The 70,318-nt window shown below is 42.8% G+C and overlaps 1 protein-coding gene and 1 long non-coding RNA gene across 3 annotated transcripts; one reads left to right on the top strand and one right to left on the bottom strand.

Annotated features, from left to right (window-relative positions):
- Positions 1-10,110: 10,110 nt before the first annotated feature.
- Positions 10,111-53,560, bottom strand: LOC144307824 (uncharacterized). Its single transcript, XR_013374524.1, has 5 exons — positions 52,967-53,560; positions 18,603-18,825; positions 18,292-18,392; positions 16,233-16,340; positions 10,111-12,078 (listed from the first exon to the last, which is right to left on the bottom strand). It is a non-coding gene; the product is annotated as an uncharacterized LOC144307824 (long non-coding RNA).
- A 2,282-nt stretch (positions 53,561-55,842) lies between these two features.
- Positions 55,843-58,170, top strand: MID1IP1 (MID1 interacting protein 1). Of its 2 annotated transcripts, none has more exons than XM_077889565.1 (2): positions 55,843-56,108; positions 56,371-58,170. In XM_077889565.1, exon 2 carries the CDS (start codon positions 56,645-56,647, stop codon positions 57,194-57,196), a length of 552 nt encoding a protein of 183 aa, XP_077745691.1. In that variant the 5' UTR covers positions 55,843-56,108; positions 56,371-56,644; the 3' UTR covers positions 57,197-58,170. The 2 variants fall into 2 exon arrangements, with proteins under 2 accessions (XP_077745691.1, XP_077745692.1); XM_077889566.1 differs by having other exon boundaries at positions 55,843-56,229.
- The last annotated feature ends 12,148 nt before the right edge of the window (positions 58,171-70,318 follow it).

The raw sequence follows: 70,318 nt of genomic DNA, 5'->3' as shown, positions 1-70,318 counted from the left end.
TGTGATGGTTTAAAAAATATCCTTGATATTGCACTGAAGGGTGGGGTCTATGCTTCTTCACTTAATCCAGGAAGGCTTCTGATTACTTCGATCAACAGAATATAGCTGAAGAGATGCTACATGATTTCTGAGGCTAGGCTTTAAGAGGCCTTGAAGTTACCACCTTGTCTGTTGAAACATTCTGAAGCCCAAAACCTCCACATAAAGAGGTGTCACCATGCTGAGGTTGCCATGCTGGAGAGTTCACATGTAGGTGTTGCCACCTACACATCAGCTGAGCTCTTAGGCTGACAGCCAGAACCATCTCGGATGCCTAGCCCAGTTGAGCCTTCAGATGACTCTAGGCCCAGGTGGCATCTGATTGCAACAACATGAAAGAAATCAAGCAAGAACTTGCCCAGTCAAGCCCTTCCAGAATTTCTGACCTGCAGAATTGTGAGCGACATAAAATAGTCATTTTAAGCCACTGGGCTTTGGAGTCATCTGTTGGTAGCAATAGCTAATCAGAAGAAGGGGGAGGTAAATCTCTGGTGAAGAAATGCTCACTAAGGCAAATTCTAAACGTGAGAAGAAATGATCCTCCATGAGGGAAAAGGCCACAGACAACATGGAGGGGGATACTGAGAACTGGAAAGAATGAAATACCCTGAAAGAGACTATGTCAGTTGTGTTAACAATATTAAAGAAGTTTGACATACACTTTGTTAATGAGACTGTAGATAATCAGGTGGTTTCATACATTGTTGCTGGGGCACAAAATGTTCTAACCTCTATGCAGAACAATTGGGTTACATCTACCTAGATTACAAATGTAGTTACCCTTTGACCCAGCGATCCTATTCTGTGACTCAGTCCCATATATATGCCTGAGTGCATGCAAAATGACAAGGTATCCACTCCAGTGTTATGTATAAGAGTAAAAGGCTAGACAACCCAAGTGCAGGGTACTAGTTAAATTTACCATGGTACTCACACAATGGAATGCTATGCCATCACAAAAAAAGAATAAGGTTACATTTTTTCACTGCACTATATAGTATAGTATAGGATGCTATTTTATGGTAAGAAAGGGATAAAATCAGAATATATATTCAAAAATCCTTATTTCATATGAAGAAACATGGTGTGGATATACAGGAAACTAATAAATGAAGTTACTTGGTGAAGGAGGAATACGTTATTTTGATTTGTAAGCTTTATGAATACAATGAGTCTTCAAATGAGACACTTTAAAATGATAAAAGGAGGAGTCAAAGCCATAATGAAAGAAAAAGACACTCCAAAAAGGGAAGAGTATTTTAAAAGAGAAAATGAAAAACAGAATCATTAAAACTAAAAACTCAGTGGCTATGTTATTTCCAGCTGGAAACAAAACTGTGCAAATGATTCATAATTCAGCAGAGAGATGGAGAGGTGGAAAACAGGACAGAGAGTTTAAGAAATGTGGAAGCAAGAATGAGAAGATCCAGTGTATATCTAACAAGAGTTCCAGGGGTGCCTGGGTGGCTCAGTCAGTTGAGTGTCCGACTTTTGGCTTCAGTTCAGGTCATGATCTCAGGATGATGGGACTGGGCCCTGCACTGGGCTCTGTGCTCAGGACAGGAGGGAGGAGTAGTTTGCTTGAGATTCTCTCCCTCTCAGCCTCCCTCCTCTCTCTCTCTCTCTCTCTCTCTGTAAAATAGGTAAATAGGGCACTTGGGTGGCTCAGTGGTTGAGCATCAGCCTTTGGCTTATGTCATGATCCCAGGGTCCTGAGATCGAGTCCCACATCAGGTTCCTGGTAGGGAGCCTGGTTCTCCCTCTGCCTATGTCTCTGACTCTCTATGTGTCTCTCATGAATAAGTAAATAAATAAAAATAATAAAAAATAAAATAAGTAAATAAATCTTTAAAAACAAAGAAATTTAGAGTTCCAGAAGGTGATATTAGAGAGAATGAGGTGAAGATCATCACAGTGAAATTGCAAAATACAGAAAACAAGGAGGAAGTTATAATCAGAGGGGAAAAGACCAAGGAACAAAAATTAGACTGAAAACAGACCATTCATCAATAACAATAATGTCAGAAGACAATTGAACACTATTTTCAATCATGAACCTCAATTCTATTCTCAGCTAGATTTGTATTCCAGATCTAGTCAAAACAAAGACATTTTTAGAAGAACAAGCAGGAGAAATTTGACCACTTATGGACTCTTGTTGAAAAAGCTCTGGAGAATATACTTTAATAAGGAGAAAACCCAGAAGGAGGAAACAGGATGCAAGAGGCAAGGTGAGTGGTGATTGCTCCACATGGCAGTCAAATCTAAATAAATGTTAGCTATGAGACCGATAACAATGATGGTAAGTGATAGAAAGTTTAAAACAAAGGGCCACTAAATACCAGACAACAAAAACATGGAAGATGGAAGGGTTATGCTTGGAGTTTGTGTTCAGAGGTCTTATCTTGTTCAGGAAGAGGGTGGTGATACCAACTTTTTAGGTCAAATGTGGATATTAAGTGTTTAAGGGTGCCCAATGAAAGAACAGAAATGGAATAATAACTTCCAAACCAGAAAATGAAAACAGAGAAAGCAATTTTTATTTATTTATTTTGAGAAAGCAATTTTTAAAAGATCAATTCAAAAACAAAAACAAAAAACCCCAGGAAACGAAGAGAAGGCATGGTGCAAGGGAAATGCAAAATCGGCTGTTGGAAATAAATAAAAATACATTAGTAACTACAAGAATATGTATGAATTCAACTCAAAAGTTCTAAAATAGTTTCTTGCCATGGATTCTTTTTAACCCAGAAAAACTCCTTAAACATGAAGACAGAAAGGGGCTAAAAATAGAGGGATGAAGAAGAAAGACATGCTAACCAAAGAATAACAAAAAGAAGCCAGACATAGCAATATCTATGTAAATGAAATAATCTTCAAGGCAAAAAAGCATTATTTGAGATTAAATAGGTTATAACATAGTAAAATAATAGAACTGGAATATATAATAGTCATAAACTACTATGCATCCAAAAATACATCTTTAAAATATATAAGGCAAAAAGTCAATAATACTGCATAGACCAATTTAAAAGTCCATAATTAGTGGGAATTCTTACACAACTCTTTCAGAAAGGCATAGATCAAGAAGAGGAAAAGTTAGTACGTGTGTAGAGGAATCGAACAACACGACTCACAAGCTGGACTTAATGGAATGTATAGAACTGAGTCCAACAACCTGTATATAGATATTTTTCTCAACAACACCTAAGAACACATACAAAAATTGACTCCATACATAATTATAAAAATGCCTTAACAATTTCAAATAATACCTCACTACCAGGCAAAAATGACAATCTAGAAATCATTTCGCTGCCTGACATCATCTATCATTTGACTTAGTGTTTACTCACATGTGTGTGTGAACTTACCAAATGCACACATCTTTGGAGAACAAATGAAGAGTGAAAGCTTCCTAAAAAGAAATAAAGGTCATTTTTCCTGTTTGCTGGAGATTCTGTCTCCTATGATTTCATCATCCACGTGTGCTATTTTTCATTGTGTTATTGAGCTGTCCATCAGAAGGGCAATGTTTAATTGGCGATGTTTGTTCTCCACATCTATGAATGGAATTTGTGAGCTCCACTTGAGGTTTTGGTGGAAAGGATGAAATCTAGGGCAGTAGACAGAATAAGAGTTCTTAGAAAGATTTTTTTCCCTTTCTGGCGAACATATTTAAACATTCTCATGAGTTTTGCAGACTTACAAGAAAATAGCTGAAATATAGAGCCTCACTGCTTTATTAAACATTCCCGTGACCTTAGTCCTGTGAACCTGACAGCAGAAGAGAACTTGTATTGGCAGAATGGTGGCAAACAAATAATGAATGGAGTCTGACCTCTTTCTCTAATCATAGTCTGAGATGCTCCACTGGCATGGTAGAAAGATGTCTTTGTTTTTCTTCCTTTTTTCATCAAGCTCAGTACAAAAATCTGTAGTTCCCAAGCCTATTATTACTGCCTTGCATGTATGACAAGTGGAAGAATTGGGTCTGTTTTTTTCTTAAGTTTCAGATGTTATAATTTCCAAACAATATCCTAATTGTACATGACGAGGGCTTGGGATGAAAAAGATCTTGCCCATGCGACAGGAAGCTAAAGACTTAGTCTCTAAATCTGTCCTATAACTATAGAAGCTTTGGGAACACTGACGGAATTTTAGAACACCAGTGCAAAGCTTATTGTATCAGTTGATAACACGATGTTGAGACTCGTGACCGTATACTATTGGGCCAAGTTGAGCATATATCAAGAAGAATGTAGACCTGTAATTCTACGCACAATGCATGTGGAGACATGCAGATTGGGCGATGCTTGTTCATCTCTTCAGGGCCACTCAGCTGGTGAATGATAGCTCAGCATTTGACTCTAGCTGTCGCTTATCCCAAAGCTTGTGTCCTTCCCACCACAATTCCACTCCATGTTCTGCAAACTGTGTACTTTGAACTAAGAGCTTAAGTCACTTAAAGTTACCATGTGCATTAACAACAGAATCCTTATCTACCTTGCAAAAGATAGCCAATATAGTTGTATCATTGGAGTCTCCAAAGCAGCTCCATCAACTATGGGCGGATATACCAGTTTTATCGAATTTCGCATAGCAAATTGAGCATAAACATGTCTTATGTTTTCGTTGGCAGCAAGTGGGATCTAAAACTTTTTTAACTTTGTTCCCTTCTGTAGCAAACATTTGTGATCCACTGTGTGCCCAGTATCACATAAGATCTTAAAGAAGAGGGGCACCTGGTTGGCTCGGTGGTTGAGTGTCTGCCTTTGGCTCAGGTCATGATCCCGGGGACCTGGGATGGAATCCCGCATTGGGATCTCCACAGGGAGCCTGCGTCTCCCTCTATGTCTCTGCCTCTCTGTGTGTGTGTCTCTCATGAATAAATATATATAATATTTTTTTAAAAAAAAGATCTTTCAGAAGATAAAAGGCAATCGAAGATATGGCTGCTATCATGAAAAGCTTAAAATTCAGCAAGAGAAAAGCAGTAAAGAAATAGGTCCTTAAAGACAAAACAATGTAAAATGACCCTACAATAATATAGAGACAAATATGAGACCATGTGGGATGGACTTCAGAATTAGAAAAAAAAAATGTCAGTATAAAATGGTATTCAGGAGGCAAGGCTTCACTGATATGTAGAATCATAATGACTTGACAAGTATGATTCAGTTCAGTTAGGAGGGCGGCCTGCCTTCGGAAAACAGCAGGAGCCAGAATCAGAGTGTGGGACCGAGCCCTCTGTGGCCTCCTAAACTGACACAGGTTTCTCTCTTCTGGTTCTTGTTTGAGCACCCATCACATTTCCTGAGACCTGATGAGGCTGCCTGCCTAGTTTCCCACAAATAGGGGCTCAGTCGTCTCATCTAGACACCTCTGGGACCTGGTAGATTTCACATATACCTGGTGAATGAACGAATGGCAGGTGCACTTGAGTTGTAGAAGGACTTTGCTGGAGCACCATGTATTATTATTCTAAACACTTTTGCTACGTGCTCTGCTACTGTGTCGTATCTGCCAAAACAATGCTGCATACACCGAGTGAACATTACTGCCTAGTTTTATTTAAAAGACTAATGATTTAAAAAAAACAATGGTGTGTCTTTTTTCCAGGTGTTGATTGGGTGGTTCTCATCTGCTCTAGTCATCACAGGGTTTTCTACCTTATGAGATTTGAAGGCTGTAATGGACATATTTGCGTTCCCAGCTAACAAGACTCAAGAGCTAACAAGAGCTTTATTCATTTTGTGAAGGTTTTCACTTTTTAAGCCAAATTTTAAAATTATTTTTTAATATTTAGTGCTTAAACGAGACTCCATGTGCCCTGCTGATGATAATGACATCAATTCTCTTCCTATTTTGTACTTCAGTCTCTGAGATAATATGTGTCTGGATAAGAACGGTTATAGAAAGTGGCCTTTGAAAATCTCATGTAGTACTTAGCTCATGGTTAATGGTCCTATAATAAGTGCATCAAATCTAAAAGTTCTTATGCAGCTTCTACTTGGGACAAGATCACGATGGCAACATACTTTTTCATCTCTCCAAATCCTCTCATAACAAGTAGGATAGCAAAAGCTACAAACCATGGACAACATCTTCAACAAAAGTGACTGACAGCATGCCCAGGAACTCCAGAATGTGGGTGCAGGGAGCCCAAATACTGACAGCAGCAGGACCCCAATGGGTTTTAGTAGCTGTGCAAGGAAATAGAGGCAGGATAAGGGGGCATTCCAATTATCCTGAGACTAAGGACACAAAAATTGCCACGAAATGCTTCCAAAAGAGGTATTCTACTTTGAGTAGAAATGTTCAGCAAGCAGATGTAAGAACACCCGAGTGATGTCTTCATTGCTTCCGGAAAGGACCACAAGTCCCCACCAGGAGGCTGCAGGAAAGTCACAGGGTACTGAGGTGACTTAAGCCTGCAGGAACCTCAGAAAGACTCAATAATAGGGGCATCTGGGTGGCTCAGTGGTTGAGCGTCTGCCTTTGGCTCAGGTCATGATCCCGGGGTCCTGGGATTGAGCCCTGCATCAGGCTCCCCACAGGGAGTCTGCTTCTCCCTCTGCCTGCGTCTCTGCCTCTCTCTGTGTCTCTCATGAATGAATAAATAAAATCTTAAAAAAAAAAGAAATACCCAATAATATTCCCCATCCTGAAGAACGGAGACCCTTTCCGAGAACAAAATCTTGTTGGCAGTGGAATCCAAACTGAGCAAGCTAGAAACTCTGGAGGGAGAGAGAAGTTTCACACAGTGGGCAGGAGAGGTCCAGAGGCTCTTCAGAACTCTGCAGGTGGCTACCCAGAGATGCCGTGTTTTTAATACTCCTCGGCACGACCAACAACATCTTGTGCACCCCACAGTACAGATTGAAAACCCAGGGCCCCTTATTCATAAACTACTAAAAACTTCAAGGTGAGAGCAGAGCGTGAAGGCCCAAGCAGGACCCCGTGTAACAAGAGGTTCACACCCATGAAGCCAGCCTTGCCTCTGAGTCAGAGCAAAGAAGGAGCCCTGGAGCAGGCAAGCAGCTCCAGTTTGCCCCCTCCCTAGGCAGGACCCTTCTCGTAAAAGCACAGGACAACCTGCCTCATTTAAACATGAGCAATAGAATCAGATTGTGAGCAAACCCTCTACAATGGGTGATCTCAGGAAAGAGTGGGATGAATCAAATAACATATCAACAGATAATGAAGGCACAGCAGAAAAACAATGAAACCAAAAAAAAAGAAAAAGAAACAACAAAAAAAATGAAACCTAGTATGTAATAATACAAAATAAGGTTAAAAGAAAATAAAAAAAACTACTAGGCTATCAAAGAACCAGCATAAATCAGAAACGGCAAAGCTCTGAAATGCTATGGCTAAGCGACAGGAGGGTGTTCAAAGAGCTTTCGGGATTTAGGGGAGAATTAGCAAATAAAGAAAATACCATGTCAGAAACAAAGACTCAAAGTAACACGAGAGCGAACACACTCCATGTGAAGTGCAGTAAGGGAAGTCGAGGATAGAAAAAGAAAACTGAACAAACAGGAATAAAATCCTTGTATGAAAAGCAAATTTCATAATCTCTAGCCACTTGAATCTTGCCCAAAAAGCACTCAAGTTTATTTTTCTACTTTATTTATTTTTCTACTTTATTTATTGAAGTTTGATTAATCTTACCCAAAGAGGTTACAGATAATTAATTTTTTAAAAATCCAGTTTCAAGTAGATATTCCTAAAACCAATTTTGCATTCATATTCTTCACAATTCATTTGATAATTCAAAAACATTAACAAAAACATTTTTAATCTGCTTTTCAAAGGGAACATCTGTGCATTATTGTTTGTGACAGGAGCTTTGTTACAGCAAGTGAAACATCTGGAGAGACTTGATTACTTGTTGACAGAAACTCCAATGCAAAACACAGGTGAATGGAGATGTATTCTCAGGGGGCTCCATTGAATAAGCTCAGCCAATGGGGTTGACCTCAGCTAATAAACTGGAACACAGCAGTATTGGGGCCCTTCTTTCTGAGCCATCTCTTATACTGAGTCTGGGTCTACGGCCAATGTTGATTCTTGCATCACTTGAAAGAACAAGGATTAAGACTTTTTAGCGTGTGGCTTTTACCCTGGATGCTCAGAGTGGTGCATTCAGTGTCCTTGTTAACTCTCCGCCAGAAACAAAGGAAATCCAAGTCTCAACAATCCAGATGGTTTGAACCCATGTTGATAGGATTTTTCAGTCCTTTTTAAAAAGATTTATTTATTTATTTATTCATGAGAGAGAGAGAGAGGCAGAGACATAGGCAGAAGGAGAAGCAGGCGCCTCACAGGAAGCCCGATGTGGGACTCGATCCTGGATCCCAGGATCACACCCTGAGCTAAAGGCAGACGCTCAACCACTGAGCCACCCCGGTGTCCCATCAGTCTTTCTTTTTAATACCAACTTCCAGTCCACGTGATTAGGAGAGTCAGTTTGGGTCAAAGTCTTCTTTGCCAATGAACAGCTCGAGGGCTGCAGAGGTGGGCAGATGAACAAGTGGCTTCTATGACCCCAGGTGATTTACTGAGAATTCTAACTTTATGACGGCTTCACTGGGTACATAATGTAATGCACATGAAGGTGCCTCACAGAGTGCTAAACTTATGCAAAGAACTCAGTAGTTCTTGAATCTAGGTGTGGAAGATACCACTGATTACAAGCAAAAAGGCCATTTCTACCTCCTTTCTTTCTTTTCTTTTTTCTTTTTCAAGATTTTAATTTATTTATTCATGAGAGGCATAGACATAGGTAGAGGGAGAAGCAGGCTCCCTGTGGGGAGCGTGATGTGGGACTCGGTCCCAGGACCCCGGGATCACAACCTGAGCTAAAGGTAGATGCTCAACCACTGAGCTACCCAGGTGCTCCTACCTCCTTTCTTGATGGCAGAGAACCTCCCGTCCCAGACACTGAAAATGGCAGCATTTCACCTCACAGCAAAGTCATGGACATGTGACCTGATTCTGGCCACTGAAAACTGAGGAAGGGGCTGCTGGGGAAACCTTCCTCCCTTACAAGACATCCCTCATGGGTAGAAACAGCTTTGTTGCTCCAGTTGGACATCGTTGTGTCTCCATTCAATGCCTGGGAGCGTGACAGCCACTTTGCAACCATGGAGGGGTTGGGTGGCACGGGTACTGGCCTAAGTGCCTAGCTAACACCCTGAGGAGGGCAGAGCAGAAAGATGGAGGGGATCTGGATCCTTAGTGATACCATGGAACCACCCAGCTGACCCCGACACCACCCACCTCTAGCTTTGTTTTTGGTTTGGTATATTAAATGAGAAGTAGCCTGATAGTGAAGCAATGCTCATTGGGTATCTCACTCCATGCAGCCCAAAGCATCACAGCCCATATACTGACGGAGCTCTCTCCTTTTCAACCATCTCAGTAGATGTGAAACCCAGTTTTCCTTTAACCTACCTGATAAAATGTCCGACAACGAGTTCCCAGTGGGGGGAGCGCCCCCCCCACCGCCTCCCCGCCCCAAGCCCATTTCAACATCCACTCACTACTTGTCCTCAAATCGTCTTCATCCACAAAATGGACGTGGTTCCCGTTCCTGTTTCTGAACCCACTGAGTGTTTATGGTGACTGGTAACCTAATTGATTTGCAGTCCCCAAATTAAAGGCACTAGCAAAGATTTTTTTTTCAATGCTAGTTTTCCACGGGAGTCCTGCCCAGGCTGGGCTGTAATTTATGGATGTGCTAACAGGCTAAAGGACAAAGTGATCTGTAATTCACCAGCAGAGCCCTGAGAGGCTGCATAATGTACGTTCCTCCCCATCATCACACGAGTAATAACCATCAAACACACTGTGGGCAATGAGTGACTCCCTTGCTTCGGAGCTTGTACCCTGCCCTGGATCCCAGCCCGGTGGCCCACCGCCTTTGGTGATGACATCCCCAAGAGACTGGGAGCCCGAACACCAGGACGGCAGATCGGCACAGCGCCTCACAGAATCCGGCCCAGATTGAAAAGTAATGAACAATTACAGGGGATCAAATTAATATTTAATGAAGATGTAAATGATGAGCGTCAGTTCCGAGCTGCTTGGTGAAATCTCTTCCAGCAAGAGAAAGCAGCAGCGGTCTGTAGAGGGGAACTGTCTTTCTTACGAGCCATTGTTCTTGAACTTCTCTCCAGCTCTGGCTGAGGCCTTGGCCCAGATTCCCCGAACAGCTGACAGTTGCAGCGCGAGTGAAATCAATCTTCTAATCCTCCTAGCCATTTCATTCCTAATTTCCCTCGTTTGCCCACCCCTTCTCTCTGCTCAGACTGGGCGCTCGGAAACAAACTCCGCGGAGGGTTTCTGACAGCAGGCCTGCCTCTTGCCAGCGTCCTCTCCGTCCCTCCGTCAGCTGGGTGTCCGCGCTGCTGAGGGGGGCACGGTCACCCCGAGGCAATTCATCACCTCTCGGAGCGCGGCCTGCTGCGGAGCCCGCCTGTGTCAGAGGAACCTGCCAATTCCTCCGTCAGAGCCGGGGGGTGGCTTTGGAGGTGCTGGTCCATGAAATAACACAGGAGGAAGGGAGAAGGTGCCAGAAGCAGGGGAGAGGGAATCGCAGGCTAGAGGGGGAATGAAGAATGATGGCTGGTTGCACAGGACAGTACGCTCCTAAGGGGCCAAAAGATGCCAGAGGCTGATCTCTGGGGCTCCGTTCCCTCTCTGGCCCCACGCGCAAGAGGCTATCACAGGGCTGGGGGCTGGAGGCAGACGGAGTTTCTGAGGAAAACAGCTCCCCAGCCAACAGCCCCTGCTCCCAACCAAGCAAGAGATCGAAAGATGAGGATCCAAGCCCAGAGGCTCCTTTTCTCTTTTCCCAGGTCGGGCTGGGAAAGAGCCACTTCTTCGTCCAGCTGGGGAAAGGATGCACGGTATCTGCTGGTGCACCAGCCCTCCAGCAGTCTAGAAACTCCTTCACCATGCTAAGGGCTGCGCTCCATTCCCAGAGCAACCAGGCCCTGATGTAAGCAGTGGGGAGCCCCCCTAGGTGAGACTGCCTGAGCCCCAGAGGAGGTGAGCTTGGCCCTCAGCTCCAGATCACGTGTGGCCCCGGGTCGGCCTTAGAGGCCCCTCCTGCTGCCGTGACCCCGGGGAGACCGCACAGAGAGGATCCCCAGGACGGCCGCTGCCATGGGAGAATGCCCACTCGCGCTCACCCACCTTTCCTCCTGCTCCAAATGCTCGCCGTGGACCGGAGTGGTGAGGAGGGCCGCTCCGTCACCCTGTCATCGCCTTTCGGAACTGTGGTGTGCGACCTGGTAGCTCAGCAGGTGGCTTTCTGTCTTGGCCTATTTTATTTCTGAAGACTGATTCTAGGACCTACAAGACTCTTGGTCCCACGCTAATTTTTTTCTTTCTCTAAACAGACTCGTGAAGGCTCAAGTGAGGCTATGTGTCACAGAAGATGAACTGCTTTACCCTGCAATGCTGGAATCAGAAACCACTCTAGGTATTTAAAACACAGGGGGGTTAACACCAGCAGCTGGATACATGGGTCAGAGGGTAGGAAGGCGAGGAAAGGCCTGCAGGCAACACAGACATTAGCCACAGTAGGAAGGTGCCACTACCCGTAGGACTAGGGGGCTGTGGGAGGAGGTGGTGTTGCCAGACCCCAGAAGCTATGCTCGTGTGGCAGGAGCTAGAGACAAGCTGAAGGCAGCCGGATGTCTATAGGTGACTTACAGGTCAGCTCCCAAACTTAGCAGCGGTAAACAACAAATGGATTCTCTTACAGTTTCCGCAGCTCAAGAAGTTGAGAGCAGCTTATTGGAAGGCTCTAGTTCAGGGTCTCCCACGGAGGCTGTGATCAAGGTGTCAGTTAGGGCTATGGTCATCTCAAGGCTCGACTGGAAAGGATCTCTGCTTTCAAGCAGATGTTGACTGGCCTCCAGTCTTCACTGGTTGTTGGGTGAAGACACCAGTTCCTTGCAAAGTGGGCCTCCCCATAGGGCCATTTGCAATATGGAGCTCTCTCCCTGTAGGGCAAGGGCTCTGAGAGAGAGAGAAAAGAGCAGATGAGAAAAGGAGAGCAGGATGGAAGTGATGGTCTTTTTCTGACCTAATCTTGGAAGTAACATCCCAATACTTTAGCCATATTCTATTCGTTGGAAGGGAGCCACTTGGGACAGCCCACACTCAAGAAAAAAGGACTATCAAGGGCTGGAATACCAGGAAGATGGATCGTGGCGGGGGGGCCTTCTTAGAGGCCACCAGCCACAAGATTATAGCCACAGAGACAGAGGCAGCTCTAGGTTGGGGGGTCCCAAAAGCTTAGACAATCTGGGGAACCCTTCTTAAGATAAACAATGCAAAACTGCAAATACAAAATCACACTCAGATGTAAAAAACAAAAAACAAAATCACACTCAGGTCTAGCAGCTGGTGAATGGACAAAGGAAACGAGGACTACCTGTACAATAGAATCCTATTTGGCAATAAGAAAGGAAAGAACTCTTGATACGCTACAGTGTGGATAAACCTCAAGAAACATGGCACTCAGTGAAGGAAACTTATCTCAAAGAACCACTTGCCACACGATTCCATCGATCTGAAATGTCCAGGATTGGCAAATTCATGGAGATGGAGAGTAGATTTGTGGTTACCAGCCCTGGGCTTGAGAGCCAAGACTGACTGAAAAGACATGAGGGAACTTTGGGGGGCCGATGGAAACGTTCTAGAACTGGACTGTGGTGATAGGTGCACAATTCAATACATTTACCAAAAACCATTGATGCACTTACAATGGGTGATTTTTATGGTTTGTAAATTATCTTTCAAAAAAAGCTGTTAACAAATTATACACACAGGGCATGAGAAAGAGCCTGTGTAAGTGAGAGGCCCTGGGGCTTAAGCTTCATTAACTCCTCAGGAAACGTCTCAGTGGAAGAGACAGAGCTATTGTGGGCACTGCTGGAGGCAGTGAGGCCAGACCTCTCTCCTCTGGTCTCTGTCTGGGCCCCCTATTGGCCTAACCTGCCCAGAAGCTGGGGGCATGGAGTGCTTTGTCACACAGAACGGAGGAGACATAGGGCTGGGAACAGATCTGAGAGCAGAGAGGCAAATGACAGGCTTGTGGGCCAAATCCCCCAGTGCTACCTCCACACCCGACTGCCAAGACACCTCAGACCAACTCTAGTCTTCTGGTGTTGAGAGATGTCTTGAGAGGGAAGCCAGAGAAAACTCAAGTTTCCCAATGAAGGTCTAAGCTGTTATCAGCAACCAACATAGAACACAGGATTTGTTGGTTAGCTTGTCATTCGCTAGTCACCTGAAAGCTCCAGATCATTTCTTTGGACAGAGTGGAGGATGGAGAGCCAGGCTTCAGGTTGGTAGGAGCAGGAGAATGGAGGAGATAACTCAAGAAAGAACATTGGATACGTCATATCTGTACTATTGAATGAATTTCCCTGGCAGCCTTTCTCGTTGAATTCTTGCAGGCAGTGGGGTGGCAGGGCAGGGTGGTGGGCACAGTGGGCCCCAGGTGCAGGCAATGGGGGCCTGCACTGTTGGTGGGCAAATTTAACACAATAATAAAACCTACTACAAATTGGTACCTTTTATTATAGACATGTACAAGTAATTTGAAACAAGGTCAGTGATAATACTCTTCCTCTCACCACCCCCCTCCCAAATATCTTATGGGGCTCAGTTCTAAAATTGCCAAGGTCACTATTGAGTTTTTTTTTTAAGATTTTATTTATCCATGAGAGAGAGACAGAGAGGCAGAAACATAGGCAGAGGGAGAAGCAGGCTCCCTGTGGAGAGCCCGATGTAATAAGACTCAATCCCAGGACCCGGGGATCATACTCTGAGCCGAAGGCAGACGCTTAACCACTGAGCCACCCAGGAGCCCCCACTGTTGAGTTTTAAATGCTATATATGTGAGCTTCCAATGAGCGCATGTCAATACTTACTCTTTAATAAAGGTTATTTTCTGCATGGAAGACAGTGCAGAGGGCCCCCAAGTAGACTGCTGGCACATGTGGACTCAGCCACACACATTCTCTTCAACAGTAAGTTCACATTGATTGCACATCATTTGTGCTCCCTTGGGTGCAGCTTGTGTCCCTAGTTCTGGTGGCACCACATATTCCTGCTTTCAGATGGTAGGTCGGTCACGCACAGCTAACACAGAGGCGGCAAAAACAAGCAGAACTTGAGATGCCTCAATCTGCTGTTCTAGGTTCAAATCCTTCTTTGAACCATGTGGCATTCACTCTGGCGGGTGTGTTTCTTTATGGGGTTTCCCCAGCTTTAAAAAGTATATGAATCCGGGGGCGCCTGGATAGCTCATTCGGTAGGTTAAGCATCTGCCTTCAGCTCAGGTCATGATCCCGGGGTTCTGGGATCCAGCCCCACGTCAGGCTTTCTGCTCAGCTGGGGTACTGCTTCTCCTTCTCCCTCTGCCCCATTCCCCTGCTCATGCTCTCTCCCTCTTTCTTTCAAATAATAAATAAATAAATAAATAATAAATAAATAAATAAATATTTTTTAAAGTGTATGAATACAGATAAAACCTATTATCTTTTTCTTCTTTGCTAGGATGATATCACTTTTATATTTTTACTAGAATGGAAGTTCAGGAAAAGGAAATTTTTCACTGTTTCTTTGCTGACGATCAAAATCCTTTGTTTCCTTTTGTGATTATTCCTGGAAAAGATTTTGTCATATGGGGGAAGAAAGGGTTAAAAATTACTTGCTCTGGGTGGCAAACACACTAGGGATGCCACCACTTATGACCAAGAAGTTTACCCTCACAGATAATGAGACTGAGGCTCAAAGGTAAGAAATTTTTTTTTAATTTGCAGAAGTAATCATAGGCCAAGGATTCAAGCAAATATCGTACAGTCAACAGCATGCGTGCTTTATATTTATGAACTCATATTAAGCACAACCATACGAGTGGGTGGTATCATCACCCTCATTTAACAGATGAGGGAATTGAGGTACAGAGAGGCCAAGTGACTTCCCCAATGACCCACAGCTGTGAATGGCAGAACCAGGATTTGGAGAACCCTGGTGGTAACCGCCCCGGACGCCGTCTCTGTAACCTTAACCTACGCTTCCTCGTGAACTGAGGTTTGCTTCTGAAGCCACACTCAATTCTCTGGCTGCTGCAGCTGAGCGACTTGGACTCACTTCTAAGGATGCTGTCCTCTCTACCATCCACTTCCACCCAGAGGGAAATCTCCCAGCAGATGCATGTGCAATATGTTCTGAATTTAGCTCAGTTCGGTGGTTTACCAGAGGCTTTGAAAAAGGAAGGATGAAAAAGAAGCCTGACTTTTAAGAAATTGGGATCCTTGGGATCCTAAGATCTATTAACTCCCGCAGACGTCCTTGCAAGCTTTACTAAAGGCTCATGAAAACTGCAGGGCGCTTCCATCACAGGTAATACCGCCCCACAGCACTAGATGGCAAAATGGTGCTATGTTACTGTGCTGGGACCCGAAATAGCCAGGAAAAAAGTCTCCCCCAAAATCCGAATCCACTGAGCTGTCCTTTAAAAAAAAAAAAAGAATGTTTATTTTTGGAAAACAAAGTTCTATACAAGGTTAATATCTTAATTTTTTCCATCATTGTTTAGAAATGCCCTATTTTGCATTGTCCAAGTCTCCTAGGCTCTATCAAATAGGCAAATAGATGTCTCTTTGCCTAATGGCCAGCTGGTCAAAAGCTACCTCCTAATTGATCAGATAAAAACGGGAGGATAACAGAAGATAATGGAGATAGTATGAAATGTACTTTCAAAAGCTGCATGTTAACATAAGTGTGACATAAATGTGACAAATGTATATGGCACAGATGTCATCTGTCATGGCCTCTTCTGTTTAAATAAACTTAGAAGCAAATAACAAATTGGACATGCCACTGCTTCTCATTTCATTCATTCAAGAAGAAGCACCTCTTGTGTACGCGGCAGTTGCAGGCAGCACAGAATACAAAGAGAGTTCTACTCTGGCATTCAAGAAATCTGTGTTCTAGAGGGGGACAAAAGACATGCACGGTACTGCCAACATCGGCCCCTGAATTGTTCTTTCTCCAGCGCCTCCCAGTTAGAGCTGCTGGCCCCTCTCCTCTCCCCCACCCTGCAAGCCTTGGGACCACCCAGAGTCCCGACCGGGGCAGGCAGCACGTCAACATACCAAGACTGGCCCCATCCAGCGGGGACCAGGGTCTGTAGTATTGCTCTCAGAATTGCCTTGGCAAATCAAATCTAGCAGAGTCCCTGCCGCTTCAGAGGCGCAGAATACCTATTAGCAGGAGGGAGAAGAGAATCATGGTGCGCAGCCACTGAGGAGAATTGGTCCAGGAAGTTTTCTAGAACACGGCCTTGGGCAACAAAAAGAGGGTGGAATTACAGGCGTGGAATATCATCCACAAAGACACAAAGGCAGAGACCCCTGTCCTGGTCAGGGGAGCCGGCAGGGTTTAAAGCCGTGGTCCTTGGATGCGGTCCTGCCAGCAGCAGGTGCATCCCCAAGGAAACTGTTAGGAACAGCGAGCTCTCAGGTGCGACCCCAGAACTACTGCTCTGCTGGGTGCCTGCTCCAGGGGTATAGATACAAATGAGGCCTATTTTTCCCTTAGAAAGTTCGGGGGTGGGGCCTGGCCACCCGTATGTTAACAAGTCCCCCACGTAGTGCTGCTGTGTGGTCAAGATCCAGCCCCGCTGGGTCACAGCGTGGCCCTTGCCAGGAAGGGGTGCTAGACAAAGTAAGCTACACAAGGCTTGGACCCCGAAAGGCCTTGTGCTACAGAGATGGTATCTTCTGTTTCATCTTGTGCAATATGGGAGCCACGGAGGGTTTCTGAGCAAGGGCGTGGTCAGACAGATGTGTGCTTCAAACGCAGCAGACACAGGATGACGTGGAGGAGGGGGGGGCAGGAGAGAAGCCCTCCTCCAGGGAATCTCTTAGCTTTGCTTATGCCTTCACTGCAAAGCTCTGCCCCTGGTTCTCTGCTTTTTCTCTGGCCTCAGCTCCCGGGGAGCCCTCCTGCTGTCACTCCCATTGGCGCGTGACTTCCTAACCTCTTTGGTCTGTATCTTCATGTGAAGTGGACTGGCTTGACCATCTGGATGACCTAGCTGCTTTCTCCCACTCAGTACAGACAGATCGGGGCTCATTGCCCACATCTTAGTTCCCTCTCCTGCTTTCCAGACTTCTGCTAATGGCAAGACTGCCTATACTTCCATTTATTTAGGCTACAACAGCCTTTGGAGTCATCCCCAAAGCTCCTTCCACCCCGAGACCCCCTATTCCACGTTCCAGGAGTCCTGGGCACACACTGTTATCCCAACACATAGACATGAGCGTTGGTGTCTGAGGGCGAGCACCTGAAGAGAAAGATGGGCCTCATTAGTATATGCCCAGAGCAGCACCCAGCAGAGAAGCGGGATGGGGCACAACACAGATGTTTAGTGAATGAAGGAATGAGTCCTTCCCCCCTCCAAACTGAGGGAGAAAGCACAGAGATGCACGCAATGGCCCTTGGCATGGAGGCTGCAAAACCCCTGGCAGGTCCCTGGTAGAGCTCCGAGTGCATGCAGCCTGGGGTGGGGGGTAGGGAAAGATTAGAAGTGTCTTCTAAGAAATTATAGAGGGACTGGGTTGAAGCATAAGCAGCCCGTATAGATAAAACCTTCTAGAAGACTGAGGAAGAAAGGAAGGGAGATGAGCTAGCGTTTCATTGGAGAAGGGAGGTAAAGGGAAGGGTACAGAGGGAGATTGTCAAAGATACAGGAAACGTGAGTGTCCAATTCAAGAAAAAGCAAAAAAAAAAAAAATCAATGGAGTAGGAAGAGACTTGAGATGACAGAGAAAGGTCGAGGGAGTGCTCCAAACTCACAAAGACCAGGGGCGGAGGAGGTCATGGACCGAGGAAGGGGCTGGTCTAGGAGCAGAGGATCTGGCTCAGAGGTGTCAGCAGGTGGGCTGGATTTATGATTTCTGAACATTTCATCTCCGAGGGAAAGGTGGAAAAAGCTCCAGGGATGTTGAGATGCTGAGAAAGAGAAGCCCACAAGTTCACAGAAAGGTCTGTGATGTTGAGGACAGGTAGAGGGAAGCAGGATGGCCATGGTGGTCTTGGGGAGAACGGGAAAGGTTTGGCCAGCGCAGAATCTGAGCAAACGGCTCCAAATATCAGCTTCCAGGCTCCGTCCACCTGGGGCCCTCTGCCCATACTGCCTCTGCTCCTTACCTTGCCTGTTGGAAGCCTTCTGGTCTTCCAGGCCCAGGACAGAAGTCAATTGCTCTCTGAAATCTTCCTGGACCACCTCCTTCACCGTTACCCAGGTACAGCTGTTCTCAAGAATAATAGCATTTCTGCATCACTTTCCAGCTTAAAAGCAATTACGCATACCTTTTCTTACATACGTTATCCCAATTAGCCACTCTCTCCTCTGTAGCTATATCACACTCTATTCATTACAGGATTGTAGCGCTCTATCAGTTCCCAGAAAACCTCCATGACAGGGAGTTTATGAGAAGCTAGGGCTGCACCTGACTCACCTTTGGAACCCCTGTGCCCAGCATAGCACCTGGCAGGTGTTAGAAATGCAAAGACAGGGATGCCTGGGTGGCTCAGCCGTTGAGTGTCTGCCTTCAGCTCAGGTCGTGATCCTGGGGTCCTGGAATTGAATCCCTCATCTGGCTCCCTATGGGGAGCCTGCTTCTCCCTCTGCCTGTGTCTCTGCCCCTCTCTCTGTGCTTCTCATGAATAAATAAATAAAATCTTAAAAAAATAGAAACAATAAGACATGGGTTGAATTAAATAAATGAAACTCTATTTTAAATACATACTTAAATAAAAAAATAGAAAAATAACTAAAACATATGCTTCAAACAAGCCTACTGATTCTTCAAGACTCAGTCCAATGACAATGTATTCTTACCCCCATTAGTAGTATCTTCTCCAGATTAAATACATACACTTCCTTCTACTCGGTTCCCCAGAAAATGTATTTTCATTCTTTAGGTTTCAAAGGAATTTTGTTTTGACTTCTCAAAATTATGCTCTGAATCACTGATGTTTCATTACTTCAGGTTTGGCAAGGGTGTGGGGTTGGCTTTGGAGAGTCTTTCCTTCTAGCTACTAAAAGGCATTATTAATAAGCACAATGAGGGTCTTGTCCCTAAATTTACTCTTCATTGTTAAGAACTAGGGGCTTTTGTCTTGAAAGACATAGTAAAAGATGATCCTTTTGCTTGGGATCAACCGGAGGAAATTCTAAACATGCAGTCTGGTTTTAAGTACATCCCAGTGATTTGGGTCTGTAGGCAACTCAGAACTTTCTGCTTAATCCATGGCATCCGAGTGAGGAATTAAACAAACAGAATGACCTCCCAAAAGTCTAAAAGGATGAGGGAAGTTTGCCCTAATCCAAACTCCAAATACAATTTCCTTGAGTTTGTGGGATTTCCAGCAAGAAAGCGATGGAAACCATGCTTAAACACTGTGAGTCCCACCTCACTCGCCGCCAACATGTTCTAGAAGCCGTCCCTGCCTCCTCCTCTTACTGTTGAAGTCTGTGGGGAGAGAAGGATTGTGGTGAAGTGGTTCTCAGTGTCTCCCAACCAGTCACACATGAGGATCACTTGCATGTGTGAAAAATCTGTGTTTCCTGGGCCTTATCCCCCTGAGGTACTGATTCAGTTAATCTGAGGTTGAGCCAGGGAACATATAGTTTTTAAAAAATCATTTAATGCTGGACTCTTTCAGAATCAGACCTTGAGACAAAAACGTGAGAGCAAGTTTAATTGGGAGATAATTCCAGAAAGTAATGACAGGGGTGTAAGGAAGGGGAAACGTCCAATAAGGCATGTTATTGAGCAGGTCACCACAGTGAGAAACCATGGCTTAATTCCACTAGAAGACTGTGGGGACAGTAAAGATGAGATCTTAGAAATATTTCATCCAAGGTACAGATAAGCTGGGGCATATATCAACTTGCATTGTTAACTCCCCGGCACCGTCAGCCTGATTTACAGATAAACCAAGGGAGCTCTGGCAACCAGAGAAAGCCCAAAGGCAAAGATCAGCAGATGTGGTCAGCTGGAGGCCATCTGGTTGGCTTGCACAAAGATGGGGTATGTCCAGGAGATACAGGTGGGCACTAACACTGTCTGCTGCAACAAGCATCCCTGGTGTTTTGGACACAGTCAGGGCTCAAAAGAGACCAGATTTGGGAAGACTCACTAGGATTTTATGCAAAACTCAGTAGGGTTTTTTTTTTTTACCCTTTGTTCCATGACCTTGTTGACTACACTCCTTTGACAACCATCAACAAAGATGACAACTCCAACCTTTTACATTGAAATGGATTCCAATCCACTCTAAAATTTCAGCTGCAACACTTATTACCAAACAACTCATGTGAACAATGAACAACTGACAAGAGATGGTTGGATCAGGAGGAAAGATAAAAGCACGGTGTCTCATCTATTGCTAAAGAGGAAAGAGAGAGGATCATCATAGTCCACATCGAGGTGTCTCAATTGTCTCAGCAGCTTATGAAGCCAAGGACACTGACAGTTTCTATGCATCAGGACTGCCTGGGATGCCTTCCAGCTGCAGCATTGGGACCTTAATAAACGAGCCATATTATGTTTATACTTTACTGTTTAAGTAATGCTATTTCACTCTGTGTAAAGCCACTTAAAACACCAGTGGAAACACATGCATGGACCATGAAACAACTTTAAATGGATAATCAATTTTTATCACATATTGAGGGTTAGACTGGTATATCTGAGTGAATTATGAAAGTCTGTATGTGCTCTGGCTAGGAGTGTTTGCATACCAAATCTTTTTCTTTGTCATAGAACCAATCTGTTGAAGAGAGTTGGGAGTTTCCAGACTCTACCACTGAAAAGCTTTCATTCTGAAAGAATTTTCAGAATTTTAAAAACATGGAAGTATTTTATTTGGGCTTAGGTGTGAAGGTATTGAGATAACTTAATTCCTCTGTACAACGATCCTCCCCTAAGATAGAGGGGATAGGATCAACAATGTAAGACACCAAGAAGGTATGGCCAACATGCACATGAGCTTATTGAAAATAACTCTAGAATGTCCAGTGTACCCTAAAATGTATGGGCCATGGTTTTAGAACAAACATGAAGAATTTGTTTATGCAGTGTCTAGTACACACATGGGATTCATTACACCCACAAAGCTAGGAAGGATGAGAAGGTGAATGTGCTCAGGGAGAATTTGGATCATTTCATGGATCATAGAACCTCAGCACTTCAGTAAGGGCAAATTAGGCAGGTTCAAGTTACATCCCTAACTTCTGAAGATGATGTCATGGATGCAAATTTCCACATCCTTACAAAGGAGTGGTATTACCTTCTCACAGAGGACACAAGATTGGTGAACTACTGTTCACCAGTGACATTTCTCGTGTTAACTAGTGGATGTCAAAAATGTTGTAAGACCTGAGTGCCCAGACCCACCAAGAAGCTCTCAACTCTTTGATTTCCCAAGTTCCTCGAAGCACTTGTCACTGCTTTTTGGGTCCCAAATGTAAATGGAATGGAGAAGGTGCCCTGTCCAGACATATCCCACAAAATCTGTACCAAATGTGACTGAAGACTTCCTAAAGCACTTCCAAAATCAATTTTATCCTCTCTTTATAAACGGGGACCCGGAATTGGGAAAGGCAACAGGACAACCTCAATTCTTCAAAAAATGATCCATGCCTCATCCAAACATTAACTTATTAATTCAGCATGTTTGCCCATTCTAAGTGCTAAGCTAGGTTCAGGATCAGCACTCCTGCCAACATATCCTAATCACCAGTTGGTTTCACTTTTAAAACCCAGTATTACATAAAATTTGACTACATGACATGTCAAGGGCAACCATTTCAATCAAGTCCCCATTTGATATTTGACCATGTGACACATTCACGCGTTCAGGCAAACCATGGGAGCTACATGTGTTCCTTAAATCTGAACCTTAACATCATGGTAGGTTCCTATCAAGAGCTCTGAAGCTGTAAGATAGGATTTTTGTGACAATTTTAACTTGTGTAAATTGATTGCATTAAATCGTGGGATTTTTTTTAACCATAGTCTGCCCATGTGTGGAGATGAATAAACGTATGTCTTAATGTAAAACACTCTTACCTGAGAAAGAACATTCTGGTTTTGTTTTAGGTCATCATTCACACAGATCTTTTCTAACTCATACTATTTTTCAAAATGATCATAATCTTCTGATAATTTATGTCTATTGCTTCTGCCCTCTTTATGATTTGCAGGTCAAGAAGGAGGAGGAGGAGGAAGAGAAAGAAATTTAAAGAGACTGAATTTATTATCAAAGAAGAAATAATTTGTGCACAACAAATGTGCATTTAGCCAACAAATGAATTAGGTCAAACCTCCACTTTAAGTGATAAATGTATCAAGTTCATTAAAGAAGTAAATGTTGGTAGTATTCATCTAATCTATATAAAATTAATCACCAATAATATATAGGTTTGAGTTTAAGAGAAACATAACTAGAAATTTCCATTTTAAAAATGTTGCTATCAAATGCCAGACATTGTGATAGGCTATAATGATTCTGGTTAAGTCAAAGAGTTGTTTGAGTACAAAAATAATGCATCAAAAGTATTTTTTTAAGATTTTATTTTTAGGCAATCTCTATACCCAACAGGGGCTCAAACTTACAACCCCGAGATGAAGAGTCACTCACTCCACTGACTGAGCCAGCCAAGCGCCCTTGCATCAAAAGTATTTTAAAAATTAAGATTGAAATAGCTAATTCCTACTTAGTAAATGTCATAGAAAAGGAGCAAAGTTATGTTTTCATTTCCCTTCAGCCTGAAACTCCTAGGTTTTGGTGCAAAATTGGCATGAAAATAGAAGGTACATATAAGGAATGGAAGAAAATATTAAACTATGAAAATGCTTACTATTACTAAAGCCAAGAAAGTATAACATTCTACAGTTGTTTTATATCCCACATCAATTCCTTGCACTCTCAGCCTAATCTCTTGAAATAACTCAATGGTAGAGAATAGTGAATAAATAAATTCATTCATTTGTTTAAAAGCAATTTTAAGTACCTGTATATCTTGTGTATTAAGCACTTTATGGGAACTGTTGAAAGGGGGGGTCACAAAAGCAATTACAAACCTTTTCTAAGTTGCAATTAAATTGCAAAGCAATACACAGAAAATGATCTGAAAATTATAAAATAACACGTGAGTGAGGATGAATGAAATAATATAGCATAATCTGCATACATATATGCAGAAAAGACATAGATGGAAGTGTCTGATTTCAGGTTAGAAGAAGAATTTACAAACTCTAGTGGTTGATCAAATAACAAAAAGATGAATACACATATACTCTAAATATCCACACAGACACACACATACACATCATTGAACATGCCTGTTGCTTTCAGTTTACACTGCAACCAGCTATTTTTCTAGCTAACACCGCATCCACTGTGATTTCTATTTCCTAAGTTTTAAAAAAAGATTTCATTTATTTATTTATTTATCTACTTATTGAGTGTGCATGGGGGGAGGGGCAGTGGGTGAGGGAGAGAGAATCCCAAGCAGACTCTGAGATGAATATGGAGACCGACAAGGGGCTCTATCCCATGACCCCGAGATCACAAACTGAGCCAAAACCAACTGCTTATCCAACTGAACCACCAAGGTGCCCCTCTATTTCCCAATTCTCTAGTTGGAGTTGGAGAGTAAATCAGCAGTATTCAACAAATAGTGAACTAAAAGAAAATAGCAGATAGTCTTCCTAATGGGGAGATCCCCAGATACCCCAGAAATGGACTTCAACTCTTCTGAATTCATGCAAGAGTCCTCATGTATTTGTTTCCAATTCTTCCACAATTAGGCAAAAATATGCAATATTGCTATGTTCTAGTTATACTTTAATATTCTTCTTCCTCACATCTCTAAACCCTAACACATCTATAACATTCATTTGATGAATAATAACATTTCAGTGCACTTGGTAATACATATGTTTTTTATTTGCCACAAAGAACTGTATTTCCTCAACTGATTTATGTACCACCTGGACAAAATTATTTTTATTATGGTTTATTTCATTTTCTCCAGCATCCACAACTGAAAAACACTTGTAAACCTCCAATGACAATGCTAAAAAAAGTGCCTTGACATTCAAAATCAAAACTCCACATTTCTTCAGAGAACCCCAGTGAAAAATGCAGCTGCAGTACTTTTAAGCTAGCAAATTCAAGGGTAGAACCAAACAGCCACCTATTTTTTTTGCTGCATCTCCTTATGGACAACTAGATAAAATTCACTGACAGTTCCAAATTTTTCCCAAACAGAGACAACAATTTGAGTTTAGAGCTTGCATAAGGGACTTGTAAAGAAACTATCCAAACCATAAAAAATGATCATGACATAATAATGAAGAAAGTTAATGATATTTTCTAATCACATGACTTCATTTCCTGGATTATACTTCATCTAGGGCCTTCAGAAATAGGGAGTGTTCTCCTATTCCTAAATTAAAAATACTTCTTCACAGATCATTGTTAGGCCATCATTTCAATGACTTCTACTGACTTTTCTTGATAATTTTTTCACCAAGAAAATTGCAACATGTTAAAGCTAGCAATTCACAGAATGTTTGGGTAACATATCAAATGTTGGAGACCATTAGCCTAATGAATATAACATGGACTCATTTCATTCCTTCTTTCCTGGAATAGCTTTGGATTTCAAACATTTGTTAGCCATTAACTACACTTTGCATCTAATACTTCATATGTGTATAATGCATTTTAGAGTCCACATGCAAAACCAACTTATTTGTGATCCTATAACTCTACTAATGGCCTTGCCCAATAACCACTAAGGTCACCACCACCACCCCCCATTCTGTACAATTACTTCTGACTTGAGGTAAACAGATTAACAGGGCTCTTCACCCAAAGATACTTTCTGTGCCTTTCAAAGTCACCCAATCAAAGTTCTCCAGAATCTTCTCTAAATGGTTCATTTTTTTTTTCTGTTTAGCTCCTACCTAAGTCAACATTTGTATCACTATAATCCCTCCTTCAAAATCTGGTGACACTTAAGTTATTTTTGCATGATTCTGTGAAGTCAACCAAAATAGAGCTAATCATTTGCTAATGAACAGGCTCCCAAATATAGGCCATAACGCATACACACAAACATGCATACTCACAATGTAGGTACTTTGTGACTCGGGCATGCCTAACTTATGAATGGCCTTATGTAAACAAACAGCTAACAAGTGATGGTATCAACTACTTTGTCAGTAGCCCTAAGAGTCTTGTCTATTTGCTCATCTCATTCTCTACTTAGATTGACCCACAGACTTTGGGAAGCAGAGAGTGAGGTATTCTGAACTCCACCAGATAACATGCACATTTGTAAGTTGTGGATTTACAAAGTAAATTACAAAGTAGTTACACATGCTGCTGCCCATCCCCACCAACACACACACTCATACACATGCTCACAAAATGGTGACTATATATATGATCTCTATCAATGTTTACTCACATGTGGAGAATCTTCATATATGTATTATGAATTACCCAGTAGCTTCTAGAGCCTTCCAGATATGTTCCACAAAACTGATTTGGGTCACAACCCCAGGACCAGCAGCATAGAGTGACCTAGCTGGAGGCTGCAGGCTAGTTCCCAGAATAGCCCAACCCAACTCTTATAACAACCAGTAAACTCTGCTGCCTGGGTTGAGTTATTCCTCAGTGTGCCCCTAATAAACAAAGACCCTTTTTCTGTGGTCAAGCCTTTGCAAAGGTATTTTAAGTCCCAAACAGCCAAATTCTCATTCATCTATTGAAGAATGAATTTATTCTACATTTATTGAGTACCTACTGTGCTCAAAACTGTGTTTTGTCTATGGACAAAAAGGGCATGCGCGTGTGTGCATGCGCGCGCGCACACACACACACACACACACCTGACCAAGGAGAATATAATAGCTGCTGTAAAAGAGGCTCAAACGGAAATGAGAAGTCAGAGTTAGAAGATATTACTTTGACCAAGGAGCTCAGGGATGACTTCATGGAAGAAGTCTTGGTTTGGCTATGCCTTGAAAGAGGGATGTGAATTCAAATGTGTGGAAATGGGGCTGAGAGAAGGGGGTAGGTGTTTAGGCATGGATGTGGAGAAATACAAAGTCACCGAAGAGAATAATATGATCAGAACACAGTGTACATGATGGAGAGAAGAGGGAACCAGACAAGACCAGGAGCTGGAAGCAGATGTGGGGAGCTCTCATTGACAAGATGGGGGGTTGGATGGCCAATGGAGTCACATAGCAGGGTTTCAGCATTTGTCTGTAAACTGTTTTTATAACTCTGAAATATACCGGAAATCCTAAGAAGTATATAAATTGTAAGTGTACAGCTAGGCAAACATAAGTGTACATAAAGCAAACACCTATGGACCTACCACCCAACAGAACACTGCCCGTGCTTCAGAGGCCCACTCTTCATGTATCCTCCTAGTCACTCTATCACCCCCTCAAAGGTAACCACTAATCTGACTTTTATGACAATGACATCATTGTTTTTCTTTATTGTTTTACCATCCAGGCATGACTCCTTAAACACAGTTCAATTTTGCTTGTTTTGTGAGCTTTACATAAATATGATAATGTAGTAGACATTCTTTTGTTGGTCTGGCTTCTCACATTTGGTGTTGTATTTGTGGGTTTCGTCCATGTGCTGTGGTCGCTCTAGAGTATGCTTTTGTGTGACTGCACCACATATATCTATTTACTGTTGACAGATATTTGGATTGTGTCTGGTTTGGGGTGATCATGAACAGTGCCACTGGGAACCTTCTTGAACCTGTCTCTTGATGCATATACTATCTCTCAGGGTTTGCAGCATTGCAGTAACACATGAGGATGGAATAGCTTGCAGAGAGACTAGTGACAAGGAAACTCTTCTGAAGATCAGGAAACTAGTTAGGCACTCCTAACTAGTCTTGAGGTTTGGCGCAGGATGTTACCTCACTGGTCAAGAACTCGCTAGGCAGAAAGTCTTTGGTTTCCAATATAAAAGCCAAAGTAGGAATATCTTCTCTCTCTTTTTTTTTTCTTTCAACATTAGATTTGTAGGATCAAGGGATTAGATTTATCATAATCCTTGGTCTATGATGGACTCTATCATTGGTCCATTCGTGGCCTACTTCAATTCATTTTTCTTTCTGTTTATTTGGTTAGTTTGAATAATGTAATAATCACCTGCAAAATCCATAGCCCCAAACAAAAGCCTGGACCTTGGTCATAACTCCAGCTAACTCTATGTTTCCCTCATCATTCCATTCTCTGGCTTCTCCCTACCTGGAGTAAAGGTAGTTTTGAATATTACATAAAACTCTCAAAAAGGACTATTGACCCCCAAGTAAGTATCCATTTGTGCTAGGCAAGTAGAAAAGAATATTGATTTCATTCTCTTTATGTCCTGTTATTTCCAGGGAGGCAGATAAATGATAAAACAATAAGTTGTGTGAATCATGTGAACACACATTCTTCTAGGACAAAGGAAGCAATTGCAAGGGCTTCACAGTGTTTTCACATGCGACTACTCATTCCTTTTAGAAAGGTATCTAGCAGAAATATAGCTTATGCAACACGGACTTCAAGATAAGCCAGGATATCTGAGAAACCCATTCCTTGATGATTAAATTGAACAACGCCATGGAGGTTAGATTCCGTTTTATATGGTTTGCCGCCAAAATTGCTTGGTTTGTAGTTTCACCGTGAATACATACCTTTGGTGGAATGAGTAATGCCTGGACCTAGCAAAGGAATCTGAACATCGCGGTTTCGAGTAAAGGACGATAAATCCATTATTACAAAGTTACAGTAGATGGTGCTAGACGGGTGCAAAAGATTCCAACAGTCATTTGGGCCACCTTCGAGATTTCTCCTGAGCTTAGCAGTTTAGAAAATGTGCAATTTAGATTTATCAATTCAGGAGAGGCACTCAGATAAAACAGTTGAATTAGTGAGATCAATGAATGCAGAACCCTATAATTAGACAAATGTTAAGGTTTTTATGGAAATTAACAATGGAGACAACTTTAAAGCCGAGGTCAAATCGTCTATCTTTCTGGGGTATTGGTGCCAATGTTAAATTACTAAAAGAATGATTTTCCATTCATTTAAAATAATGTCATCTGTAAAGTTAATTTTTAAGCTAATTTGCTCTTGGTCTTAGTTATTTAGTATTTATAAAGTATTTGTACACTTTGTAGGTTGGCTTTGAGATTTAAATGTCCTGTATAATGTATGCAAAGTGATTTACAAAGCCTTACCTAGTTATAAATTATTCTATAGATGTAAATCAGTATTTTTATTATTACTACTTAAAAGTGCTTTGTGAATATTTGTGCTCATTACTTTCTCACAGCTACCTTGTGCTGGGTATTCTTATTCCTGTAGCTTTTTAGGTGAAATGGCTGAGACATGGGATAATGAAGTAAAAAGCTTCAAACATGTATATTTTCCCCTCGCAGCCCTGGTACAAAGTGACTCAAATCAGTGAGCTAGCGCTCAGGCAAACACCTGCCCTTAATGAGAAGATTATCTGGGGTCAAGAAGAGAGGTTCCAAACCTTCTCACTGGGCACATCGCTGTAACAGATGCTTCCCTCCCGTGATCTGCTGAGCACTCGCTGGACGCGTTGGTCCCTGGCTTCCCTCGAGAGCGGAGCCACACGACGGTGCTCACCGTGCTCAGGATGTGACTTATCTCAGAATCTGCCAGTGACTGCAGGAAAATGTCGGATCTAGCATAAGTCACCCTTTGCCTCTCCCTGGAGCCACATTCAGTCGAGGTTCATTTATCGAACAGGGCCTGGAGAAAATGTCTTTTTCTGAAAGGTAACCCACATTCTCCAGCGTTCAGTGCTATGTCCAGCCTGAAATACTCTCTTAAATGCATATTAGCCAATCCTTGGAACTACAAACGCTTTTGAAGAGGCTGGAAGGTCATACTTTTAAGTGAACTCTTTCTCTCTATTGATGAATCATTATGGCCTATTGATTGAAAGTGTGGGATACAGTTCTAATACATCCGTCCGCCTTACCCAAACAGAATATAAAATGTCCTGTGGGCAGGGGTGGCATCTGTAGTGACAGGGTCTTGGTAAGGTTTTGCCTTTATAAAACCTAGCCTCCACATGCTTAAATAAATACTGTATTAGTACTCGTATTAAATAATGATAGTCATACGAGTATTTCTTTTACTCATTTTCCAATACGTGCTTAGTGATGATTGTCCCTGAAAGAACTCATCCTTGCTGTGATCAATAGTCACAGTAGCCATGGTGGAGTCGGCTTCTTCAATCCCACTGACAATATATCCAGAAACTAATATGCAATAGGCCTGTCCAGTAAGAAGGAAGAGAAAAATCTATACTTTTAAATGTCATAGAAGCTATTCCTGCAGTTGCCCAGCAGCCGACTTTCAAATGTTAATAATTAGGCTGCGGGCCAGGCCTATTGCTCAGCAGCTAATGCGCTGTGCCCGCTACACGCGGGAGACCTCAATCCGACGCTCCCTGGAAGCTCTCCTATCTTCCAGCCCGAGCGGGAGCACCGTAGAGGTGACACTGGGCGCCTTTAGAGGAGAGAGCCGTGTGATGTATCACCACTCACCAGCCCTCGCCGGAGACCTGTTTAGAGTGAGATTACAGTCTCAGCAGAGCCTCTCATTTCTCCTGGTCACGGGGTTACGAAGCACTTTACAACTTGTGCTACAGGAAGGCAGGGAGGGATTTAAATGCAAGGCTGAAAGAGCCCCTCCATAAACCTCAGCCAGATAGGCCCTGATTCACCAGAAGTTTCTGCTTCCTCTGCCTTAGCGGCAGCCAGATCAACATTTATAGAAAAATGTAAACTTGAAACATGGAATGGAATGTGAGTCGACCATATTTCGCAGATCCCAGATTTAACAGACAACTGGAGAAGCCTCTGAAACTCTGGCACGAGAACGGCTCTCGCTCAGAGTCGAGGTATCTTTACTACTGATCTCTATGGAGGACCTACTAACGCTAATGGGGGAACAACCCTAATAAGGTCAACAAAAATGTTCTCGTAATAGCGTTCATTAACAGCGCTGCTCGGTGACTGTTTAAAATTGCTCTTGCTTCGGTCTCTCCCATGGATGCAATCATTTGGTTCCTCTTTAACCATTGCTCGGAATTCTATGATTTCCAAATCTTCACCTATACTCCTTCCCTTTAAGCCGTGATCTAGCATTATTATTTTTATTATTTTAAATCGACAATTTCTAGGGATGGTCTCAGTGGTTTCAGAAAGTTAATCCAGCAGAAAATGAGCTAATATTCCCTTCTTGAAACTGCTATCAGTATAACATGTAACATCATCACTTTGCTTCCCTCCTTTCCTTTGCCTCTTGCATCCAATTTACCCCAAGCCCAGCTTTTAATTTTTTCCTTTATGATATCTCGAATATCTATTTGTCAATTCACTAAGTATGTATTAAGTGACAGGAACAATGCTACAAATGGGGGTTCTGTGCTAGAGCTAGTCCTGGGATCTGCTTATGTGTATTGTCATTATCCTGGACCAAGTCTGCGGTGGCTTAAAGATGGCAGCCAGCTCCTTGCCTGTTCCCCTATTGACAGGTTTTATATATCTTATGAGAGTCTAAGTCTTTTAGGGTATAGACTTTAGGCTCTATACATGGGCTAAATAGGAGCTCCACCCTAACTGACATTTGTTAACCCACCAAAAATATGCATGTCAATTAGAACCTGACAGCATCCCATCAGTGTTGATGTATGTGACCTTTGAGGTCTTCCCAAAAGTCTGGAAAGACATTTATCTCTACAATCAGAGATTTTTGTACTGGATTGTCTTAATTTTGATAAAATTCCCCTGAAAGAGCTCATTAGGACTCTTTCTGATGATGCTTAATAAAATTTGTGGTGGTGTTGGGGGAGTGTTTCTCTTAACAGAAAGAAGCAAATCAAACATTTCCAAGAATTTTCTAGTGGATTCCAGGAGGCCAGATCTGCACACCTACTAAAGAAGCCCCACAAATGGTTTGAATTAGCCATATCAATGTCATAGGGCAGTGATAATCCATGTCCTTAAATTTAAACATTGATTTTAAGTTATCAATAAGCCCTTTGAACTCTGCAAGTGCTTGGCAGTCATTCTGAGTGGGACTTAACTAACTTAATTTGAAATTTAGTGTAGTTGGCAAAAAGCTATTAAGGGGAAGGTTGATGTGTCAAAGCATATAATTTTATTTTATTTTTTTGTATATTTTTTATTGGAGCATGGTAATTTTAAAACTACATAAATATGCTGTACAAACAACAACAACTACCTTCAGTTGTTCAGAGAATTCTTATTTCCTCAGGAATTGCTTTAGGCCCTCACCCACCACCCAGCAGAGCAAAAGAAAATAGGCAAAAAGATGAGTGACATTCATTTGGTTTTCAAAGCCATAAGCAATGTTGGCCCTAGTTATTACGTGTGCTTTATTTTTACAGACATTTAATAAAAACAAACAATTCAACCAGTATGTGTTGAGCACTTAACCATGTAAAAGCTCTGTGCAAGAATCATTTTTCCACAATTTACTTGGGGTAAGGGAGAAATACACATAAATAACCAGAAAACACTGCATGATGTAAATTGCAAAGATGAAATATGAAAAATATAAGCACAATGCTTTGGGAATCCCATGGGGACGTGATTGATTTCACTTAGGGACAGTGTGGATGAGGACAGGACTCAGGGAAAGAGTCCTGGAAAGATCACTCTTCTTCCAGGGATTAAGGAATAGTTTTGACCAATGTGGACAGAAGAGGTGGAAGGGGAAGGACAGAAGGAAAGAGTAATTTCAGTTGAAGAAACTGCATGAGCAATGTGCAAGGTAAATTTGGGGAAATAAAATTGGGGAATGGAGAGGACAGGTTCCACTATGGTTGCTCCACAGAGTACAGGGTGGGTAGCAATGGGAAAACAAGTTGGGGAAGGTAGATTGATTTGGACTTTAGAAAACCTCCCAGGGCATCCGGATTTTGCAGGCCACAGAAAGCCATAGAGGTTTTTGAGCAGGGAAGTGACATCACTATTAAATTTATTTTTTATTAAATTTGTCATCAATAAAAGGATTTGAAAAAACACAGATGTTCAATACAGAGACTGAATAGCACACCCCCACGATGGACTATTAAGCCTCCATAAAAAGGAATAAGGACAATTTCTTTTTTTTTTTAAAGTATTTTATTTTATTTTATTTTATTTTATAGGCACACAGTGAGAGAGAGAGAGGCAGAGACACAGGCAGAGGGAGAAGCAGGCTCCATGCACCGGGAGCCCGACGTGGGATTCGATCCCGGGTCTCCAGGATCGCACCCTGGGCCAAAGGCAGGCGCCAAACCGCTGCGCCACCCAGGGATCCCAATAAGGACAATTTCTATACATAAATACATCTCCAGAATATCTCATTCAGAAAAAAGATAGAAAGCAGTGTATTTAGCATGCTATCTTATATTTAAGAAAGGGAGGAAATACTAATAAACACATGTACAGACACACATTTTTACTATATTTGCCCCCCCCCAAAAAAAGAAATCACTTGAAGGGCAAATGAAAAACTAATAAAAATATTTACCTATAGAGGAGAGGGAAGAAGCAGGGTGGAAGAGAGTGATTGAAGTGAAAGTTTTCTGAACATAATTTGTTATATTATTTTGACTTTGGAAATCCAGATGCATTTTAGGAGATTAAAAGCAATTTTGAGGGATGCCTGGGTGGCTCAGCAGTTGAGCATCTGCCCTCAACTCTGGGTGTGATCCCAGGATCCTGGGATCAAGTCCTGCATCGGGCTCCCTATAGGGAGCCTGCTTCCCCCTCTGCCTGTGTCTGCCTCTCTCTCTGTTTCTCATGGACAAATAAATAAAATCTTTAAGAAAAATAAATCAATAAAAGCAATTGTGAAGGGAAACAAATTGGTGGCAAATACAGCAGAGACACTGGGAGCAAGGATACTCCTTAGGAGGCTACTGTAGGAATTCAGTCTGGATATGATATGGGTCTTGAACTACATGGCAAAGGGTTACAGGAGGGAGGTGAAAAGGCACAGAAATTGGTGTGGCCAAGTACACTTCTGCATGCTGCTTTCCTGCTTCTCTTGGAAGTGTCTGTCTGATGGAGGACAACTTGTGCAACTTTTGAGTTTACCCCTGGGGACAACAGAGTAGTGAGAGAGTCACCACAGTTAAATGAAGTAAGTGGTCTGGACAGGGAACCTTGCATTTTATTAAACACAGATTCATCCTTACTAGCTCAGCCCACACTGGCCCGGGAGGGTGGACAGATGACGGTGTGGGTAAAAATGGCTGTAGTAACAAAAACATCGTGGCATTGAGCCCCCTGAACTTTGAAGGGTTCCTAAAACATCCAGGGCTTTTGACTTTTCCCAGAATGACTCAAAGTCACCCAACTAGTTAGTGATTAATGTTACCCCTGACCTTAGCTACTCAGGATCCCCCTGCCTCCACAGGTGCTGTCGCTGGTTATGTGAGTCCCTGCTTTGTCGTCCTAGAGGGTTCATTGTGAGCTGATCTTGGCAGCAGCACAGACATCCCCTAGTCACTGCCCACTTTGATGCCATTGCTCCAAAGGCTGCTCAGTTGACCTCACTGGAGGCGGCCTTGTTCTGACTGCTCCAGCCCCCCTCAGCGTAGAAGTTTGCTAAGGCTGGGCAAGGGCACCCAAGAAGCTGGAACTGGGTGGACTTTCTATCAGAACTGGGCTCACAGCAACCAGTGGATCTCAACTCTACAGAGGCAAAGGACCTGCTGTTCTCTGAGGGGTTGAGGGAGCCATTGTTCGCTTTACACTGGAGAATTGTCATCCTAGGACTCATGTGTTTGTTACTTCTAATCGTGATCATTTTAAGGAAGGCCACTTTGAAGAACTGTCAAAAGCAAGCATATGTGCCTGAAACTTGGTAATGGGTAATATTTTGGTTCTTTGTATCACGATTCTTTATACCTTATATATAGGTTATAATTATTCTTTAGTAACTGTTCAATATTTAATTAATGTTTTTTTTTTAATTCCATAGATACCTCAAGAAAGTTATGAGGTTTGCTTGACCCGATTTCAGGTCCCAGCTCCAGTGCTTGGTAGCAGTGTGACTTTGAGCAAATTACTTGATTTTCTTATCTGTGAAATGGGAATACAATAAGACCTGGCTCAGAGATGGTCATAAGGATTGAACTCGAAAATGCAGGTCAAGTGCTTAGCCACATAGTACTGGGGCATAGTATTAATATTCTATTAATATTCACTATTCCTTGAACTAATATTTTTTAAAATTTATTTATTTTTTATTTTTTCTTTATTGGAGTTCAATTTGCCAACATATAGCATATCACCCAGTACTCATCCCATCATCACTTGAACTATTATGATGGTGAGGTAAGAGAAAATGCTAGGAAGAAAATGTGGAGTGGAAGAAGTCTAAGAGACTTGTTGCCTTAAAATGACATATATAGGAGCACCTGGGTGACTCAGCGGTTGGGCATCTGCCTTTGGCTCAGGACGTGATCCTGAGGTCCTGGGACTGAGTCCTGCATTGGGCTCCCTGCAGGGAGCCTGCTTCTCCCTTTGCCTATGTCTCTGTCTCTCTCTGTGTGTCTCTCATGAATAAATAAATAAAATCCTTTTAAAAAATAAAATTACATATACGAAATATGTGACATATAAAAATACCATCTGGCTGTTATGTAGAGAAATAATACTGGAATAAAATAAGACACAGGGTATCAGTGGTTATCTTTTAGGAAGCATGACAACAAGAGATTTTTGATGCCTTTTTTATACTTCTCTTTTCCAATTCTCTACCACTGAATATAGTTACTTCCATAATTTGAAGAAGAACAATACAGTTTCTCTTAAAAGGATAAGAGAAGCCAAAGTGACTGGAGCCTGCTAGATTTGCGGAGCCAGAAGCAAAACGAGGTTGAAGAGCTAAATGGAAGGCAGGTGGCACAGGGCTGTGGAGCTATCCCCAGGCTTTGGGACTCTATCTATCTTTGAGTGGCAGGGAGAGGCCTGTCAAAGACATTAGACATGGGAGTGGCAGGACCACGTCTGGATTTCTCGAAGCTCGAACTAGATTCAAGGTTTCCAACAAAAGATGGTGAAGTAGGGCAGCCCGGGTGGCTCAGAGGTTTAGTGCCTCCTTCAGCCCAGGGTGTGATCCTGGGGTCCTGGGATTGAGTCCCACATCAGGCTCCCTGCATGGAGCCTGCTTCTGCCTGTGTCTGTGCCTCTGTGCCCCCCTCCCCATGTGTCTCTCATGAATAAATAAAATCTTTAAAAAAAAGATGGTGAAGTAAAAGTATATTGATTACACTCTTTTGCTCCAAGCTCACAGATTTGAATGAAAGAAAGCAAAAGAAAATTCTAGCCCCAATGAAGCTAAGAAACGGCTACTATGTCCCACACAATGAAGCATATCAGCCAAGTGCAGTGGAACTCGGGTAAAGTTACTCTCCAGAACTCACATGCATACGGGTATCTCTGCATGTAGGTGAGAGGGTATTTTTTTAAGATTTATTTATTTATTTATTCAGAGAGAGAGAGAGAGAGAGAGAAGCAGGATCCATGCAGGGAGCCCGATCCAGGGCTCAATCCCGGGGCTCCAGGATCACACTCGGGCTGCAGGCAGCACTAAACCGCTGCGCCACCGGGGCTGCCCAGATGAGAAGGTTTTGAGGCACCTAGAAGCAAGCCTCCTCCTGTGGAGGATGGGCTGGAGGAGGGAGGGGGTCTTGGTGGAGTAGGGCCCATCACTGTGTAGACTTCTTTCCACCTTTAGAAACTACAGGGAAAGCCATGGTGAAGAAAAGACCCTGCCGATATGCCATTTTTGTTTTCCCCAGCCCAGATAAACTTCCTCTAGATAAGGCAAAGGTGGCAACTGCTTGCCACAAGGCTGCTGGTGGCCAGAACCAGAGAGCAAAGAAAAATCAAACCAAAACACAAGACAAGACAAACAACAACACAAGTCCATGAAAGAAAGCATTCCAGGGAGCTGAAAAGTTAAATACCCAACCCTCCCTGTGAAGGAGACCTTCCCCCCCTTAAGGGGTGTACCAAGAGTTGATGACAACAGGTCACCCACAGGGAAGAGATACAGATTTGGCCACACAGTATTCTAAGCTGTACCTCATTGAAAGCTACAGGTGACCACAGCTTACTTCCTTTCATCCCCCTCACAGTGTTCCTTTGGGTTGGTTTGTTTGAAGTCAAATTTGCCTACAATAAGAGGCACAAATCTTAAAATTTTAATTCAATGAGTTCTGGTAAATATTTATACCTCTGTAATCACCCCCTGCTCCCATCAAGAACATAGGAGAACAGGTCCATCATTCAAGAAAGCTCTTTTGTTCCCCATGGCAGTCAATCTGTCAACCCTTCCCTACCCTCCATCATCAACAATCACTGTTCTGATTTCTATCACCATAGATTAGTTTTGCCCATCCTTGAACTTTTTATCCATGTAACCACAGAGTATGTACTCCTTTGTTTGTGGCTTCTTTTGCTCAACGTGTCCTTGAGAGCCATCCCTCCTGTTCTGTGTATAAGCAATTCATTCAGGGACACCTGGGTGGCTCAGTGGTTGAGTGTCTGCCTTTGGCTCAGGGTGCAATTCTGGGGTCCTGAGATTGAGTCCCACATCAGGCTCCCTGTGGGGAGCCTGCTTGTCCCTCTGCGTCTGTCTCTGCCTCTGTCTGTGTCTCTCATGAATAAATAAAATAAAACCTTAAAAAAAAGAGCAATTCATTCATTTTCATTGCCGACTAGTATTCCATTGCATGGCTTTAGTGCATTTAATTATCCAGTCTTCTGTTAATAGATATTTGCATGGCTTCCAGTTTGGGGTTCTTATGAGTAGAGGCACTATACACATTCTTGTACAAGTCTTTTTGTAGACATAAGTTTTAATTTCTCTTGAATAAATTGGAGTGGAATTAATGGTCATAGCACAGGTGTGGGTTTCACATTATAAGAAACTGAGGGTTTTTCAAAGTGGATGAACTATTTTACACTCCTGACAGCAAGGTTGAGTTTCAATTATTCCACATCTCCACCCAAAATTTAGTTTTATCAGACTTTTAAATTTGGGCCATTTTTGCCAGGTATGAAGTGGTGTCATACTGTGGTTTTAATCTGCATTTCTGATTACTGATCATATTGACTACCTTTTTGTGCAGTTATTGGCCTTCGTATGTTTCCTTTTGTGAAGTGTCTTTTGAATCATTTTATGCATTTTAAAATGGGGCTGCTTATTATTTTATTATTGAAGGCACTTTTTAATAATAAATTTATTTTTTATTGGTGTTCAATTTGCCAACATACAGAATAACACCCAGTGCTCATCCCATCAAGTGTCCACCTCAGTGCCCATCACCCAGTCACCCCCACCCCCCACCCTCCTCCCCTTCCACCACTCCTAGTTTGTTTCCGAGAGTTAGGAATCTCCCATGTTCTGTCTCCCTTTCTGATATTTCTCACACATTTCTTCTCCTTTCCCCTTCATTCCCTTTCACTATTTTTTATATTCCCCAAATGAATGAGACCATATAATGTTTGTCCTTTTCCGATTGACTTATTTCACTCAGCATAATACCCTCCAGTTCCATCCACGTCGAAGCAAATGGTGGGTATTTGTCGTTTCTAATGGCTGAGGAATATTCCATTGTATACATAGACCACATCTTCTTTATCCATTCATCTTTCGATGGACACCGAGGCTACTTCCACAGTTTGGCTATTGTGGACATTGCTGCTAGAAACATTGGGGTGTAGGTGTCCCGGCGTTTCACTGCATCTGTATCTTTGGGGTAAATCCCCAGCAGTGCAATTGCTGGGTCGTAGGGCAGATCTATTTTTAACTCTTTGAGGAACCTCCACACAGTTTTCCAGAGTGGTTGCACCATTTCACATTCCCACCAACAGTGCAAGAGGGTTCCCTTTTCTCCGCATCCTCTCCAACATTTGTGGTTTCCTGCCTTGTTAATTTTCCCCATTCTCACTGGTGTGAGGTGGTATCTCATTGTGGTTTTGATTTGTATTTCCCTGATGGCAAGTGATGCAGAGCATTTTCTCATGTGCTTGTTGGCCATGTCTATGTCTTCCTCTGTGAGATTTCTGTTCATGTCTTTTGCCCATTTCATGATTGGATTGTTTGTTTCTTTGCTGTTGAGTTGAATAAATTCTTTATAGATCTTAGAAACTAGCTCTTTATCTGATACATCATTTGCAAATATCTTCTCCCATTCTGTAGGTTGTCTTTTAGTTTTGTTGACTGTATCCTTTGCTGTGCAAAAGCTTCTTATCTTGATGAAGTCCCAATAGTTCATAAAGGCATTTTTTTATGAATTCTGGATGAAGCACTTTGTGAGACATATATGTATTGTGACTATTTCCTTCCAGACCATGCTTGCCTGTTCATTTTCTTGTTTTGTTTTGTTTTTTTTTTAAAATTTTTATTTATTTATGATAGTCACAGAGAGAGAGAGAGAGAGGCGCAGAGACACAGGCAGAGGGAGAAGCAGGCTCCATGCACCGGGAGCCCAATGTGGGACTCGATCCCGGGTCTCCAGGATCGCGCCCTGGGCCAAAGGCAGGCGCCAAACCGCTGCGCCACCCAGGGATCCCTTTTTTTTTGTTTTGTTTTGTTTTGTTTTAAATTTTTATTTATTTATGATAGTCACAGAGAGAGAGAGAGAGGCGCAGAGACACAGGCAGAGGGAGAAGCAACCTGTTCATTTTCTTAACTGACTTTGGATGACTAGACTTTTTTACTTTTAGTGAAGCCTAATTCACAATTTGTGATAATAAGTTTCTTTTACATCCTGATTTGGAAATCTTTGCTTCCCTAAAGTCTTAAAGAAAATCCCCTGCATTTTATTCCAGAAGCTTATGATTTTAGCTTGTGTACTTAGGTCTATGATTCATCTAGAAGTAATTTTTGTATATGATAGGAGGTAAGGTTTGTTTGTTTGTTTTTAACATAAGGATAACCACTTGTTCTAGCAACTTTTGAAAAGACTTCCCTTTCTCTCATTGAATTGTCTTGGCCTCACAAATCAATTGATTGTGTAGCTTTACCTACTTATTCATGTATTATACTTGGCTATTCTAGGTCCTGTTCTGCTCAGCTCCTTTATCGCTAGTATGCTTTCAAAAAATCCCATGTGCTCCAGCTGCTCCAAACTCTGATCTTCTCTGCTCAGTAAGAATGGAATATTCTGCTTGGTCTTTGTCATGACCTAAAAAGTACCCCCAAGGCAGAAAAATGATGTGAATTTGAGGGTCATCCCCTGTGCTTCCATCCTCTGAAGGGTTGTGCTCTTGTACTGCCTGTTGTCGAAAGCCTGGAAACAATTGTCTCACATAGTTTTTCCAGTTCTATAGATTTATTTTTTTGATGGTGGGAGGGTAAATCCATTTCCAGTTACTCTGTCATGAATGGAAGCAGAAATACTACTCATGCTATTAGCAAGTAGTGGACTTTTTTCAGAGGTGCCACCATCTAAAGATAAGCAAAATGAAGGAAGGATGCTACATGGCCTATCTGTAGGTATTAGTTCCACCACCACTCCCCCAACCTGCAAAATAGAAAAAGAGAAGTAAATAAACATGTAACACAAATTAGAAGAAGAATTTACATTGGAAGAATCATCCTCAGAAACAACAAAAAGTCAGATACTCTATAGTAGCACTGTCCAATAGTGCTTTCTGCATCAATGGGAAGGTTCTATTTCTGAGCTGTCCAATACAGTAACCAGCAGCCACATGTGGCTATGGAGCACTTGAAATGTGACCAGTACAACTGACGAACTGAATTTTTAATTTTACTTATTTCATTTAAGTTTTGGTTAATTTTAATTTTAATTCACTTTAATTTTAATTAATTTAATTTTGGCTAGTGGTTACCAAATGTTTAGTTCAGCTATATACTCTCATTTTATGCTCTTAAATGGACTTTTTGGAGGATAAAAAGAGAGACAATCAGAAAATCAAGCCAGTGATGGAAGTCTTCTTTTACTAAGTATCAGAATATGTTGAAAAGCCACTCTTATCAAATCAATATAATATTGACATAGGAAGAGACAAAGCAATCAGTGTGAAAGAAGAGAGAGTCAAGAATTACATCCCAATATATCTGAGAAATTAATAAATGACAAAAGTCATAGTTCAAACCACTTTTTGGAAAAAGTATGGATTTGTTAAAGTAAGTGGTACGTTACAATTGAATAGCCATCTGGAAAAAATTTCAAATAGACTCCGTCTCCCATGATATAAAAAATAAATTTCAGAAGCCTTAAAGATATAAACACAAAACTAAACAACTAAAAAGGGGAAACATTTTTAACTGAGATTAAGAACACAGAAGCTATAAAAGAAGATAGGAGTTTGCCTGTACATATTCAAAATTGTATCTAGCTTGCAAGGACAGTCCTTGAAGGCAGGGCTGACTGAGCCACTCTATCTAGGACAGGAACTTCAGTGGCGGAGCCTACAGATGCAGGCTCTCCACTGAGGGGATACTAGATTCTGTGACTATTTGCTCCCTTTTGGAATGGGAGTATCTATCCTATGATTGTCTCATCATTGTATTTGGGAAGCAGAGAACTTCTTTTCTAGTGTCACAGGTCTGTAGATGTAAAAGAAGTTAGCCCCAGGAGGGAACATCCCCCAAATCTCATCCATACCTGATTCAGATGATTTACATGAGAAGATTTGGAACTTTTTGAGATTGTTAACTTTTCAAGAACTTGATATTTAGATGAGATTTTGGATTTAAAGTTAGTGCTAGAATGAGTTAAGACATTGAGGGATGTATTTCGCACATGGAATGGATGTGATTTGAGGGCAGACAGCAGGTAGAGGGCAGACCGTACTGGGTTGAAGAGTGTCCTTAAAAAATTCGTACCCACCCAGAACCTTAGAATGTGACTTTGTTTAGAAATACGGTCTTTGCAGAAGTAATTAGTTAATTTAATATGAAGTCATAGTGGATTATAGTGGTCCCCAAATCTAGTCACTGGTGTCCTTTTAAGAAGGCCATGTGAAGACACATGGGGAAGAAATCCACGCAATGATGGTGGCAGAGACTGGATTCAAGTGTCTACAAGCCAAAGAATTCCAAGGATCTCCAGCAACTGCCAAAAGCTAGGAAAGAGGCAGAGTACAGATTCTCCCTCAGAGGTTTCCTAAAAGGAAAAAGGTTTCCTAAAAGAACAGCCTTGCTAGCACCTTGATTTCACTGTGAGACGATGAATTTCTGTTGCTTAGAACCATCAAGTTTGTGACTTTCTCGTTACAGCAGTCCTAGGAGATGAATATAGTGCTCTAACTGAGCTCCTCCTTCAGTGCTAGTTAACCCAAGTGGGTTTTTTTCTGTTAAATAACAGTTGTTGGGGCCTCAATCACATGTTCTTTACCTGTGACTTCTCATTTATCTCTCTCCTTTTTCAATTTTGTAGAAGTATAATTGAAATGCCCTATTTCATTTCTTTTTTGCATGCACTGAGGATTTGTAGGAAGCTCCAGGCAGTGTCAAGAGATGATCCCTTTCCCTCACTCAACCTCCTGATGATTACACTGGCTTAGCTGGCATAGCGGTGTTTCAAAAACCATTTAATTTAATATTTAAACAGCAAAAACAGCCTCAAACAAAACTTTTGCATGACAAAGGATACTGTAAACAAGGTCAATATATAAAGGCCCGAAGAGATATTGTAACCCCTAAGACAATCAAAGACATACTTTCTATAATATACAAAGAGCTCTTACAAATTGACAAGAAAATGAAAAACAGCTCAATAGAAAACTGAGAAAAGGGTATAAAGATACTAGTAACAGAAATGCAAACTTAAATGACAAATTATATGAAGAGATGTTAAAATTCACGAACAGTTAGAGAGGAATGAAAGGTGAAGAAACAATAGTCACTTTATGCACAACAAAGCAACAAAAATTAATAAGGTAAAGGAACAACACCAACACTTCTTGGCAGCAAGGTAGGGAAGAGCGTCATAAATCACTGATAAAAGTGAAGTATCACAGCCTCATTTGAAAAGTAACCTGACTTTGGCTCAAGTCATGATCTTAGGGTTGTGGGGTCAAACCCCGCTTTTGGCTCTGAGCTCAGTGTGGAGTCTGCCTCTCCCTCTTCCTCTCCCTTTACCCGTCTGCACTCTCTCTCTCTCTCTAAAATAAAAAAATAAAAAAATAAAAAAATAAAAATAAAATAAAATAAATAAAAAATAAAATAAAATAAATAAATAAATAAATAAATAAAACCTTTTAAAAAAAGAAAGAAAAAAAGTAACCTGGAAGTTTCTATCAAAATTAACAATAAACATATCATTTGTTTTTAAGCTTTTATTTAAATTCTAGTTAGTTAACATATAGTGTAGTATTGGTTTCAAGAGTAGAAAATGAACATATCTTTTGACCCAGGACATCCATTCCTGGAAAACTACCTCAGGGGGATTTTTTTCTGTACTCTTCAAAATGAATGACCAATATAAAAAAAAAGAAACAAATTGAATACCCATCAAGAATGTTTTATATAGGGCAGCCCAGGTGGCCCAGCGGTTTAGCACCGCCTTTGGCCCAGGCCGTGATCCTGGAGACCCAGGATCGAGTCCCACATCAGGCTCCCTGCATGGAGCCTGCTTCTCCCTCTGCCTGTGTCTCTGCCTCTCTCTCTCTCTCTGTGTGTGTATCTCTCATGAATAAATAAAATCTTTTAAAAAAAGAAAGTTTTATATATGTATATGTAAAAAATTTTAAAACCATGTATATATACATATGTATATACATATACATGGTTATACACGTATATCATGTATATATGTATAAATGTATAATATATACATGTATATATACATGGTTTAAAATTTTTTACATGTAGATATTACATATAGTTAAATAATTATAGATTCACAAGATGGAATAAAGTAGTCAATTAAAAACTGAATCAGAGATAAAAAGATGACTTAGAGGGGCACCTGTGTAGCTCAGTGGTCTGCCTTTGGCTCAGGGCATGATCCTGGGATCCTGAGATCAAGTCCCACAACAGGCTCCCCGCAGGGAGCCTGCTTTTCCCTCTGCCTGTACCTCTGCCTCTCTCTGTGTGTCTCTTATGAATAAATACATAAAATGTTAAAAAAAAGATGACTTAGAGGTATTTCCATGGTGTCATTGAGAAAAGCAAGATGCAAACAAATTACATAATATAATCCTATTTCTGTGAAGCAAACACCAAATGAAGGCAGACATGTCTGTTTATCATTTCCATCTATGAGATAGATTGCATTAATGGACCTTATTTTGTGCTCCTTCCTTTACCCAGGCCCTTGCCATGTAACTTCAGTTTCTTCCATCAAGAGATGGAATAGATTTCTGTGCCCACCGATTATGATTTCAGTGAATGGGATGTTCAGTGATGTGACATAAGCAGACACTTGAAAAAGTGCTTGTGTGGTTGGATTTGTCTCCTTGTACTTCTGCTATCTCCATGGATATTCTCCAAGGATGTTCTTGGGCTAGCCCACTGGTCCCAGGAGGAGGTTGAGAGATGGTGAAGCAGAGCCACTGTAGCAAAGTTAAAAGCTATTCCAGACAAACCCAGTCTAGAACAGAGACCCCAGCCGACCCTGAGATAGATGAGCAAGCCTAGCCAAAAGTAACCAAATCCCAGTCTCATGATTTATGAACTATAATAATAAGTAATGGCCATGTTAAATCACTGAGTTTGGGGGTAGTTCATTATGCAGGACAGCTAACCAATACTCTGTGTGTGTGTGTGTGTGTGTGTGTGCATCTGTGTATATACATTCTGTCTGCATAGGATTAGATGTCTGTCGGTAAAAATAGAAGGATACACAATATGTTAACATGAATTACGGGAGTAGTATGATGTAGGTTGATGTGGGAAGAGAAAAATCAAGTATAAGGTACAATATATCAATAAATACATACAGAAATAAAAGGACTGTTCTAAAATAAAACTACATACTATCCCATTTATGTGTATGCACACATGTGATGGGTTAGATGGTGCCCCTCCCCAAAGACATATCCACTCTGAATCTCAGCATGGACCATATTTCAAATAAGGGTCTTTGCAGAAGAAAATAAGATAAAGCTCTCTAGATGAGATCATTCTGGATTAGGGTGAGCCCTACATCCAGTGACTGGTGCCCTTGTGAGAGACAGAAAATGACAAGACATAGAAACTGAAGAGAGGGTCATATGGAGACCAATGCAGAAATGAGAGTAATGCATATACAAGCCAAGGGATGTCAAGGGAGACGGGCAGCCAGTAGACACCAGGAGGAAGCATTGAACAAATTCTCCCTCAGAGCCTTTAGGAGAAAGCAACCATGCTGACACCCTGATTTTGGACTTCTGGACTCCAGGACAGTGAAAAAATAAATTTTTGTTGTTTTTAAACCACCAAGTTTGTGGTGCTTTGTTACGACAGGCACAAGAAACTAATAAATACTGTATACTTGGGGTTCATCAAGTTTAGCGGCATGTACCAGAAAACTGACCACAGTAGCTTAAATAAATAGAAATTTATTTTTCTCATGTAAAAGGAAATATGGAGGTAGACAGTTTATGGCTGATAGAGCTGCTCATAGATGTCATCTACACCCAGCTTCTTACAGATTCATGCTTTAATATCAGTATATGTGGCTATCTTCCTTATGGTGATATATGGATGTTGTATCTGAAGCACCAAGCTGCTTTTCCAAAGGCAAGAAGGGAAGAAGGGCAACTCGGAAAAAGCAAAAGGCACAGGCTAATATTGTCTGTCCTCTTCTAAAAAGTTTCTCCTGAAAGCCATGGAGAATTTTCCTCTTTCCTATCATGGCCAGACCTGACCTCTCTAACTGCCAAGGGGCACAAAATGGTATCCTATCTTGGAGATATTTTGAAGTTCAAACCAGTGTGATTTATTGATGGGTTCTTTTTTCTTAAAAAAATTATTTATTTATTCATGAGAGACACAGAAAGAGTCAGAGACATAGGTAGAGGGAGAAGCAGGCTCCATGTGGGAAGTCCGACGTGGGACTTGATCCCAGGATCCGGGATCACGCCCTGAGCCGAAGGAAGACACTCAACCGCTGAGCCACCCAGGCATCCCTATTGATGGGTTCTATGTGAAGGCAAGAGAGACATAAAGAAGAAAAGAACTGCACAACTGGAAAAATGCGGCTTCCTTCTATTAAGAAGACACATGAACAACTATAAATAAGTTACCCAGAAAGATTGTTTTGAAAAAGGTAAAGGGCCCAAGGAAGAGATAGTAAGGGATTATAAAATGCTGAGAAAGAGATATAAAATATGCTGGTGGGGCTCAAGAAATAGACATAAACACAAAATAATTATAGATATAAAGACCATATTTGTAACATAAACAATGGACTTTGAGGGATGATGATGTGCCAGTGTAGGGTCATTGACTAGAACAAATGTACTGTCTGGTGCTAAATGTTGACAGTAGAAGAGGCTTTGGGCGTGTGGGGGCAGGAGGTATGCTGGAACGCTCTGTACTTTCCTTTCAACTTACTGTGAACCTAAAACTTCTCAAAAAAAAGTCTATTTTTAATAAACCAAGCTCACAGAAAAATATAGAGAGTAATAAACGTGTACACCCAATCCAATTTTATCGAACATTGGCATATTCACCATGATTTTTTAAAAAACTTTTTTTAAAGTGAAGTATTTCAGATTGTTGAAAAAACCCCACATATGAAAGACAAAAAGTAGAATAGATATTACTGATATCAGCACTGAGTAAGAAGAAGATAGGCTTGGAGAGACTATTCACTATGACTTGAAAAAGGACAAATACATGAAATTAAATCTTTAAAAAGTGACAGAAGTATACAATAAACTCCAGAAGAAGAGGATAGAAATCCCAGAAGAGACAAATGTTCAATGATAAAATTATAGGAAACTTGCTTGAAAATAAGGAAGACATGAATCTGGGGACTGGGAATACATTCACAGTTCTCATACATGGCCTCCTGACACAGACATGCAATATGCAGTGGAAATATATCACAGCTGGTGACACACTTACTGCTGGCCCAAAGTCTGATACTCTATAACATGCATCCCTTATCTTTGATCCTTCCATTCACTCTGCAAGATGAGGAAACTGAGGCTTACACAGTTAGTCTTCTCTGAGCCCACCAGGTAGGAAGTGGCAGAGAGGTGATTTACACAGAGGGTGGGGGGGTGTAGAGGTGAGTGTGGGGTGGGGGGAGGGAGGAGGATTGGACAGATCTGACTCCAGAGACTTTGCTCTTTTCACTACATGATGTGGCCTACCACCCTCTCAAGTAAATAGAATGTTTGTTAAAAAAAAACCTTATTTCTACCTAATTTTACACAAATTTACTCAGATGTTTCTATGGTCTTTGTGATGCAGTCATGACTTTAGAGCTAATCACTTATCTTGCAATTTTTCAGTGGGTTTATTTTTTTCTGTTTTGCTAATTTATATCACCTTATACAGTACCTTGGGGGGAACTTGACCTCCCTGCACACCGTACATTTTCTGAGGGAGTTACAGAAGGATTCCAGAATGGTCAGGGATTTGTAGAACATCATCTTCCCATTGAGCATCTCTACCATTTCCATTTCTGGCCCTTTTGATGGGGAAATAAGGAAGAGAGGAAAGGAGAGGAGAAGGAGACTGTTTCTGCTGGGAACATAGGTCAAGGATTGTATTCTAGAAGAAAGGCAAATGTATGCCTTTGCTTGAATAAATAAAAAATAGAAATCTGAATAAATATGATGTTAGGTGGTAATAATCTAAGCACTCTATTTTCCAGTCATGGAGGAATTACACAAATGGAACAAAGAAATGTGAAGTACTTGAGCCAAGTGGTTGAAAATACAAAAGACATGGTCCCTATAATAGGTCAAGAACAACATTTATAAAAGCAGCTGAACTGGCCATTCTTAATGCCATCCAATTTGCTTCAGCCTGGAACTAACAAAGGTGAATGTGCTGTCTAAAACTAAATGGAAAAAAATTAAAAAAAAAAAAAAAACCAAATGGAAAAAAAACAGGATGGAATGAACAAACACTAAACCCACACTTAAAATTTCTTAATTGATTATTTCATAGACTCCCAAGAATCTTCAATTTGGAATATTCTAGATTTTGAATCCAAAGCCTAATGATTTAGATAATCTCCTTTGAGTAAAGGAGACTAAACAGGAAAGAGATGTTTTAACACCAAGCCACCTTGTTTTCTCTTAAAGATGTTTTGTTATGTAAATCAAGCTTGTTCTTTCTAAAACCCCAAATCTAATCACTATGGGAATCACTTCAGCATTTTCACTTAACATTTGCTAATATTTTAAATCAGGATTGAAATGATATTTAAATCCCTCCAATGGAAGCCAAGGAAGTCATTTCTATAGACACTGTGTAGCTCAAAATAAACATTTATGACGAATATTGCTGACTGAACTCTATGCCACAAGCACACACTTTATAATTCCAGACAAGGTAATCACCCGCTTTGCACAAAATGAAATTACCCAAGACATTGTGTCTGAAGATGGAAAACAGATGTTTCCTTGTTTAATATTTTTCTAGGAATGAAGCAATAATTATAACGAAGTTCAAGGTGTTCATTAATGGTGTACACATGAGTTTATTCCCAAATTTCTACTGATCTTGAAGCCATTTAGGAGGAAAGGAAACTGACCATGTGCTCCAGTTGGATTTTGGACTGGCCAGGGCCAATGCTGACCTAAAATCCAATCTTTGCAGGCCAAACTGTCAAGGATAATCTTTACACAGTAGTGTGAGAAACAATATATATGTTATAGATAAAATAATATATTCCTCTGGCCAGGTTCAGGGTGTAGATGAATGCATAGGAGGCTCCTAGAACTCTACTCACATGTACTTTTCTACCTTTAGGGTCAAAGAAATGCAGACTTCACAGATTGAATAGTAGATACCAGTTTTCTGAGTCATCTGCAATAGATAATAACAGAGAACAGCAGAACAGAAGCAGATACCCATCCATAAAAGTTCTGTGTGAATTGCACTTTTAGAAATCGTATTTAGGGCATTTATAGAAAAATACTGTTTTAATGGAATCACCTCTGAGAATATCATCTCTCGGAGACCAAAGCCTGGAAACAATGGGCTTCTTAAACTGCAGTTGACAGGAGCAGAGAGCAAGAACAGTAGTTTCTGCCCTAAGGGTCCAGAGTTCAGAGAGCTTGCTGCTTTCTTACTCCCACTTAATATTTGAGTTCACAAATGTTTTTACCAAAACAGTACTGAGAACATTTGATTCCAAACCAGCTCACCAGATCAGACCGTTGACAAAGTCTATTAGAAAAGCTTACATAAATGGAATTTCCAAACAAGTATTCAAATATAACACGTGTGAAGAAAACTGCTCAGATATGTCTCAGCTTAGCAAATTGAATACACCTATGTAAGTAGCATCTAGTACTCAAATGGAGAAACAGAACATTATTTTACATGCTACTTTAAATGAAATGTTAATTTCACTTGAAATTTGAGTAGTAACTGAAGCCACACGGAAAGAAATATTGAACTTCAGAAAGTGATTATTTGCTCTAGAAAATATTAGTTCCCAAAGGACTCCTCTAAGTTAAGTTTGAAAATTATTAAGATGTTGGTGTCTTCATTTTGTAAATGGTGAAACTTGGTTTTTTGGTGTTAGATTTCATTGACCCACTGCAAGGAAACTTGATGGGCTCTGCTACACCATTCTCTCATCTCCCAGTTTTGATGCTTGCATTATTTTCACATGGTAGGTGTTTAAAATATTTATTCTGTTCTGCAACCGTCCTACCCACAGTTTAATCTTCCTTCTGTATTTCTATGGATTCAAGCTCACCATGAATCTCTTCTTTGTTCTTGAGTTCTTTCTTTTGATTCATTTTTTTTTTTTTGGCAGAATTTTATCCCTAAGTGATTTTTTTTTTCCAGAAAAACTCTGAGTTCATGTTCAGGAATTTTGACTATTGTTTTTTACTTGAGTCATATAAGATTCTTGATGCACATATTCTTTTTTACAGTTCCACTGTCTCCTGTCGTTGAATGTTTCTGTAAAGCTGGCTTGATTCTACCCTCCTCTGCAACCACCATCTTTCTGGTTGATTTCTTTTCCTACTTGGATACTTGAAGACTTTTTGTTCTTCCTGGAAGTTGAAACATAACTAGCTTCTTACATCAGCTTTTCTGAATAATTTTACCTGGGATACAATGTGCCTGTTAAATCTACAGATGAACACATTTTATTAAGGACAATTTTCTATATCATGTCTGAATTGTTTTCTATTTCACTTACTGAGATCTCTACTTCAATGACATCAATTATGTTCATGTGTTGTCTCTGACTTCTACATCCAACACTTCCTTTAACTCTTGGTGGCTCTTCTCTGTGATTATCTGAACCCTTCACTCGATGGCAGTAATTTAACATTTTGTCATGCCTGTTTTGTTTCTAGTCCATTTATTAACTCTCCAGTTGTTTGGTTGGTTGGTTAATATTTTGTTGCTGTTGTTGTTCAAATTTTGTTTGCTTTGCTCTGCAATTTCCTTTTTTAGAACTTCCCAATGGTTTATTATTTTTCCTGTTCTTACTAAGATCTTCCTTCTATAGCTGGAGGCACTCGTGGGTTGTATTTGCTTCCAAACATATCTCTTGCAGACTATTTTTTTTTTGGTTTGTTTTAGTTTGCCACACTATTCTCTTCTCCTTGCTCATCATTATGAGATTAACCTAAGTGGTCTGTCCAGACCTAATATGATATAGGTGAATTCAGTGCAACTCTAGTGTACCTCATCTAGGCTCAATTTCTTTTTATTATTAAGGTTAAAAGAGTGAATTATGGAGGAGAACTCTTGAAACGTTCTAACAGATAATACTTTATTGTAGCTTCGATAAAAGGAGTTGTGTATATATATATAATATGATATAACTTCTATACATAAACATACATAAATATATATTAAGTAACATTTATATTTTTGTTTTTGCTTTTGTTTCTCAAGTCATATATATATAAAACAATAAAATGGAATATATACATGCGTGTGTGTGTGTGTCACTCGGGTTAGGACTTGAACACATGAAATATTGATACATCTTTTCTCCCTATGTTAATTTAACATGATGTATCAACTTTGAATCAAATTTCATAATTTAGCCCAATAGATACACTTAAACAGGATAGAGTGAATGAAGGACATTCTCATGGTTCCTTCTATGCTCTGTAGTCAAATGCTCTAACCCTGAGTTATACCCCTTGCCTGTGTCCTCCTATGCTGGTGGCACAAGAAGGTTCTGGAATTGTAAGAGATCCAAGAATAACCATATTGAGATGCTCCTGCATGGTAGGTAAGCAAACCTCAATGAGTCTTGTGCTTTTCTTATCTACCATACTCAAATTAAATGATTCGTTTTCTATATAAAGACAGAGAAATGTTGAGAGCATAACAAAAGGTAGCTTTTAGTATTTTAAAATGTTCCCGTGCTTTACTCTTCTTGGATTCAAAGCTAAGAGGCTTTTTTAAAAATGAGATCTGACAAAATGCTAACTCTAAGTTATTCAGACATGCCAGAACCTGGAAGCTTAAGGTTTGAGGTCAACAGACGCACTACTGCCATCTTCCTAGGTTTTAGCCTTCTCCCAACTAAATCTTCGGGACAGTGTTTCCTACAATGACAGTAACAGTGAGATTATTCCCCCTTCCCAATTTTAACTCAGAATACTATGATACTATTTCTGCATTTTTTGAAAGATTTTATTTATTTATTCATGAGACACAGAGAGAGAGGCAGAGACAAAGGCAGAGGGAGAAGCAGGCTCCCCAGGGGGAGCCTGAAGTGGGACTCAATCCCAGGACCTCGGGATCAAGACCTGAGCCAAAGGCAGATGCTCAACCACTGAGCCACCCAGGTGCCCCTATTTCTGCATTTTTGTACCATGTGACACTGGTTCCTCCATGGCAGATGACAAGAATACCCCGCTTCCTGGCTCCATTAGAAAAAAACAGCCATTAACTTGGGACTTGAGCAAGGCATTTAGCAAGGTCGCTCATAATATTCTGTAGTCAAGAAAAAAATTTTATGTAGGCTAGATGATTGTACAATTAACATGATTCATAGCTAGCTGAAACAACATACGCCAAAAGGTGCTAATTAATGGACTGATATCAAGCTGAAGGAGCTTTCCAAATGTTCCACAGCACTTTGCCCTTTACCGAGTGCTGCCTTTTGCCTATTATCAATAATGTGGATGAATAAATAGAATAGTTATCAAATGTATGGGAAAGATCTGAATACATTAGAGCAAAAAATTAGGACCTAAACTATTGAAACAGGCTGGAGTAATGAGCCAAACCTAATGAGATAAAGCTTAAGTAAGATACATATAAAATTCTGTGCTTTGGTCCAAAAAGATCTGCCCTGCTCAAGAATGGGATACACAAAATTTTGTTAACCGGCAGCATATGGATGTAGCTATTAAAAGAAGGCCATTAAATGTTGGGTGGCATTGTAAGAAAATAGGTATTTGTTGGATAGTGTAGAAGGAACATTAGTTCTGGCAGCAGAAAACTGGGCCAAGTCCCAGTCCTGCTACTTTGGTCACTTAGACTCTCTGATCCTTACTTTCTTCTCAGGATTGTTGTGAGGTTCAAATGCATTAACACGTCTAGGTTCCAAGCTCTCGTGTGCAATAGATACGACCTGGAAAGTTACCATTGACAATAACATAGATGGCCATGCTAGTTCTGTTTAGTCCTAGGAAAGGTGGTGCTAGGAATGAATTCCAGGTGCCACACTTACAAACAACCTAGAGCTACTTCCAAAGACTGACCAGGATGGAGGAGCACCTCAAAAGAGAACCTCAAGAACCATTGTGGCAACTGAGGACAAATGGCAGAAAGAAGAGTGGATTTAAGGGAGACCCATGTACCTTCACATACCGGAGGGCATGCTGCATGGCCTCCATGAGGGCTCCGAGGAGGGACAACTAGTACCGGAGGATGGAAATGACAAGAATATGGGCCAGGGTGACCACTTGGTGGGGATGTTGTGAGCGATTTCATTGTAAGCGGATGGTTGGAGGACATGTCCTTGAGCAAGAGTCTGATTGTCGTGTCTCTTGGACACTTTGCACGAAGTGGTTCTTTCTAAATTCTGCCTCAAAGCAATCCAGAATCTCCACTACCTTGGCCTGGGCTGGTTTCTGGCCTTACAATCCATTACACCACCTTCTCTCCAGCTCTGGGCTGAACCTCTGATTTCTCCAATCTGCCTTCTTGGACCAGTTGACTCTTTTGCTCTCTATTTTAAGAATTTCTGGTCATTTAAAACGCCACCATTCCCAGCTGTCCAAAGAGCACAGTAGAAGGGGTAATTCGTGGACACTTTGTGGGAAATGAGCCAGCAACGCCCGATTTCCTGGTTGCTGAGGTTAGGAGGTAAAGTGTGACTTAGGAAAAAAATAAAAAAATAAAAAATAAAGTGTGACTTAGGAACCGGAAGTTCGGAGCTCCGGAGTCGGAGCCGCGGACCAAGAAGGGGGGGAGGGGAGGCGTGGGCGGCAGACCCTAGCTAAGGCTTTTTTTTTTTTTTTTTTTTTTTCCAGACAAGGCTTTTAAGTGAGGCCTTTAGGTAGTGCGGAGGCAGCGCAGCCCAGGGGCGCTGGCCGGGAACCTGCTGGCCTCATTTAAGTACTCACAAAGTTCTTTGCTCACGGACGACTTGACTCTGTGCTCCGGAGGCAAAATGAAACCTGGGCAGGTGGCTCGGCATCTCCAGCCAGTTCCAGATCTCGATTTGGGTGAGCGCCTGAGGTAACCAGAGAGGCTGACCACCTCGGTCCAGGCCAGAGCCCGCCGCTCCCCTCCCAACTGACCCCAGGGAACCATTTTTTTTTTTTTCCAGCCGCGTGTGAGGGAAAATTGACCGCGCGCCAGTTGCCAGGGACGCGGCCGCCAGTTTGGCGCGGCCCGGGTGAAAGAGGACGCTGGGGGGAGGGGGCTGTGGCTTCTGACTGGCTGGGGCGCGGGGGCTTATTTGCATAACATTCTCAGGCGGCACTTGATTGGCTGAAGCTGGAGGGGCGGTGGTGGGGTGATTCCAAGGGCCCGGAGCCCTGGCCCGGGGACTTTTTGGTTCCGGAGTTAGTCGGTGGGCGTGAGTTGTTGCGCTGGCACCCAGAGGCTGAGGAGGCCCGGGCTGGGAAGTTTTGCAGGCAGGTGCAGGAGCCACCTCTGTCTTCTAGTATTTAAGACATGTGGAAGAACAGGGCCCGGAATCAAGAACTGGAGGATGGAGAGTGACCTCCAGACTAAAGGAAGAAAGGAAACGGATGGGGGGGGGGGGGGGTGGAGTTGCGGAGGGGAGGGAGTGGAAGCCAAAAGGAAGGCGTTAGGGGCTTTCTTCCAACCTGGGCCTTTTTGCTGGGATCCCTTTGCTAGATCACTTGGATTTCCGTTTTCTGTTAGTTATTACTACGTCTTGTTGGAACTGGGACGAAGGGAAGACAAAAAGAGGCAGGATTCCAGCTTTTAATTAACTAAGTCTGAGTACCAAGTTTTCATCCAAAGCCATAAGTACTTAAAATATCTAGAGGATCTATAGTGGGGGACGGATATGTTTTAATTAATGAGAGGATCACCTACTGGAAACTGCATGTGTGTTTTCCCCCAGTTTTCCCCTTGCAGTGCTCTTTGTATCTCATTGGTTGTAAAGATTTAAAATCAACCTGTACTGTTTTTGTACTCTCCTGCTGCCTAAGCACTAGGGGAAAGGCTCTGTGGCTCATCATAGGCCACTTAGACATTTTTAAAGTTTCTGACTCTTCACATAAACGCCTCTTGGCTATAATGAGGTCCTTCAGTAAGTACAATTAATCTTTGGAAAGTAGCTTCTACTTTACATAAATTTTACATTCACTATCTTATTTAACCTTAACCAAAATTGGGCATAGCCCATGGGAGAAGCTCCATTTTATTGATGAGGGCACTGACTCTGGAAAAGTTTCTAAGTCTCCATGGGTGCAAATGGGAGGATGAGATAATCCTCACGCCTCAAATTTATACAGTGATGTTTTGCCCTTCATTTTTCCATTGATCCTCCCAAAGACTGATGGGGAGGGGAGGTAGCCCTATCCCAGTTTTATCAGTAGAAAAACATGTGCTATAATCTGGCAGAGCTAAAAGGGCCTGGAAGTGGAGGTCTCCAGGCTAGGCTCTGCCTCCAGTGGTCACTGACTAGTGCCCTGTTGTCAAAAGGTCAGTTCTCATTGTACTAAGTCTGACCGCTGTGGAAAAAATTTAAATGTACATCTTTAAAGTGAAAGGAAGAGGGAAAGAAATAATTGTCTTTATTAGGTGCCTCTCCCTTCTTTTGGCACTTTTTGTCCTGTGAGAAAACACTATATAGTAAAAGCATCCCTGAAAGGTTTTAGAGAAAAGTAATTTAAAATTAGAAACTCGAGTCTTGTTGAATTATCTGTAGAACTGTTGGAGAAGATGGGCCAGTGAAGGACATGACAAGGGAAGTGAGATGGTGAAACAAAAATAAATGAAAACGGGCCATGGTTTGGAGTCCCAAAGTGAAATTTAAGGTGCAATGCTCTTAAAAATTATATTCAAAGATTGAGTAGATGGCTTAGGCCCTATTCAGTGATCCTGTGTTTTAAGGACTATCTTTGGAAAGGAACATTTCAAACTCCCTCCCCCACCACTACCACCCAAAAAATTATTGCATGCCTCCCCGCTTTTCTATTAAATGATGAAAGACACCCAACACCGGACCTACCATCACCCGCTCCTGGCCCTTTGGCAGCCGAAAGGCCACATGGCCAGGGCTCTCCAGCGTCTGAGTCCCTGGATTTGGATAAAAGTCAGGAATTGGGCTATTTCTCCCCACTGGCACATCTGATCTCTTGGGAAAACGTGCAGATCATTGGACGCACGGTGTATTGCTCTTCATCCCTGGCAGCAGCTGTTACAGAAAAGACTGGGAAAGACCCCGCCTGGACAGAGGCAAAAGCCTCCGGAGGCTCCCCTCCCCCAGCAGCTGGCCAAGGCCAGGGCCACGGCGGGAACACCACGCGTCCACGTGCACCAGGCATGCCCAGCCACCCTTCTTACATAAGAGCCCCCGAGATGGAGTTGCGGCGGCGGCTGGTCACTTTTCCCCGACGGCTAATAATAAACCAGGATCATAGTCGCTGGGCCGAGGCCACTATCGATTCGGGGTTGGGGGCTCAGTTTGCAACCAGGGCTGGGGCATTTCGGTCTGGCCCACTCCGGAAGCGTGCGCCAGGCCCACCCAGAGCAGCACGCCAGCCGCCCTCCGCCGGCCGGGACGCCGGCACCTTTACCCGCGCAGGGTCCGGCCCTCCCCCAGCTGGCCCGCTCTGCTCGGGGGGCTGGCGGGGTGCGGCTGCTCCATCCCTCTGCCCTGCCCTGCCCTGCCCTGCCCTGCCCCGCTCGGCCCGTCCCGGCCTGGCCACGGCGCCCTCCCTCCGCCCGGGTATCAGGCGAGAGGCGGAGCTGGCCCGGCGCGCCCCGCCCCCGCTGTAGAAGGGGCCAGGAGAGTGTTACTCGCGGTCATCCCGGCCCGGGCCTTTTATCTTGGCGCTGCCGGGGAGGCGGGAGGAGGAGACACCGGGGGTGGCCCTTGAGCGCCGGTGACACCTTTCCGGGGCTCTATAAATTGAGCACCTGGGATGGGTAGGGGGCCGACGCCACCCAGCCGCCCGCAGTCACGGTCCGGCCACTGACCGCAGCAGCGCCCGCAGGCAGCAGCCGCCAGCAGCGGGATCGCTGAGCCGCCCCGCAGCAGAGGCTCTCGAGGCGCAGCAGGAGGTGGGTGCCCCCGCCCCATCTCTGCCCGGTCAGCGTGGGCGCTGGGATTTCAGGCCTTTCCGAGGAAGACGGGGGTGGGGAGCACCCCTTCCTTCTCTCCGCGGCCTCGGCGGGCGAGGAGGTGGGCTCGCGGGGCTGAGGTCTGGGCGGGGGGGAGGGGACGCCGTCCGGGGCGAGCCGGCACCGGGGAGGGCGCTGGGCGCGGGCGGGGCCGCCAGGCACCCTCGCCGGGTGAGTGATCTCTTTCGTTCCCGTCCCGCAGCCAGGCCAGGGCTCGACCCGCGGACCACGCGCCGCCATCGCGAGCTTCCGGGCGCCCAAGCTGCGAGCAGCCGTGCGTCCCGCAGGGCCGGGCTGCGAGCGAGACGAGAGTTGGAGAGGGCGGAGCAGGAGCCGGGAATCCCAGCGGCCCGGCTCGAGCCAGCCCCCCCTCCCCGGCGCCGGCCTCGGAGAGCGCGTGAGGGCGGGCAGCCCGTCGCCCCAGCCGGCCACCCCGTGCCCCTGCGTCCCTGTGCCCCGGCGCCCGCGCGGCCACCATGATGCAGATCTGCGACACCTACAACCAGAAGCACTCGCTCTTTAACGCCATGAACCGCTTCATCGGCGCGGTGAACAACATGGACCAGACGGTGATGGTGCCCAGCCTGCTGCGCGACGTGCCCCTGGCCGAGCCCGGGCTGGACAACGACGTGGGCGTGGAGGTGGGCGGCAGTGGCGGCTGCCTGGAGGAGCGCACGCCCCCGGCCCCCGGCCCGGGCAGCGCCAACGGCGGCTTTTTCGCGCCCTCCCGGGACATGTACAGCCACTACGTGCTGCTCAAGTCCATCCGCAACGACATCGAGTGGGGGGTCCTGCACCAGCCGCCGCCGCCGCCGGGGAGCGAGGAGGGCAACGCCTGGAAGTCCAAGGACATCCTGGTGGACCTGAGCCACCTAGAGGGCGCGGAAGCCGGCGAGGAGGACCTGGAACAGCAGTTCCACTACCACCTGCGCGGGCTGCACACTGTGCTCTCCAAACTCACGCGTAAAGCCAACATCCTCACCAACAGATACAAGCAGGAGATCGGCTTCAGCAATTGGGGCCAGTGAGGCGGGACGCCCGCGGCTGCCCGGCGCCCTTCCCGGCCCCATCTCTCACCCTCTTTCTCTCAAAGCTGTTTTCTTTCTGGCTGTGGGCGCAGATGGGCGGTGGGCAGACTGCAAAGTTAGGGGGGCTGTGTACGTGCAAGGCTGCCTGGAGGAAGGGGCCTCTTTGGGAAGAGGAGAGGCAAGTGGTGATGGGAGTCAGGGTTGGGGGGCTCAAGGACCCCCCCTTTCTCTCCCGCAGTGGGGGGGGGGAGGGCCTGTGTTCTACGTTCGTGGGAATGGGACTGGGCTGATGCCCTGCATTCAGCCCGTGCCTTTCTTGGAGTTTCTTTTCTGTTCTTTCCGGAGGAGATGAGTCGAGAAGGGGCCATGCCGGGCGCGGCGCTGGGTTGCCACACTTGGGAGCGCCACCGGGAGCTGGGCGCTGGGGAAGGCGGGGCACGCGGCCTCCTACCGCCCTGCCCTGCCGTTGGGCTGGTGGAGGCCTCAGCGTTGCTAGGATTGCATCAGTTTTCCTGTTTGCACTACTTCTTTCTGTAACAGTGGCCCTGTCTTAAAGTATTTCCAATCTCCTCCTTGCTCTGAAACTTCGTCGATTCCATTGTGATAAGCGCACAAACCGCACTGTCTGTCGGTAACCGGTACTACGAGATTAATGATTTTCTGTTACACTGTATAGTTGTCCTGTGGCACCCCTATACCCCAGCCCTTTCACGCCCTCCCCGCCCCCACCCCAGTATGTGGGAGCTGGCACCGTGCCAGCTTGTGCAAAGCTTGCCACTCAGCCAGTGAAAATAATAATGTTATTCTGAGAAAGTGGACTTATCCGAAATGGAACCAACTGACATTCTATCCGTGGTGTACATAGAATGATGAAGGGTTCCACTGTTGTCATATGTCTTAAATTTATTTAAAACTTTTTTTAATCCAGATGTAGACTATATTCTAAAATAAAAAAAGCAGATGTGTTAACGAAACTTGACAAAAGTTTTTTGTTTTTTAATCAGCCCATGAATGGCCTAGCTAAGTGACATAGAAATAAATTCAATTGTTTTTAAGCAAAAGAAAATGTTATTTCCTCTCTGGTATTTCACAGAGGTGGATAATCCTCTCCATAAGGATCCGGTTTTGTTGGGATGTAGTTACCAATGAGATGCACTTCCAAGCTTTGTATCTGTGAGTACCCAGTAGGTAGGCCCATACACCCTCGAAAGAAAGTTCATAGATCCCCAAAGTTGTCTGGGAAAGTACATATAGTTTTCAACCACCTTGGCCAGCTTTTTCCAGTGCTTGATTAACATTTTGAACTTTTTAAGAAGCCTGAGCACAAACTGAACTTTTTTTTTTTTTTTTTTTTGAAGCAGAAAACTCACTTCAGAGGCAGGAATTTCACTTGCCTACTGAGAAGTGAAAAATCAAAAAAACAGCAGCTAACACTAGTGCACACACCTTGTAGGTCTTTACTTACAAGGCTTTTAGGTCGATCTTAGGAGATAACTGAAATGCAGTAGAACAAGGGCTAGGGCCTGCCTGTCACTAGTTTCCAGGGAAGTTCCAAGTTTTGTTAAGCAGTGCCCAGCGATGATTCCAGGTTTTCCGAGAGCCGGCCTGGCCTGCAATTGTGGTTGGCAGATCCCAGCAAAGCTGCAGTAGGGCCCTTGGGAACACTTCTTAGATGCCATTATGATGCTTTCCTGGAATGGTGCTCTGCATTTTCTTTCTTTCATTATTTTTTTTAGAGGGGATAAGTGTTGGATCAACTTCAGTTTTTAATCTTGAAGTCATGAGACCTCTCTAAGCTCATAGAGCTTGAATTTAAAATACGTATAGTTTGGCAGTCCAAAAAAAAAAAAAAGCAAAACTTTTTGTGGAGTGGGCAGCTCAAGTCTATTATCAGCTTTTAGCAGCAGTGAAAAAATGGGGAAGTGCCTTTGCCAGAGAAAGTTAATCATTAACATATAAAGCTAGGGGAACAGGGCCGAAAAGTAAGGTATATAGTCTCGCTTTGTTTTCCCTTTAAAATATCAAAGTGTAAGCAACAAAGAAGGGAAACTACAGGAGCCACGTGGTGGAAAGAAACAAGACTTTGGAGCCAGAAAGTAGTGTGTTCAAATCCTCTACTACTTACTGACTAGGAGTATTCAACCATCTACGTTTGTTGCCACATTTGAAATTAGGCAGGATAATAGGTACAAATGCTTTCTTCCTGGAGTTGCAGTGAGGATTACATGAGCTGACGTATAGAATGTCTGACATTTCGAGGTTTCTTTAGGTGCTACTGAAAAGGGTCTGCAGGTTTCCCTCTTGGTTGGTTCAGGTCTCTGGTGACCCCCTGGCCTCTCCAGGAATATCTGAAGCATGGAAAGCACAATTTCATTACATCCTTGAAACAACAGCTCAACCATTTCCTTTCTCAAAGTCTCAGGGGCAGAACCTGAATTCAAAGGAAGAAGTCATAGTTTGGGCAGATAAGTTGCAGGAATTTTAGGAGATGCTAACTGCAAGCTGTTTTCAATATATAGAATACTAAACTACATAGTCATCAATTTTACCTGTATTTTTGAGTTACTTCATATGGAAGGGTTCTTTTATATGTAAATAGTGATTCTGACCTGGAAGTAAAGACGAGCACTGTTAAAGAGGATTGGATTTTTTTTTTTTTTATAAACCAGTAAGGCTTCCCAGCCCCCACTGATAGTAACTACTGTTTTATTCAAGATCTGTTTATGAGACAAAACGAGGTCAAATCATGAAAATTTAAACGTATGGGCTATTGGATTGGCCTCTTAAAATTAATTATTAGTCTTTTTAAAATTTCAAGCTATAAAATAAAATAAAATAAAATTTCAAGCTTTGTGTAGTTTCTGATCAAACCTAAATCACTTTAATTAGTGAGATAATTTAAACTTAAAGTTACTTATTTTTTATTTTAAGGTCGAGTCTGATTTTTTCATTTGTTTGTTTCAGGGAAATTTAAAGGTTGTTCTTAAATTAAACACTTTATTACATCTCCAGTTAGTGCATTTGGAACTGTGTAGAACTTTCAGACTGACCTGGTAAAACTTGCAAGCTATTTAAAATTTGGCTTAAAATCTGAGATAAAGCGATGAGTGACTTTATTTCCAGAAGGTTCTTCCTGAGGAAGCTCCAAGTACTCGACAGATTTTAAAAGTTGGCAAATATGGTGTGGCACCTCCCTCAAAGGCCCTTGGTGGTCTCAGAGAGGTCATGGGTGCCCGACAGTGCCCATCTTCGTGGTGGTTTGTGACCCCAGGGGAGGCACATATAGATGAACCAGGCAAAACGGAACAGCTTCGATTGGAATTGGTTACCCTCCAGATATTTACATTTGATGCGATTTTCGACATCAAAACTGCACACCAAAGCCTTTGAGAAGGCCTGCTTTTGACTCTAAAAACAGCTTTCTGCTTTGCTCACATGGGGTTTTTCATGTTTTACATTGACACAGTGCTCCTTAGTGGTCTGGCCTCATTTACTCTTTCTCTGAACCTGAACTCAATTGTTAGAAAGCAGCTGGGACTATTATTTGGACCAACTTGAAAACTAGCCCACTGTTAACAATTTTTAAAAAAATGAAAGTTAGTGTCGTTTGCATATGCCTCATAGAGCCCTGATTTGTAGGTGTTGAGCAAAATTCATCTGGGCGATTGTGTCTCCCCTCCTCCCCCACCTGCCTTCCCCCCTTAGTCTCTGCTTCTCGTTGCAAATTGGACACAGTTCTGGGGGGAATGAGGCCTCAAAGCTTATATAGTACACCTTTTCTTTTAAGGGTAACTATCTTCTTATGGTACGTCTGGTATACATTGATACCAATCATTACATCCTTGTATGATTTCTTTGCAAGAGTTTTGAATGAAATCATGACAGAGAATATTTTCTCTAAAATTTTAGAGGCAATTTTTACCCCCAGCAGATAAAAAAAATCTGGACCAGAAGCTCACAAAAACTTTAAATGTATGGACAATTATATTGGTCTCTTAAAAATTAACTATTAGTCTTTAAAATTTCAGGCTTAAAAATAAAATAAGATAAAATAGGGGCACCTGGGTGGTTGAGTGTCTGCCTTTGGCTCAGAGCATGATCCCAGGGTTCTGGGATCATGTCCCACATCGGGCTCCCCACAGGGAACCTCCTTCTCCCTCTGCCTATGTCTCTGCCTCATTTTTTGTGTCTCTCATGAATAAATAAAATCTTTTAAAAATAAGATAAAATAAAATTTCAAGCTTTGTGTAATTTCTGATCAAGGCTAAAAAGCTTTAATCAGTGAGAAGATTTTAAACCTACAGTTATTTATTTTTTCATTTTAGGTCGGGTCCAATGTTTTTAGTGACTAGTGGAAATTTGGAGGTTATTCTTGAGTTATCCTTAACACTTTATTACATTTCCAGTTAGTGCATTTGGAACTGCGTAGAACTTTCTGGTAAGTGATGGAAATAATAATAGTCAATTACCAATAACCATTTCTGTATCTGGAAGCCAATACCATCCTTTGCCTCATGCAATGAGGGCTCCTTCTTGAGTCTCCCACTTTTCAGGGACCCCCTGATTCCTGTAGGCCCTTGTGACTCCCCGGGGGCAAGGAGTCCTCAGAGCCAAGGGAATGCCCAGAACTTGTGCCCCTACTTCTAGACCACACTTGGTTACCTGGATCCCCAGAGTTCCTTGTCCAAGGAACAAAGTCCCTTCCAGGGACTTCATAGACGTTTGCCCTGAGTTTATTCTCCTGATGGTTCACATGGACAGGGCTTGGATACTAACTGAGTTGTTTGGAGGATGGAGCTTGGGGAGGAAGCTAAGGGGATGGGGTGGAAATGGGAGGTCCCCGCTGGGTTTCAGGATGGACAAAGGGTTTGAAAGCCTGCAGGAAAGAAAGAAGAGGTGAAAGCCCCTCAAGCCTCAAGAACTGTTCCAGCATTGGCAAATGAGAATTCTTGCATTCTCCTTCACGTCTCCCACATTCCTCAGGAGCCTCCTTGCTCTACTGAAAGAATGTTATTTAATTAATGAAATGTGGCATAAGGAAAAGGAAAACCACATCTATACACAGAGCCTTTCCAGCTGCTTGCCATTCAGGGCTTGAATGGAGGTGATTACAGCAAATACCCAAATGGGTAAGCCTTCCATAAAACCATGCAGATTTCACCTCCTCGAATTTTCTTTCATCTGTTTTGTTGTTGTTGTTGTCATTGTTGCTAATTACTGAGTTGGCTGCTTTCTTGTTAGTGTCAAAAGTCTTGGTCAAGTTAAAGCAGAAAACTAACAGTTGTGCATCTGTCTAAACAAGGCTCTCGAAAACCACAGCTATATCTCATCAGCCCTTCCTGTTTTGGCATTCTCTCTATTAAGAGGAACGTTGTTTTGTTTGGTTTGGTTTTGTTTGTACCTCCCCATTCTTTTTCTCCTATTTTATTACCTCTTTGTCTATTGTTTCAGAATGCTTTCCCTCATGGTTTCAAAATCTAATCTGCCTGTGTGCCCCACTTCAATAACCCCGAACTGGTGAGGATTTTGATTGGAGAAAGTTTTTACCATTTAGTTGAAACCAGGGTTATAGAAGGTGATTTTTTCTGACCTTGAACTGTCTAGAGAAAGTGCTTTCTAACACAGTCGATAAGACTGAGAAAATACTAGCCAAACACAAGAGCCCTGTTCTTTATTTTAGCTTAAATAAACAATATTGGGGGTGGGGCATTTTTCTAGACTCTTATTTTACCTTTGAATACCAGTCTTACTAGTGTTGATATGTGCACTTTTATCAACGAGCATTCAGTTAACAGGATGAAACCGAACATGATTCATTTGATGTTTTCAAAGGTAGGAACTAACTTTGTAGTGTTTTTTTTTTTTTCTTTTTGAATACCACACTGCTGAGGTAAAGAATGTTGTAGCTTGTGGGTGAGCTCAATAGGACCAATTAAAACCTGACTACTCTTCCACCATGTTGAAATACCTGATAGAACTTGCTGTGTCCTGGGATAATGGCTTTTCTTTTTTTCCTCCGTCTTCTTCTTCTTCTTCTTCTTCTTCTTCTTCTTCTTCTGAGCCGACATCTAATTGAGATTTCCTGTTTGGTAGTTAAGCAAAGATGAAAACGAAAGTGCCGTGTTGTTGGTTGGGAACAAGGTATTTAAAATGTTCCGGTTTCTCGCCATGCGATTTAATTGGAAGCCCTTCTGTTTCGTTAATGAGACGTGTGCATTGCGCAAGGACGCACGCATGTGTACCAGAGCAGCCCAACTATGTGCAGAACGCCAGGAGCGTAGTTAGTGTGCTTTGGTCATTGAAAACAAGGTGTTGCATTTTGTGACATCTAATTGACATTGCACCTTGTAACTCATCGGTGCTTCGAGGGTATAATTTAGTTTCTGTGGTGATAAGCACTTGCTGACAGTTCCTTCGTGGCTTAAACGCTTGGAGGGAAAGTGCCCCAAATGGAGATGCTTCACCCAAGTGTTGGGGGCTGGCAGGAATCTCGGCAGGGCACTGACAGCCCTTTCCAACCAGTGGGTTTGAAGGCAGAGGAGAGGCCAGTGTAGCCCCAAGCTGAAGGGAGGGGCTGAGACAAACCTTGCCCGAGTTTACCAGATGTCACCCTGCAGGCCCTGGGCCGGGTGATAAGGGCGGTGCTGGAGAAGGGCATAGTGTGTTTCGGGACACTCCCACCCACTGGAAACCTGAGGACTGGGGAAGTCATCGTTCTCTCTGGGAACGATGGTTCTCTTCTGGGTTGGTACCTTTTTCTCCGACTAGAGAGGCAGCAGGTAGATAGGAGGTTGAAGCGTCTGAAGCTGTCATTCTCGTCCGTTCAAAACGGTTGAATGAGCCCCAATTCCGGCAATGAGCGGCCCCTCCGTGCGTGTGCCACAGCCCTCCCCTGTGGTCTTAGGAAACTGTTGTTGCCAACTTAGGGTGGGCCTGATTGCAATCCAGAGGGAGTGGGGGGACCAGAAAAGATGCCACGGTGGGGGGGCTGCATTATATAAGAGGGACAAATCCAATAAAAGGAAGAGGAGACCTTAAATAAAGAGAAGAAATGGAAACGTGGCAGAGAGGCTGTGGCAAACTGCATTTTCTTACCAACGAGACCAAGTTCTTTCTGGCCCTAAATGCTCTTCGGTGGCCTTGCCACCTGCCAGCAATTGGTAGGCTCTCCCTCTTTTCACCCTGATTTTAGGCGGGGCTCTGTGGCCACCTGGAGAAAATAGACGTGGCCGTCACTTCCAAGGCCGGGCCCTAAAGGGTGACTCGTCCTCCCCTGGGCTGAGATACATGGTGGTCTCCGGAAAGGCTTGCCCCCAGAACCTGGCTGCAATGCTGCAAAGACACCAGGGCCATGTGAAGAGGTCATGTGCAGGTGTCCCAGCTGAGGGTCTCAGCAAGGTCACGGCGAACAGTCAACATCTCGCTGCCAAACGTAGGAGCGAGCCTTCAACTGAGCGTAGCCCCCGGCCTTTGAGCCGCTCTCGCCAACGCAGAATGGAGCAGAGACAAGCTGTCCCCATCGAGCCCTGTTCACATTTCAGACTTGCATGCAAAAGTATTTTCATTCTTTGAAGCCACCAAGTGGTGCGTTACACAGCAACGGATCACTGGAGCAGAGACCTTTACCCGCGTTTCAGGAGACTATAGAACTAAGTGAAAGAAATTGAAAGTAGAATGTGATTCTATAGGACAGGGTCGTTTTTATCACACTTGAATGAGTAACAGCTTCTAATACACCTGGAACCTTGGACACGTTCCTCTGATGGCTGGTGTGGGGGAGGATTCGAAGTAACATTTTACAGTGAAATCTCAGCTTGGTAGGCAGAATCATGGTCCCCCAAAGATGGTTGTGTCCTAATCATCCAAACCCGTGGCTAGATCTCCTCCCATGGCAAGGGGGTGACGAAGGTTGCAGCAGGAAGGAAGGCTGCTAATCACCTGACCTTCAGATGGAGAAATGATCCTGCATTATCCACATGGGCCCAATGTAATCACAAGGGTCTTTAAAAATGGAAGTAGGAGGCCAAGTCAGAGTCAGAGGAGTCAGCGTGATGTAGCATGAGGAAGTCACGGTTTGCCCTTGCTGGCTTTGAAGTTGGAGAAAGGGGTCATAAGCCAAAAAATGGAGGCAGCTTCTAGAAGCTGGAATAGGCAAGGAAACAGATTGTCCCTGGAGCTTCCAGAAAGCACGCAGCCCTGCCCACACCTTGATTTTTGCCCAGAGGGACTTGTTTTAGACTTCTGACTTCCAAAACTGTAGGATAATCATTTTGTATTGTTTTAAGCCACCAAGTCTGTGGGAATTTGTTCCAGAAGCGATAGGAAACGGAAACACCGGCCTCTAGCATGTGGCCAAAAAACAAAAAGGTTAGACTCTTGACACTTAATCCATTCACTGCCTTGGGCTGGCTGGAATATAGAATTTCGAGCACAACAACTTGTTGAGAACAGTATTGAAAAGGTTCTTTTTGCCTTCTTTTGTGAAAGAGACTTTATTTTTCTTTTCAGCTCTAATCTTGGTGACAGTAACCCTGCATAAACAAACATGAGTCGTGGTGCTGCCATCGTATAACTAAAAGGGCTTACTTCAAATATAGCAGCATCGTCTATTATGTGTTTTGTGGCTAAGATCATGCGTTCCTTCTCTCTTCATTTTTATTTGTTCGATTCTCACTTCTTTCCCTTCTAAAACTATTTTGTGACATTTATATGTAGCATTCATTTCTGCAGCCCCACACGTCGTTATTAGTTTTGTTTTTTATTGAGATATAATTACATGCAATAAAATGTACAGTACGGAGTTTGAGTTTTGACAAATGCACACACTCATGTAACCAACACCTCAGTAAAAGTACATGGAATTCCCATCACCCTACAAAATTCCCTCATGTTCCTTTCTGACCATCGCCTCCTCAACAACTCAGGCAACCACTGTCCTGATTTCAATCCTCTATCTTTTCAAATCTATCATTTGGCCTGTTCTTAAACTTCACATCAGTGGAATCATACAATACCATATCATCAGTTGCTCTTTGGGGTCTGGCTGTTGTCATTCAACATAATATTTCTGAGACTCACCCACACTCCTGCAGAAGTCAGTAAATGGCTCCTTCCATTTTATGGCTGAGCAGTGCTCCATCTTATCAATGTCCACACTTTGTTTACCTCTTTTCCTCTTAATGGATGTTTAGGCTGTTTGCATAGTTTAACTTACTTTTTTAGCTTTTATTAATAAAGTTATGAAGAGCCTTCGAGTTGAAATCTTTTCTTGGCAAATACATAGGGATGGCATTACTAGTTCAGAAAAGAGGTATGTGTTTAACTTTATAGGAAACTGCTAAGGAGTTTTTCACAGTGGATATACTGTTTACCCCCTCACCAGCAATGAATGAGAGAACCCAGCGTGTAGTCCCTTCTGATTAGTGATGTCTTCCCCATTGGCACCTAGTACTCCCAGTTCCCGCTGAATAATGACAAGGTAGTGCTGGGGTAGAGTATAAGAGATTTTTCAATGGAGGGGAGCAGAGTAACTATTGTCTTGGTGAGCATGAGGGTCAAAGTAAGAGAGATGCTTGTGGCTAGGTGAGGCTAAAGGAGTGGTGGCACTCAGGAGTGAAAGAAAACCAGGATTCAGAGTCAAAGAATCTGGATTTAGTGCCAGTTCCACCGGTTCATTCTATGTTTCCTGGGGAAGGGGGGGTAGTTAGTTGGCTTCTTGTCACCTTTTCTCTTGCAAAATGGGGATATTAACTCACTGGATTAAGAGTAATAGCAATGAATTACCACTCAAAGCACACAAAGGAAGAAGGAAGTCATTACTACTGTGACTGGTGCAAACCTCACGCAGTATCTCATTTTTTTTCCCCAGAAGGGCCCTACGAAGTGGGTGCTAGTATTATTCTCATTTTACAGAAGAGTAGATTTGTCTCCAAGACTGCTTGTTGTCTCCCAATATCTGTTATCTCTTTGTTCCCTCAATTTTAGCTGGGAACTTGGTCACCCCAAATAAAGCTATAATTCTCCACTTCCCTTGCAGCTAGAGGTGACCATGCGACAAGAGTTTGAACCAATGGACTGAAAGCATAAGTTTCACATGTGATGTCCAGGAGGTGTAATTAAAGGATGGGCGAGAGCCTTTGTTCCTTTCTTCTTGTGAAATGGAACAATATGGGCCAGCTGGAGCTACGGCAGCCATGTTGGATAATAAGATGGCAGAGCAGCAGGGCAGGAGAGAAGGGATCTGGATTTCTGATCGTCATGGATGGCCTACCTCTGAACTCTGATCATTAAGCCAGAAATAAACTGCTATCTTGTTTAAGCCACTAATTTCTGTTGCTCATGGCCAAATCTCATCCTAATATTGAAACAAGGGCTCGAAGAATTTGTTATAAGGGAAGCCAAGTCTTCAAGATAAGACAACGACTAAACCATAACTGGTAATGATCTTGAAGTCGGTGTTTGCTAGTTGTTAATTAAATATGTTGGCCAGGGAAAGGATAAAAAGGAAACCCTTGAGGAAGGAGATTCTCTTCTTTTACTTGATTTGTTCTTTAAGGCTTTCTAAGATAATTCTAGACCATTCTGACTAATCTGAGTTTTCAAGGCCTCTTTTTCTTTTGTTTCCTTTTTTCTTCCTTCATTGACTTCATTGCTTATTAGTATATGCACTGATGAGAATTCACACTAGAAGCTTTAGATTCTTGTTAATAACTCTCGTAAAGACTTTGAAAGAGCATAAACTCAACCTCAAAGCGATCATTCCGAATTGGGGCCGACAGGGAGTGAGAAGGCGGATAAAGGAACTGGAATGTTTCCCACTCCCCCACCCCTCCCCAGTGTGGTGTTGGAAGGCAAAATAAACAGGAAGTGGGGTGTGGGGGGAGGAGTAGCTGGGAGAGTCTCCAAAACAGTCTGCACCTGCTCCACACAAACTCAGAAGGAACAAAGTTCCACAACAAAGGGTCCAATTTTTCCCTTTCTCTCTCCCTTCCTTTTGTCTGTCCTTCCTTCTGTGTTAGGGTGCACTGGAATCAAGGGCAAGAACTTAGATGTGGCTCCAGGAATTTCCAGTCTAACAGGAAAGACCAAATGTAGTAAACAATCCAGCAACACCAAGAGAGAGAGATAATGGAGTGTAGCAGGGCTCTGGGAACATGCTGGAGGAAGTTTGTATGGAAATGATGTTTCATTCAGTAAATATGTATTGGTCACCTACTATGTGCCAGACGTTGGGCTATGTGCTAAGTAATGAGTATGAACATTACACAGGCCCCACCGTCACATAAACGGACAAATAAACAACTAATTACACTGCAGCTTAATAAATGCGGTGATAGGTGGGTGCGGACGCTATGTGAGCTGAGGAAAGCGGCTCTTACCCAGGCTTGGGATTGAGGACCAGTCCCTTGGACAAATTGACCTCTACAATGAGATCTGATGGAACAGTGTGGATTAGCCAGGGAAAAATATGGTTGGGATGGATTCTCTGGGGCTATGTCTGAGAGATTCAGAGCAGGGATGAGTGGAGGGTGAGAGATGTGGGTGATACATAAGCAGAAGCAAAATTAAGAAGAGACTTTTAAAGCATGCTGGGGATCTGCCTCATGATACGATGGATGGAGAAGGACACATCACTTCTGTGATCATCTTGTCCAATATACGCGAGTCACATCCAACCCTGTGAAAACCCCAAACAAATACAAATTGAGAGGCATTCTATGAAGTAGCTGGTCTATATACTCTTCACAAGTGTCAAGGTCATAAAAGGCAAAGACAGAGGAACTGTTCCACAATAAAAGAGATTGAAGAGACAGGATAACTGAATGCCACGTGTGATCTGGGACTAGCTCCTGGCCCAGTAATGTCGACAACATCTATATCTACAACTATCTCTCTTTTGCTATAAAGGACATAATTTGTTCAATTGAGAAAATTTAAATAAAGTCTATATATTATATTGTATTGAAGTAATGTTAATTTTCAGATTCTGATTATTGTATTGCAGTCGTATGTTATTCTCATTCCGAGGAAAATATACCCTGAAGTGTTTAGGGGTAAAAGAGGCATCATGTTTCCAGTTTATTCTCAAATGATTCAGAAAAGAGAGAGAAAAGTAAAATGGGGTATCTGGGTAAGGAGTATATGGAAAGTTTTGAACTCTTCTTGCAACCTTTCTGTAAGTTAGAAATTATTTCAAAACAAAGAGTTGAAAGAAACCCCCACACTTTAGCATGTGGACTTTATCTGAAGACAATAAAAAATGTTCAGCCATGGGAGGGTCTTGTGCTTTCAGGTGAAGCCTTAGGGTGTGGTCCAGTGAATGGTTCGATCTCGGGTAGACTCATGGCCATTTCAGAGGCTCTTGTAAGAATTTGGATGACTGATGATGGTGGCCTTCAATGAAGTGATGGCAGTGGAGGATAGAAGTGGATAGAGAAGAGAGATATCTAGGAAGTAGAAGTCAGAGGGTATGGTTGGATATTTTGGAGGTTATGGAGAGTGAGGAGTCAGGGATGATCTTTGGGATTAAGAGGTTCTGCAGCGAATTTGTAAAATAAGCGCCAGTGGCAAAGGAGTAGATTTTAAGAGGAAGAATGATTTTAGTTTTAGACCTCAACTGCCAAGCCAGCTCTAGCTACATCCAGCCTCCCCCACCTAGGCTGATGGTAACTCCATCTCTCCAGTTGCTCAGACCCAAAACTTTGGAGGTACTCTTGACTTTTTCTCTCGCGTGTCACATCCACTTTGTCAGGAAGTTTTGTTGGCTCTGCCTTTGTAAAATACCAACTATCTGACCACATCCCACTCCCTCTACTGATCCTGTGCTGCTTCTAGCCACCCACTATGATATCCGGTCCGGATTAGTTCATAGCTTCTTGCCGGGTCTCTGCATCTACACTTCCTCTCTACAGTAGCCAGACGGGTGTTATTGAAACAGAGCTCCTATCGTATCACTCTACTGATCCAAACTTTGCAAGGACTTCTAATAAGTCTCAGTGTAAAAGTCACTGTCTTTCCAAAGGCCCTTACGACTCTGCATGGAATGGTCTCTGGTGCCACTCTGATCACATCTCACACTCTTCCCCTCGTGCACTCTGTTCCAGACTTGCCAGCCACTTTGAT

Source organism: Canis aureus, chromosome X (assembly GCF_053574225.1).
Source record: "Canis aureus isolate CA01 chromosome X, VMU_Caureus_v.1.0, whole genome shotgun sequence".
In the NCBI taxonomy this organism is placed as follows: Eukaryota; Metazoa; Chordata; class Mammalia; order Carnivora; family Canidae; genus Canis; species Canis aureus.
This window is presented reverse-complemented; position numbering and strand designations above follow the sequence as displayed.

Excerpts from the sequence above, each read along its gene's own strand:
- MID1IP1 (XM_077889565.1), top strand. The coding sequence starts at position 56,645 with ATGATGCAGATCTGCGACACCTACAACCAGAAGCACTCGCTCTTTAAC.